This window comes from Amblyomma mixtum, chromosome 3 (assembly GCF_055824585.1).
Source record: "Amblyomma mixtum isolate Tamu chromosome 3, ASM5582458v1, whole genome shotgun sequence".
Taxonomy (NCBI): domain Eukaryota; kingdom Metazoa; phylum Arthropoda; class Arachnida; order Ixodida; family Ixodidae; genus Amblyomma; species Amblyomma mixtum.
Window position 1 is genome coordinate 175,503,647 of NC_143014.1, and position 71,333 is coordinate 175,574,979.

The 71,333-nt window shown below is 45.7% G+C and overlaps 3 protein-coding genes and 1 non-coding gene across 8 annotated transcripts; 2 read left to right on the forward strand and 2 right to left on the reverse strand.

The window, feature by feature from the left end:
- The first annotated feature begins 1,040 nt into the window (after window positions 1-1,040).
- On the forward strand, window positions 1,041-1,114 carry TRNAT-AGU (transfer RNA threonine (anticodon AGU)). The gene has a single exon. It is a non-coding gene; the product is annotated as a tRNA-Thr (tRNA).
- A 4,126-nt stretch (window positions 1,115-5,240) lies between these two features.
- Window positions 5,241-19,768, forward strand: LOC149352799 (uncharacterized). Of its 4 annotated transcripts, none has more exons than XM_089582002.1 (3): window positions 5,241-5,484; window positions 9,942-10,034; window positions 19,568-19,768. In XM_089582002.1, exons 1-3 carry the CDS (start codon window positions 5,379-5,381, stop codon window positions 19,678-19,680), a joined length of 312 nt encoding a protein of 103 aa, XP_089438128.1. In that variant the 5' UTR covers window positions 5,241-5,378; the 3' UTR covers window positions 19,681-19,768. The 4 variants fall into 4 exon arrangements, with proteins under 4 accessions (XP_089438128.1, XP_089438131.1, XP_089438129.1 ...); XM_089582005.1 differs by lacking the exon at window positions 19,568-19,768 and adding an exon at window positions 11,920-13,326; XM_089582003.1 differs by lacking the exon at window positions 19,568-19,768 and adding an exon at window positions 10,977-11,755.
- Window positions 12,065-33,558, reverse strand: INPP5E (Inositol-3-phosphate synthase). Of its 2 annotated transcripts, none has more exons than XM_089582000.1 (12): window positions 33,280-33,558; window positions 32,084-32,766; window positions 30,817-30,937; window positions 25,013-25,110; window positions 24,724-24,848; window positions 24,437-24,556; window positions 24,205-24,309; window positions 20,954-21,121; window positions 20,757-20,869; window positions 20,534-20,670; window positions 15,905-15,951; window positions 12,065-14,922 (listed from the first exon to the last, which is right to left on the reverse strand). In XM_089582000.1, the coding sequence occupies exons 2-12, from the start codon at window positions 32,728-32,730 to the stop codon at window positions 14,849-14,851; spliced, it is 1,755 nt and encodes a 584-aa protein (XP_089438126.1). In that variant the 5' UTR covers window positions 32,731-32,766; window positions 33,280-33,558; the 3' UTR covers window positions 12,065-14,848. The 2 variants fall into 2 exon arrangements, with proteins under 2 accessions (XP_089438126.1, XP_089438124.1); XM_089581998.1 differs by having other exon boundaries at window positions 33,165-33,557.
- A 1,108-nt stretch (window positions 33,559-34,666) lies between these two features.
- On the reverse strand, window positions 34,667-35,556 carry LOC149352801 (uncharacterized). Its single transcript, XM_089582001.1, has 2 exons — window positions 35,413-35,556; window positions 34,667-35,295 (listed from the first exon to the last, which is right to left on the reverse strand). The coding sequence occupies exon 2, from the start codon at window positions 35,284-35,286 to the stop codon at window positions 34,951-34,953; it is 336 nt and encodes a 111-aa protein (XP_089438127.1). The 5' UTR covers window positions 35,287-35,295; window positions 35,413-35,556; the 3' UTR covers window positions 34,667-34,950.
- Window positions 35,557-71,333: the final 35,777 nt, after the last annotated feature.

Consider the following 71,333-nt stretch of genomic DNA (forward strand, 5'->3'; position numbering starts at 1 on the left):
ATCTGTTGTGTAATCCAGTGGCCGTCAACACAACTGAAGAAATCCACCAAAAAAAAAAAATTGCTTTCATCTGCATCCATAAGACAACTGGGAAGGAGCAGATCTTTGTTCTTTGTACAAAGGTAAGACAATTCTAAGGAGATCCTTGTGTGGAACGCTGAAGTGTATAGAATATTTTGGCTCACATTAAACAACATATGCAAGGAAGACAGTTAAGGAAAATAGCGTAATGGCTAGCCTTGTAAGGTGAGTCCAGATATACCCACCACGCCCAACTGTGCCGTGAGCAACGCAGGGATGCTGTAGCTGCTCATGTTTTTCATGGGTTATAATAAATGTGGTCATTCAGGTGAAAGTGCTCCTCACCAAAAAAAAAAAACTATTGTTTCAGGTACTTGTAGCTAATGTACTGAAATTTTACATGGTATTGTATTCATCTCGGCAGACAAACCTTGTTCAATTTGTGTGCCAATATCTTCACTCGAACAGAATTCATGACCATTTTCTGCAGGTGTAGTCATCCCATGGAGACCAAGCAAAAACAGAATTTATCACTTAATTGAGTAGAAGTCTTTTTCAACAAAACTGCCATTTGAAATACTTCTATGGTACCAGACACAAATTTTAGGTTATAAAGTCGAGCCTGCTTATAACTCGTTGCCTGGCATTTGTCCTTTATACAGGGTGTTTCACATAAGACTTTGCACAATTTTTAAAAATAGGATTTTGGAGTTAGAAAAGCGCTTTTTTCGGCACAGCATTGTCAGCGGAGTAGTACATCAGAGTGCATCTAAGACATGCTAACTAGCAGGCTGGTTAACTAAAACTGAATAGTTGACTTTCTAACTATTACTGGTCAAATGTTTAGGGGAATCCCCCAAGTGGCTGCGCTCGGTATGGCTGCGCTCGGGTGGATGTCAATGAGTACTCCCTTATTACAAATCTACTCCACCTTGGGGGATTCCCCTAAACATTTGACCAACACTGTTCCCACTTCGAGTTATTGATCAATTCGCTCTCGCCCTACCATAAGCTTGCCGTCCCGGTTAGCTCAATTGGTAGAGCGACTGCTCCAGTGAAGCGGTGGTCCCGGGTTCGAACCCCGGACCAGGACGAATTTTTCTTTAACTACGAAGTTTCTGAGAAAGCTGTATAGCTTTCCTTTGTAGCCGTATGGCTGCGCTCGGGTGGATGTCAATGAGTAATTACTCCCTTATTCTAACTATTACTGTTAGGCTCCTTAATTATTAAAAGGCGGGTAGCCCACCATAATTAACATCCATATCAGTTTTTATAATTTCGAAAATGCCATTTCCCTCAGCGCTGTGGCCCAATGAATTTTGGCTACATCGCTCCAAAATACATGTGCTTTCGAGAAGCTTGCAGGCAAAGCAACCTCTTCAGTGCACGTAACTCATCGAAATAGCCAAAATTTGTAGGGCCACAGAGTCTAGCATAACCACATTTTCAAAATTATAAAAATTGATATGGGTTTACTTACGGTGGGCTACATGCTTGTCAGTAATTAAGGAGCCTAACGGTAATAGTTACAAATTTAACTATGCAATATTAGTTTACCAGCCTGATAGTTAGCACATCTTAGCTGTATTCTGATGTAATACATCACTGATAATGCTATGCCGAAAAAAGCACTCTTCCAACTCAAACAGCCAATTTTTAACAATTGTGTAAAGTCTTAGGTGAAGCACCCTGTATTCCGAAGTATGTAGTAAGTGGACTGACACAACATAAAGTTGAACTGCTTGTGCTTACATGACATGTGCACGTCATCGCTGTCAGCCCAGCTAAGGTAGTGCTCAAACCAAAGCCTTCTGTCTCACATCACATACATTAGAAGCAACAGGGCAACTGGCATCATGATGCGTGAAGCGGAGGTGCATTAGGGCTGGTATGCTAGGGATTTTAGGCCTAGTGTCATACAAAGCAATCGAAGTGCAGTGCTGATGACATCTAGCTATTAAGCTTTTACACACAAAACTGACCAACTTTATCCCTGTGACATGTTGTTTTCCATCAAGACTGCCTTTTCCGAGCAGCGGAAGTACGCTGATGCTACCAGCTGTTGTTCTGTGATGCAGTGGAGTTTTGGAAGGGAGCTAGAAACTCCTCATGCTGTCCATGTCAAGCCTAACTCGCAGAAGCCAAATTCTACCTGCAAAAAGTTTTACACAGATGCAAAAAGATCTTGTGGAGAACGCTCAAGAGATATACAAAGAGGCATATATGTTGGCAGTTGTTGTACCTTATTAAATTAGAGCGATGATTCCATACACACAATGTCGAAGGAAATGGGAAAGTGGCCATGTGGCACTGAGACTGACCATGTCTTGGCCAGGAGCATGCCAATAGCATGGATCTGGTGAACTAGGCACTCCAGGCTAGCATAGCTATTTTAGCTGCGTAATGTTACTCCTTTGAGGAAATTATTGGCCTCTCTACAACGAGAGCAGTGAAACAGATGCTCTTTGGCACAAACAAAAAACTTGCATAGCATGGTTCGGTTCGCTGAAACATAATATAGCATAGTGTTTGACGCACCACGGCTATCATAAAAAGAAACACAAGGTGCTTGGTTTGAAAGGGAGAGGTGCCATGCACATAGGTTTGACCAAGCTTGTCTCGCTTTGAAGGAAGGGGGGTGTGCTGATATATGACGTATATAATCTGAAACTTCAGTCCTGGGTGTCACGAAAACAAGCTGAGCACTGGCCACACTCCAGATAATACAAGCCACCTGCACAGCATCCTTTTTTGCTCCTAATGTTTTTTTGATGCCTCAACTACTGGAGACAACACTTCCCCACTTCTGTGGCATGAATTTGCTGCTTGCGGGCCAAGGCCTTTAAGCCTTGGGTTTGAGTAAAGCCCCTTGGTAATTTTAAAGTTCTGCTGCGCTTTGAACTCAGCCACTGCCACACAAACTCCTCACCTCCTCCTCCACCTCTTGCATGCCCTTTCCACGCGGACCAGTTTCTCGCCCGCGTTTCTGGACGACAATTGGTTCCCCCGGCTCTCCCCTCCATTACCAAGAAAATGTGCAGAGATCGCGTTTTCGTTGTTTTTAGTGCGCTAGCACTTATAGTGGCTATTCCCCGCATTTAGCCATTGTGTGTTTGTTTGTCTGAAGCCGGTTTTGAGGCAGGCTGCTCACCTGCCCACCAGGGTTGGGTTGCTATCCAGGTTGCTCTTTCTGAGCAGCCTCTCACGATTAATTGAGCTGCCGCCTGAAATGGTGGGCAGGTGAGCAAGTGGCTTGAAAATGTCTACACTGTTTTTATGACACCACATATAGAAAGCGTGGTGGCTTGCGCAAGAAGCAGCGGTTTCCCATTATTGCCTGCCCACCGTTTCAGGTGGCAGCTTAATTAATCGTGAGAGGCTGAATGGAAAGAGCAACCTGGATCGCAACCCAACCCAAGCCTCGCCGATGGCAGCACCTGCCATAGCAGGGCAGTGGCGCATCGCTTGACTGCTGTACCACTGCGCCAGGAGCGGTAGGAAGACTCCGAGGAATCTATGAATGTAGAGAATGACCAATTCCACACATGTGGACATTAATCCATTATCACTATCGGAACCACTGCCGTCCATGAACACTGTATCTGTACACTGGAACCTAAGTGAAAACCGAACTGCTAGCGCACCTAATTCGCATTTGGCCTAACTACACAAATCGACCATCATTTTTTCTTCTTTTTTGTTGGCACTATTTTTCTCCTAAGGCCAGGGTAGCAAACGTTCCATGCTACTGTGCTGTGCACTACCACTAGGCAGTGCTTTTGCGCGATTAAAGGCAGCAAGTGGCCTGAAAATGTCCACACAGTTTTTACAACATCACATATAGAAAGCACGGCAGCCTGTGCAAGCGTTTCCCCATCATTAGAAGAAAGATTTTTGTTCCGACCAGCAACAACGTTGTTGGTGACGTAACGCGCATTAATTATTGCTCGTGTTTAAAATATCCCGATTCAACAATTTCTGTTCCACTGGCTAGCTCCTTATTCTTTTATGTTATTGCTAAGGTACTTTACATGTTATAAAAAAATCCCTTGCACTCAGCAGCTAAATCTTATGCTAGAAACTTCCTCACTTCGCAAGTTGTCGACTCCTATTCAGCCAGATTAGTAGCATCATAGATTCTGCCTTATACACTTTTCATGCTTTTGTGAAGATCAAATGCAGAGGAACCATTCTTTTCAGCTTGCAATTTCATGTGCACATTGGTAAGAGAGATGCAAGGAAATCAAGAGCTGAAAAAGTGTTTCTCTGCAGGTGTGTTTTGGTGTCGTGGGCAAGTTTTTGCACCTTTGTAACATGAGGCGAGGTTATTGCAGCAAAACAATCGATTACAGAGCCTAAGCAATCAATTACGATTCTGTAAATAATTTATAAATTGCGCAGTTGAACATTCTGAAGCGAAGCAGGGCTTATGAGGGAGGGCTCCCAAATAATTCTGATCATCTGGAGTTCTTTAAATGAGCGCCGACATATTCCCACAGCATGGAGGTGTTCTTGTATTCCACTTCCATTGCAGCTGCTGTGACCAGAATCAAAACCGTGACCTTGGAGTCAGCAGCCGCACGAGACGGCCACAAATTTAGCCACCGCAGCAGCCCAATAATGAAAATGGCTACGTAGTAATCAGGGATTTTGTGCAAATAATACATTCTAAGCATTCTGTGTATATATGCATGCAACACATTAACGACTTATCATTGTATGCAAGATGTTTTATTCATCTCTATATAGTACGGCGGTTTCTCCTATATGGTGTTCCCTATATTGCATTCATAAGCTTTTTTCACACGGATTTCTAAAATAATATGCAGTTAATTGCACATTTCAGTTGTGACCAATGTGTCGCTGCCAGCATTGCATGAATCCTTGAAATTACGGGACTGCCCGAGTCACTTCAAACATAACTGCACGGCGAAAATTGTGCTCTCATCAGGAAAAAAAGCCGCACATGTGGACTCCATACGCTGCACTTATAGCTAACTACAAGAAGCTATGCTGAATAAAATACCAGCGTTGCGTATGTGCAGATAGTCTAAGTGAATCAAAACACAGATGGACACAAAACAAAGGCAATTTCTAGGTCAGATACACACAGTAGAACATCTTGTGGTGGAGAAAGTGTTTGAAGCATGAAACCAACTCGGCCAAAAGCTCGTTTTGCTTCATTACTTCCAATTCAGGCAGCCTAAGAAAATACAACCTACTCATAAACATTACTTCCAGTATTATTGATGCTTTTATTGCCCCTTTTTAAAATTTTGTACACCATTAAGGCACTGACCTGACCAAAAACGTGGGTCCACCGACTGCTTTGGCTGGCCGCAGGCACCTAGGAGAAAATGCGTGCAGTGTGCAGCACTCACAACCAGTGCATGAGGAAAATCAAGGAGGAAAGTGCAGCGGAGAGGAGTGTGTCGCTGCTTTCAAATTATCAAGGGACTTCAGGTTTGACCTTCCACCAGTGGCCCATTCTTCTTCCGTGCTATGAGCAACTACAAGCAATGGTCATGCCAATGCCAAACGGCATTTTGTCTGTGGGCATGGGGGGGTGCATGTGTGCGTGTGCTCCAAGTCCTTGGTCTGGAGAATGGCAACTGCTAAGGTTTTGGCAGTAAAGACTACACCCTCGGATCTGCATGCAAGTTTCTGGCACCTGTTCACTGTTACTCAAGTCATGTGGGTGTTCATTTTGTGTTGTTCAATACCAATACTTTCATGATAATTTACAACTGGCACAGCTCTCCCTTGAGGCCCTAGCAGGTAGAATCATACATAAGTTTCAATTCCACCCTAGTTATTATTCCATTTATCAAGGCTTCCATCAAGCTGCATTTTTTATTTCCCTGCAAAGGCACAGGTATGGTCAACCACGAAGAGCTGTTGAAAGTTGCTCTGCATATGTGATGCGACTGAAAACTTAGGCTTGTACCATCACTAAATTTCACCTCATGTTGCCTTTATGTTATATGTCCCCTCCTTCTGTGCTGCTTTCCTGGTGTCAATGTATGACTGCTTGCCCAGTTAACTGCCTTGCCAAGGTTTGCCAAAATTTTCTGCATGAAGAAATGGCCATTTTCTGCTGGTCCTCCAGCACAGCTGCTAACTATTTCCTGAACCAACTGAGTAGGAAGATTCACGTGAGAGTGCTTCTTGTAACTTTTTAGTATTTACTGACAAGTGCAATCCGTCTTCTTCACAAGAAGCGAGGCCTTGTGGGAAGTGGCAAAAATTCGTCTCGTACTGGTGTAAACCAAGCGTATGTGGGAGACGCAGGTATGCCCGGTTCCACAAGTTGCCAACTGCACCTGTGAAGTGACGAGTGTGTGCTTGACAGCTGCCGCCGTCTGTTGCAAGTGCTCGTCGCTAACATGAACTGCGCATACGCAGTAGAAGCAGATGGTTTGTTTTTAACTAATGGAGCTGGAGGAGTGGCATGCATGCGCAGAATGGCCATGTGAAGAAGGTGGATTAAGAGAGGACCCATTCAACTTAATGTGCAATACGACTGATCGTGGTACTGGTTGGCATTTAGAACCACAGTGGCCTTAAGTGTCTACATTTCATCTGGGCATGCCAGATGAAGAAAGCATTTCAGACTTTAGACCATAGCATAAGATAGCACCAATGTGAGAGGACCACAGTGCATTTCGCTGATACTTTTTGGGCAATGAGAATGTCGTGTCCAGTTCAGCTCTCTGCCAGTTTTCTATAGTGGGTACAGTAGCACTTCTTTCGCAGTAAAATTGATGGTTTGGTTTATGGGGTTTAACGTCCCAAAGCGACTCAGGCTATGAGAGACGCCATAGTGAAGGGCTCTGGAAATTTCGACCACCTGGGGTTCTTTAACGTGCACTGATATCGCACAGTACACAGGCGTCAAGAATTTCGCCTCCACAGAAATTCGACCGCTGCGGCCGGGATCTAACCCGCGTCTTCCGAGTCAGAATGCTTTCAAATGAAATGCAGTTTGCCTGCAACAGTTGTACACAAACAGCTAACATTGCACAGCATATGGCAAAAGTCATTCTGAGGTAGCAACAAAGTTTGCATGCACAGCAGCTTGAAAACACAGGAAGCGTGTAAACTAATTTGCTTAGTTTTTTTCATATGAGCGGTGTCACCTATTGAACACTGATAGCATTAGCATTTTACTGTTGCACTAAGGGCCTCCTCAGATGAGAGATCTTGCCATGTATTTAAGAGGCTCTAAAACACCCTTCACTGCGAGCAATTTCATTATCTCTAAGGCTTTTATTCTTGGTACAGTATGCATGCTTGAAAGTGTAGCGGCAGGTCCAGCTCTGCATGGGCAATGAGCACAATTGTTAGCTGATGATCTCTCAATGTGCAACTTTTAATGGCAGAAGCCATCACACAGTACTCTCCCAGAAGAAAGTGGTGGTCCAGTGGTGCATGTCTGCAGAAGCGCAGGCAGCAGTGATAGGCAGTGCTATAGTTCTAACAAAATAAAGTAGTTAGCTGGTTTGTAAAGTTACAACACACACTGAAAGTATCAGAGAAACCAACCTGACAAGCTACTGGCACAAAGGGGGCATTTCATATAAGATAGCATGTATTTGCTGGGTACCATACGCTATGCTAATGATGCTGTGCAACTAAACTTAGTTATTTGTCATTTTACAACAAATTAATCAAGAATTTCACATACACGAGCTGCATGCATAGTAGCAGTTTCTAGCATCAGGATACATAGGAAGATACATGTTGCTTAGTGCGGTAGAATTTCTAGTACCGTTCCCCCTGCAAGTGCAGTTTTACCTTCTGCAATCTCCTGCTGACCTGCACTTTGCATGCGGGGCCTAGTTGTGCACTTCCATCTTCAACATGCTCTGGTGGCTTTTCATACAGACAAATCAGCCAGTGGTAGCACCTTTGCTTTCCTCAATGCAATGCAACATAAACCACCTTGGCAAAAAAGAATGCAACAACAGGATGAGGAGTGTTTCAGGGGGGGGGGGGGGGGGGGGGCACTCCTTATGCCTATCTTAAAGGGGCTCTGATATACCTTCCGAGGAGAGCACATAAACTCTCTCAATCACTACACTGTGTTGTCATGACACCCGAGCCAAACCATACACTTCTTTGCGTAGCCCACAATCCACAATTGCACGCGAAAGTTCGCAAGCTTCTGCCGACTTTTTCAAACTCATACCCTCCTCCGTCTCACGCTCCTGAGAACACCCATTAAGGGATGGCTATTGGTTAGATTCTTTCAGACGTCAGGCAGCTATCATGGCCATAGCCAGCGAGCCATGCCACTCCGGCAGGTTAGGAAGCTCCCCTCCCCCCCAGGGGGAATTCCTGCACGCATCAGCGGTGGGGCCGGCGAAGGAGAGACCTTTCAGCATGCAAAAAGTAAAGGAAAGGCAGGCAGGTACTGAAATTAAAATTTTGACTGCAGATAGCCTGGCTCCTACAAAGCGCATTAAAAAAATTCTTACTGGAGGATATTTGCGAAGCGGCACCCTTCAACATTCCAGGGTATACCGCAACTTTATTGAGAGCCCTTTCAGAGCCCCCTCACCAAATTTTAGTGAATGTTGTATGCTTGATAACTTTTAACGTATGTGGAAATATTTTCAAGGTTCCTCACTGTACATAGTTAACTCTTCAACCCACACTGCAAAACATGGATTAAGCTTTTTCAACTACACAACGCTAGCACTGTGTTGATGTTCTTACTGGCTAATGCAATTAAATTGGTCTGCATGGTTTGTCCTTGTCTTTCATTCTGTTTGGCAAGGGTACTTACAGCCCAAGCAAGTGTTTGTTCAGCTGAAGTACAGAACAAGACATCACACAAACTTTTCTTTTAATGCCTGTTTTACAGGAATACACGCTGAGCAGAGTAAAGGGCAACATGTGCTTTGTGCAATGACAACTACTCATACAGCTGCTTCCACGTCTCTATAGAAGTTTTACACTATTTTGGGAATTGCAACACAAAATGCCAGGCATTAGCGAAGCAATTTTGGGTAACCAAATAAAAATCTTGAGAGCGATTTCTTTCCAACAGAGAATTTTAGTGACATATGCACAGGTGCAGGCAACCACACAACACAAGCAATCTTATCAGTGAAATAAAAAAAAAAGTAAATGAACTAGGCAGAGGGCATTTTACGTTTTATTTCGAACTCTCTCTTTGAGGAAACGGATGCCAATTTCTCAAATTTCAAGCTAGTGCACTACTAAACATCCTGGGCATGAATATGTAACAAACCGTTATAACTATATGTTTGTTTTGGGTAAGCAGGAATGTAGGTGATATGAAATTGCCAGGAAAGCCTATCACTGTTCATGTGTGTTGCAATTCACCTTTCCAATGTTTACACAGCAGAGTCACAACACACTCTTTCAGTCAATGTGAACATGTGGAGAAATCTCTTGCTACCAGCTGGTTCACGCTTGGCAGCATACATTTGCAACTGTCTAGCACTCACTAATTCAGCATGCAGCGAGCTCTCTCCTAAAAGGTCTGTGCATTTACCACAAATATTTTTTTCTGCTAGCCTAGCAGTGGTTTGGTGTTCAGCAACATAACACCCACAAGACTCTAGTTTATGAACATTTCATATTGCAACTTTTCTACACGACTTTTTTGCGCATTTTACCAGTTTGCCGTCTCTCGCGCATCTTGCCATGTGTAGTATACATGTATATTTCATGAATAAATTTAGTTGTAAGTCAGCGCTGTGTGCGTCTTTTCTATCTGTGTCCTTGTCTTTTGTGCTGTTTTAAGGAATCATGGTTCACCAACTAGCCTGCACATCTACCCTCGTAAGATTTAATTAGGTTCTGTTTATCTGTAGGTAAGGTTAGCAGTAGGTTTCACAGCTAGATGGTGGTGTTCAAGGAAATTATATTTTGCTTTTTTTCCACAGTGGGTGTGCAAAGCAAGCCTTTCACTACAAATGTCAAGGTGTCAACAAGTATTAGGTTCCAATCAAGAAAGGATGCAGCTGCTATTCTTACTGGTAACATAGTTCTCACCTTCTATCAGCTTCACTGGCTGTATAATCAATTGAAATAACAATGGCAATATAAGTGGTCATTTATGGATGGTGTGTGGTGGTGGAATGTCATTATGCCAACTGTTGCAATCAAGCCTTAGGACAGTCTTGAGCATAGGCATTCACAGGTCTCTCCATAAGGGAGGGCAAAGTTCATGGTAGCGCCCTTTCATGTCTTCTGGGTAGCAGGAAACAATATGATACAACATTTGCGCCTCTCCCCCTTTCTCATGTTTATTGGGGGGGGGGGAGGCAACTACCCCCCCCCCCCTTGCCCCCTCACTGCACACACCTATGGTCTTGAGTTATGCACAAAAGCATAACAATAAAGTGGCTGAAATCTAAGCCAATGGTCTTTACAAAAACCCTGAATTCAAAATTTGCAGGGCAGCTTAGAATAAAGATTGCGATTCTGCTAATGTCATTGCTGTGCTATCTTTCAGTGTACCACTGGTGCAATATGTAGTGTGCTCTACTTGGCTAAGTGATGGCTCCAAGCAGCCGAAGCCCACAGTTCTTGATTTCAAACTAGAAGTCGTCTTAGCAGCCGACAGTTCATTGAACCTTTAAAGGGGCTTTGAAAGGGGATCTAATAAATTTGAGGTATGCCTGGGATGTTAAAGCACACCGCTTCACGAATATTGTCCGGCAAGAATTTTTTTAATGCGCTTTGTAGAAGCCGAGTTATCAGTAGTCGAAATTTGAATTGCAGCATCTTCACAACTTTCCCTCTCCTCTCGTTACATTTTGCACGCTGTAAGGTTGGTGTTTCTCCACCGGCCCCACCTCCTGGAGCAGAGCTTCCAGACTAGCCAGAGCTACGCGGCCGATTGGCTGCGGCCATGGTAGCTGCCTGAAAGCCTGAAAGAATCTAACCAATAGACACCTCTCAACTTGTATACGCAGGTGTGAGCGACGGAGGAGGGTGCGAGCATCAAAGAGTCGCCGGGAAGGGCTCGCCAACTTGAGCACGTGATTGTGGGTCCTCTGCTGCATGTAGAAGTGTATTAATTGGCTCAGGTTTTCAAGACAACACAATGTAGTGATTGAGTGAGTTGATGTGCTCTCCTCAGAAGGGGTTTCAAGCCCCTTGAAGCGCTGCAAAAGCTGAAATGATCGATATTGTTGAATAAGACAAGAGCACCTGTTCTGCTGTGCTGCAAAAAAAAAATAGCATTCTGGACAGCAAAGAGACTATCATCATGCTGCAAAAGACAAGGTAGCAGAATTGGACAGCACTGAAGATGGCATGTTGCAGAACAAAGAAAGTGGGAGAGTGATATTCAGTGCCAATAGTGAATAAACATCCAGCAGGGCTCATGAAGAGTATGCACATGACCCAATAATCACATCATTCTCATTTTGGTCCGTCTTTTCTGTTGACCTGCATTTCCAGACTTTGTTTTTTCCTTGGCTTACAACTGAGGTCGGCTTAAGAGTAAATAGAATAATGAACTGATAATCAATTCATGGTTCCTTTTTCTTTGCACGCTACTAGAAGCGAACATCTCCTTAACGACGAATGCAGCCAAAATTTGGTGCATCTGACAAAATCAAAAACACTCTCAGTGTATTTACGCCTAATTAATATGAAAACTCGCTGCCCGGATGACAGACATGGGGAAAATGAAGACAGCCTATTAGGGACCCATGTAATTTTGTCGTGTCATGAGAACAAAATCTGTACCACCCCAAAGATGCTTAATTTTCTGTATTTTGAGTGCAGGGCACCACAGGAATGTAGAGAAAAAGTATAAATGACTAAGTGATGACCCTTTTCTTTTGTGGTTTCATGCTTTACAGTGCAAAGTTGCGTAGTCGATGTGCCCTACCATTTTGTGCATTGCAGAATGGCTGTGAAGAAAACTCCCTCCACCGCCTGTGCCATATAGAAAGCCGCATTCAGCAGCCGTCCACACGCTGAGTGCTGTATGTAGTAGTGGTTCGTGAGATGTGAACAGTTGTACCAGGTGCTAGGTTATTTAGTCACAAGGTGCCATCAAGTGCATCACATACCACTAGGTACATCAAGCTGCACATTTATTCATTCATAATGAAGACCAGAACAACGATCTTGTAGGTCCCCAAAGAATGTCTAATTTCAACTTCACTGGCCACCACTTTGCACACAAGAATATTTTTTTCTCCGAGATTCGTTATTAAGGACAGCTCGCTTTATAAACAATTTTGCTCGGGTACCAAATTTTAGCCGCCATGGTGGCTCAGTGGTTATGGTGCACGGCTGCTGACCCGAAAGACGCGGGTTCGATCCCGGCCGCGGCGGTTGAACTTCTTTGGAGGAGAAATTCTAGAGAGTGCAATGTCAGTGCACGTTAAAGAACCCCAGGTGGTCGAAATTTCTGGAGCCCTCCACTACGGTGTCCCTCCCTCATAGCCTTAGTCACTTTGGGACGTTAAACTCCATAAACCAACCAACCAAAGTGTCTCCACATTAACGGGACACAACTGTATCAGATATCCTCCCAAAGTGGGGCCATGTTAAAAGTGTGCCAGGCAAGGCAAGCAATTGCTCAAAACAGTCCTATACATGCCTGAATTGCATGTTGCGCCACGGCAGGTGTGACTGCAATTGGAAGGCCTCGTTGTTAGGCAAAAAATAGCCCAGCTGCACAGTTTTAGTTACCGAGCTTCACCACCAGCTCACGGCAATGGTGGCTGCGCTTCAGACAGCCGGCTAAGCTGCACTACACTCAGCTGCACTTACAATGACCTGGAGTCGCTGTAGATGCATGCTGTTTCAGGTGCTGATTGGTGTGCCGCTGGTATTTTTCTTTTCTGAAAATTTTTTTATTATTATGGTGTCATTGCAAGCTTCCCTCACATCCACCCTTGTGGTTTTTCTGTTCTTCAAGGCAAAGAAAATGCATGCTTGTCGTGTGCTGTCTGCCGATGGTATGGTAGAGCCTCCTCATAAGCGATGAAGTAGCACTGTTAACATGTAATGAAAGAGACTGCGGTAGCCGAAACCATTTTGTACCAGTTACACTTCGACAATCCTGACAATGTGCACGCAGCAAAGCATTTGATGGAACTGCAAAAAATTGCCATTGCTGCACAGTTTTAATCCGTAAAGCAGACAACCATTGACGAGTCTTTCCCAAATAAATTTACTATGATGAGAACAATTCTTGGTAACTTTATCGGAGCCACTGAACAATTCAACATTCAGATAATTCCAACATTTTTTCCAGTCCCTCGAAATCCCAATGGATGGGGTTTTATTGTATATATACATTTTTTCCAGTTCTCAACCTTGAAGCTGTCATCTACAATTGACCACGTCCATTTGGTCAAGCCAGCAAGGCAATTTTAATGACTATCACTGTACTGTAAAAATTTTGCCTCTCTTGAATGCAGCTTAAGTTTTACTAAGAAAATCCACACTGAAAAGTTGCCAGTTACTTACAAGAACAGTGCAAGAACTATGGGGTGATAGCAAACAAAGTGAACGAGGTAAAAAGACATAGCGTGCCTCCTTTTTTGCCCATAATTCTCTCGTGAACTGACAAACTAGTTTAAATTATTGCAAGACATTCTTAAAACATTAATTAGTAGTAATTTTAAAACCTGGATATACTTCACAGAAAGGTGCATGACAACAAGGTAACTGCCATTTTCAGACATGGGGAATATGTTAGTCCTTTCTGATGTGTAAAGTACAGCATGGTTTAGTTCTTGCAAATTGATAAAGAACAAAAAAACAGGAATACTAATAAAAATTGATCACCTGCTGATAATTACCCAGCACTATTGAGCAAATGTGATGTCAAAAAGGGCACATAGCAAACTTATTCGAAATTCACACCAATATCATCACAATTCTAGAACAGCAGAAATGTCAAGTCTGCTTTGAAATATAATGATACACCGGTTTTGGCATGTTTGTTTTTCTTCTTTGTAGTTGAATTGATTTAGGTAACAAATCATGTTGCTTCAAACGCCATAACCCCCCCCCCCCCAAAGAAAAATACAAGAAATGTGATAATGCCTTCCACATCACTCCCTTCTCATGTCAATGAAACCGTGTTATCACTGCAGCCTCGCAGCAAATGGTGCATGTTTGCCTAATCAGGCACATTTATCACTCATGTGGAAGTACGATCTCACACAGATTTTAAACGGTGCCAGCAAGGACAGCTTCACTGAAATAACACAGCCTAAACAAAAGCAAACTAAACAGAGTACTGTGGTCCAGTTACAAATGTGTGTGGTCCAGTGGGATTCAGAAATGTGGTGCATTCATACGCAACCACATTAAAGCTACGGCAGTACATGAGTACACAACATTTTCTAATTATTACTAGGCTGCATGTGAGTGGAGTTAGACTAGTGTGGCAAGCTTCACTTACCTTCTGTACTACTTGCATAGCTACAGCCTAATCTTGAATTAAGAGTTAAGTCTAAGCAGATAAACAGTCTCAGAACAAAAGTATACACAGCAATCATGTGCAAATGAGTTATCAAAAAGTGCAAGTACATTCAACAAATTACATACAATACAGACAATGGTGCGCACATGCCCTTCAACACCAAAAAAAAAGAAAACAAAAAACTGCCCGACACAAGAAAAACTTGGATGACCACCCAGCTCTATTTATACACCTGAAAATGTGCCATCTAGCTCCTAGCAGACCTTTGCACTCTTTGATGCCAGTGCAAGACAACAGTTTCCATATGGGGGGCAGAAGTACACAACACTATTCATGGTGGTGTATAAAAAAACAAAATGCATCCCCTGTGTGGCACACAGAAAGCATTCACATTACAACACACACTTGACTGGCTTTAAGGCTTTGACGAATTTCTAGTGCAGCAGCCCGTCTCCGTACAGCTGCAAAGAAGACAAAAAGAAAGCCCTCATGAGCACTTTAGCACTCTGTGATATCAAAAATACAAAAAAAAACTTTGTTCACGCATAAACATTTCAGGATACAGCAGACTTCCATTAATTTGACATGAACACAAATGATTTTGCATTGTGATAATTGTATCAAGCAAGTTATCTGGAGTTTACACTGTCACAACAAAAAATTCTGGGATCATGTAATTACTTTCTGCTCAAAAGGATGGTGCATTGAAGCATTCACCTGCTGGACACTGGGAATATGCTATCTGTAGCTTAGAAGTAGGGCCCTCTGCTAATTATTGTGGCCCCATAAAGCATTACATGCCGCGCTTTGCAAAGTGCTTCATGGTTTATGCGAATGCCATTAAGATTTTCTGCACACACCAGATGTGCAACTCTCATGGTTCAAATTTCTTTGTAATTTACTCAGATGTCTAAACCCAACATTACTGCAACTGCTCATGGTACTTGTTCTAAGCACATAGCATAAGAATGAGTTGTTACATTATGCCTCAGCTGTCAGATGTGGTGGAGTCTGGACTAAGTTGTTGCATCCAAGAAATAAGCAGTAATACAAGAAGCTTTCATAACCTATAAATTTCTTCAGATACTTCCATCTGCCATTCACGTCTGTGCCCTAAACACATATAAAACTCTGAATTTTTGTTACCTGCATTACCAGGCAATCCCTCTGCAAGGTCCTGCCCAATGTTACTTGTTAAGTACCCAGACAGAATTATTTTCCAGGTCCTACCACAGTCAAATTAATGGCAGTCAACAACAATTCTCTCAAAGGGATCAAAAACAACCCTACATTTTCACCTAGAGCACATAATATGCAAATATACAGACATTAACAAGAAAATAGCTCCTCTGCCTAGAATTTTCATTACACAGTTGACCAATAATAAAAAAAGAGGTGCTTCCTCTATAACAAAAAGAAAAAAAAAAGATGTAAAGTTCATACCTTCAAGATAAACGTCTCTGTTGAATAAGCCAGCTGAAAGCCGCGTGCTGCAATACGAAAAAAAAAATAAATCAATCAGAAGCTGAGACCATAGCTCAACCAAATATTTCACCATAAACATAGAAAAACAGAAAAATGCCACGATAATAGAATTCACACACAGTATATCTTTCTGGATAGAGTGAATGTCAAGAATTGGCATTAAGGCTACGTCATCCACATTTGTCTGATGTACAACCGTAACCAAAACCAGTGACCCACACTGTGTACATGGCAGAATATGCTGCCTATGAATTTGTCAAGCTACTAGCTTGCCATCATCACATGAACATGAGCAGTACTCAAATGTGCCTCGTCCACTTAGCTGCCACTGCTGCCACATGGTCACAGCTATACGGATACACTCCTTGATACACTGACTGCCTTTTTCCTTCTTTTCTGTCTCCTGCTTGCTTCCACCTCTCCCTCTCTCCATAGCTATGCATCTACTACCGTATTCAATTATAAGTTTGACAAAACTTAAAGGTGCACTGAAGAGGAATCTGAACTTGTCTTTTTGCCGCGGGAACTCGATCTACACGTTCCGAGCTTTCTTAGAAACTGCGATTTACTGCCCTGTGTGGCCGATTTCCCCAATTAAATCGAATTAACGTCCGGCTCCCGCCTTTTTTTTTTAATTCTGCCTCGTACGGTGGGCGGAGTCACCAACGCGTGGAGCGCCTTTCACCCAGTCCCGTGGCGGCTTGCCGCTCTGCCATCGGCGGAGTAATACGTAGTAGTCCGTAGTAGCAAATAGTCCGCGCTTATTTTTATTTCTTCGGGCTTATTTTGCGGCTATATTATCTGCAAATGAAACTATTTATTCATGGAAACCTAAAAAACAAAATAAAGCGAAAGCAAAGCCTCCACGGGACTGGGTGAAAGGCGCTCCACGCGTTGGTCGACTCCGCCCACCGTACGAGGCAGAATTAAAGAAAAAAGGCGGGAGCCGAACGTTAATTCGTTTTAATTGGGGAAATCGGCCACACAGGGCAATAAGTCACTGTTTCTAAGAATGCTAGGAACTTGTGGATTGAGTTCCCGCGGCAAAAAGACATGTTCAGAATCCTCTTCAGTGCACCTTTAAAAAAAAAAAGTGACTTAGAGAACATTATTAGTACTACATCAACTAAGGCTTCATATCTGTATCGTAAGGGCCTGAACATTGAAGCAGCCATATGGTTAACCCTTTCAGACACCAGTTTTTGTTTTCATCGAAAACAAGTATTTTTCCTTTCTGCCTTAATAATGAATTCAAACCTCAAGAAAAACATATTCTTAGTTTTCCAGCGCAAGATACTAGAAGTTAATTGTTCGCATGGTCGTGCAAAGTTTCAAACAAAGTGTCACAGCGGTTAGAAATACCAACATCGAAACGTCAGGATTTTTAAGGAAAGCACCAGAAAGATCATGGAATAGGGTTGTTTTGAAGATGCACATTAATGTCAGAATTGAAGAAAAAAAGTTATTTTTTTACAGGTGGAAACAGCAGGTGGAAAAATCTCTGGGCATAAAAATGGCTGACGATGTACGACCCAGCTCATTGTTTTGTGGAATATTATTTACTGCGTTCGCTACATGGCATAAAAAGGGAACCTGTTTGAAAAATGAATGATGCTAAATTAACCTGAAAGAAAGAAATCCCTGCTAGGTGCAGCCCACTCTCAGAAAAAGCTCTGAGTTAGCTGTGTACATAATTGTGTACAAAGTGCCTCAAAGGGTTAATGTCTATATACCTCAAGTAATGCTGGAACATAAGCTCCGCCAGCTACAAATGCAATTAATGTGGGCTCCAATTACGGCTCAAAACTAAAGAACATTCAGTGGTAAAAATGCTTTACCAGCACTGAGATTCCATGTGGCTCCACTACAGACAGAAACCTCAGGTCTTTTCCAATGCTTGGTGCACTGGTTTCAGATGATTACCTCAGATATTCACAGTAACATAAAAAATGACTTTATATACAGGCTTATACTGCAATAATATAGAGCAAATAGTAGAAAAATGAGACTAACACACAAAAAAATTACCTAGGCAGAGCCAATGAAGTCAAGCACCATAAACAAGGCAAGACACACAACAGGGATGTCGCATTTCCTAGACTCTAATGTTGGGCCCACAACTGAATACCACCAAAAAATGTCACATACACAGTATAACACTCGCCCAGTGACAACCTCTGTCTACGTAGGATCTTGCACTGCAGAGCTTGAAATATAAGCGATATAGACAAATCTCAGAGTAAGAAGTTATATCTTCATTACACTATGTAAACTCATTTTCTTAGGCTTTGGCAGGGCAAGTACTTCTGTTTGATGAGAGAGCACATTCAGCAGAAATGTCAGTAGCAATTATACCAGTAAAGTGCTCTGACTATCATTTCGTGTACTTATGAGAGCAGTGCCTGACAAACAAAAGCGGGCATAAACAAGTGAAAAATGCAAAGGAGGGGGGAGGGTTGGAACCACATCTTTGATTGCACTTCTTTATCTAAGGAAACAAGACGCACCTGCACTTTAGTTTTCTTTTACAAATAAAATCCTTGTATACATGACAGCTCTCAATCTGCAGACTTTCCAACTGTTGCCCATAAACTTCCCTCCATCTACCGTATATACGCATGTAATGGCCACATTCATGTAATAACCGCACTCTTAACTTTTGTAAAGAACGTCAGAAAAAAAAATGTATTTAAAAATTACCCGTGCATAAGCCACACCAACGATTTCAGGAACTTTGGCGCCGCCATTTGCTGTGGCAAGAGATCCGCATATTTTTAATTACTGCGGCAAGTGGCGCACAATATTATGTGTGGCGCAATCCTTGAAATCGGTAACAGCCAAGAAGAATAGCCAGTTGTGCCGCCTGTTCGCGCTTCTCATTTTATCTCGTTCACCAATTGTGTGCAATATCAGAATCATGACGCATCGATCCTCTCTGTTTCTGCGCTCATGTGTTTGCAAGTTCACCGTTACAATCGTTTCAGGATGGGGAAATACGTAAGCTATACTGCTCACTTTAAACTGAAAGTGGAGGAACTTCGCGAAAGAAAATAGAAAAAGAGCGGCTGGATGAAAGCTCGGGGTGGACGAAAATGTGTACCAATAGAAAATACCGACTGGTCGGCTGAAGGGGGGCATCCCTTTAGGATGTGTGCGGCTGGATCCTAGAAGTGTGGGCTGCGGTTCCTTCAAGACTGCAGAGAAAAGCTTTAAAATCATGGGAATCTCCAACAATCTTGATGGGACGGAGGACGACCTGATCTGGGACAGGGGCGCGTTCGAGGTCCTGACAAGTTCAGAGGGGAGGACGAGGGTTATCGTTATGCCAGCACTTGCGAGTGCTTCAGTTTAATAATGGCATGCACCACCAAATATATTTTTGTTGCCTTTTGCTCCGTGTAATGGCCGCACCCCCGATTTTGACCCTAAATCTAGGGAAGAAAAACCTGCGGCCATTACATGCGTGTATACGGTATAAAGCATGGGGGTGCACAGCAGACGCATCGAATCCAAATTATCTGCATTGCGGGGCAAGTACGAGACCTCTAAGGTTCTTCATACTGCATCGCAAAACCTGCTGACTAATCCTTTTCCACAAGTTTTATCATTCGTCCCTTGCAGATCTAAAACCAGCTCATCACGTGTCTCCTCGCACCAGTCACAGCAAAGCCGTTTATCCCCCCGCGCACGCACCACTGCGCACCTTCATTCCTTCTTTTCCCAGACTGCAGTAGACTGGAATGGCCTGCCTGCCGATTGCGCACTCCACACCAGCCCCGTCCATTTTAAAAAAGCCATTGAAAATGTTCTGTTTTAAACCCATGTCATTCATTTCAAATTCATTTTGTGTATTGTTCCCCTCATGTAATACCCCTATTCAGGGGCATTTGAGGTGTACAAGAAACAAATAAATAAATAAATAATACAATCAATCCTGGAAGCTACAGCCGCCACCACCTATTCCCTGAAGATGCCATTAGCGTTAAGTTAGTACAATACAAGATTGCTTCTTCATATATGTTACCTCTACAGATGTGAGATTAAGCACATTAGACAAGCCAGCTCGAGTCTCAAGTCTCTGGCTGCCTATAATCAGCAAAATGAGTGTCTTAGATTAAACTGATCTATGAAAGTGCTGTGGCACTTTTCGGTGCAAACCTATACGCTTGCCCATCAATGGTACCTCAATGCAGGTCGTCATAAACTCTCAGCAAGCTGATTCAGGCGCGAGTAAAGCAATAAACAGATGCTGTTGATAAAAATGATGGTAGTCTTGATAGTCACTAGTGGGAAGTAAATCAACAAGTGGTGTTCTTTTGGGAAAAAGAACATCTTTAAGTTCCATTAGAATGTAACATTACACCAGAGAGGCAAACTTACCGAACCCCCCTCACACATAAAATGTGTTACTGTTTATTAACAGCTTCAGATTAAAGGAAAAACATACACTTGCCCCTGTACATAGATAAGAAACTATGTGCAACACAAACTTCAAAAACTACATTTGACAGGGCACAAAAGGTACTAAGAATCAGGCAAGTCTGCATTACTCTGGCAATGTGACATGGAAACAAAACACCTCCTTACTTATCTCTTCCAGGTCGAATCACTGTTTCATACAATCCATAGACCGGCCGGTGATCAGAAGTTTGCATCATGGTAATTGAGTCATAGTAGATGCACTGTATGTGACCTTTTCTTTTGCTCCTATATAGAATGCGATCCTGTATGAAAGAGATAGGCTACTTAAAGGGCGCGTTTGGTAAGCTTTTATGCCAACACTGCACCATTTAAAGCGAAACATAATTACCGTATAGGATGGCACCCTGAGCTTTACCCCGTCAAAATGACTTGTGCCTACTTCAAACTTGTAGGTAGGGCCAAATTTGATTTTTCCTTCTTGGAAGCCAAAAAATGCCTGACCTAATAAAACAGAAACAGGATGAGTCTACATAATGTAAACAAGTGCACAATAATTGAGAAATACAAGAAACTGAGGATACAGACCATCCAGCATGGCACTTCTCAGCTGATCATACTTCAAGAGGTTGTCATAAGTGGTTTCTTTATCTCCAGTATGATCCTTTAGCAAATTAACAACAGTGGAACGCTCATTCATGAGCCGAAAGTTAAGATCACCACACCAGAACACATGGTCAAATCTTGCAGTCACATCTGAAATAAATAAGATGCGTGGCACTCACTTCTACTTGGATGCCACCTTCAGGTTAAGAAGGAGACCAAACAATTAGCAAAGAAACAAATGAAAACAGCAGCTGCAAGCATATTAGCACAGCATATTTACACCAATTTGCCATAAAAATGGTACCAAAATTTTTCATACTTTTTTGTGCAAAATGTTTGTATTCAAAATACGAGGGTGGTTCAAAAAGTAAGGTAACAAGTCCTCTATGAGAAAAGGTTTATTGAGAAAATAAAAGAGACATACAAAGTTACTAAGACACTGGTACATACTACTTTTCTACATATTCAACATGGTTGTCGAAGCATTTATTCCATTGGTCAACCAATCTGTTGAAACCGACATAAAAGAAATCAGAACGCTTGTTACCTACTAATTGAACCACCTTTGTGGCACTAGAATTAACACGCAATTTAAATCACACATACAATGACCCTAGCAAACATCTGATTCTCGCAATGCTTTCTCACTTGCACCAGTTGCTTATGGCCTGCACTATAAAAGAAGTCTACGTTTAATGTTCCATCTTGTGGATGATGGCTAGTACAATAAAGAACGTGCCTGCCAACACAGGTATCTGCAACATGCATACCTAGAAAAAACAAAGCAATTTTCCACCATGCAGCAAGGAACAGAAGGATGTAGACTGCACTTGTGCATGTAAGTTATACAATTCAACTCTAAATATTAACTCTTTCGTTACCACGCCACTGTGTTTCGATCGCCAGTGATCAAAAAATTCGAAGCGCTACGGCAGCGCGACCGCGGCCGCTACGGCCTTGCTGAGTCATTCGGTTTGTTGTTCACACATTAAACTTCAACTTCCTGTTTAGTTTATATTTTTGCCAAAAAGCGGCAATTTTTGAGACGCGCTTGAAGTTGGGTGTGCGGCGTCGGGCGCTCCGAACAAGCCGTCATCATCGGGAATGGCGCTCGCTCGAAAAAACCCCGTTCCACTCAATTCCGCTGCGTTTGCACCACATATTTTTGATGTATCGATTAGCACGGACCCTGACGACGATGCTGTATCGTCAGGTATTGTTTCGAAGCCCAAACTGGGCAACGAGAGCCCAGAACGCTCGCCTGTGCGTTCAGATTCCTCGTTCCGGTCTGTTTGTGCGTTGTGCGAACCGAAGCTCCTCATTGTAGCCGTTACGGTGATGTGGCGCCATCTAAGTTGTTCTCCAGAGACTACAGTTTCGGTTTTTGCGTAGAGAGCAATTTTCCCACGATGCGCGAATTTTTGAAACGCCCTTGAAGCGGAGGGTACGGCGCGGACGCTCTGTGCATGGCGTCGGCCTTGCTGCGCGCAATTCTACTGCGTTGACTGCAATTATTATCTATGCTACGAGTAGTAGAGTCTCTGGTGACGATGTTGCATTGTCGGATTTTGGTTCAAACGCTGTAACTGCGCAAACCGATCCCGGAACGTTGGCCTGATAGTTTCGCTTTCTTTTTCCTGTCCGCTTGTGCGGGCGCATCTGGTTTGTTGTTCAGACGGTTAGTTCCATTTTCGGCCTAGTTCGTAATTTCCCCGCCAGTCGTGCATTTTTGAAGTGCCCTTGGAGCATAGGCTTATTGCTACATAATACGCGGTGAGGATGGCGTCGCGTCGAGGTCGGGCGCTTCGCGCGCTCGGAAGAGTCCCGCTGCACGTGATTCTCCAGCCTCTGCAGCTGATTTTCAAGATCCTCCGAGCAGCAGTAACTCGGATGAAGATGTTGTAACGTCGGATTTCGATTCTGCAGCTACATCGCAGCTATACTTATCGCATACTCTATATCGCAATATCACACCTATACTTGTTGTGTTTTATATTTTTTTTTGAATTTTTGACGTAAATTAAATAAGTTTTGATTTTTATTTTTAAACCACGCTTACCAAGCTTTCGTTTGGCGCATAACATTACACTTCCAATTTTTTTTTTGCTGGACTGTAAAAATCATATAAAGGGCACTCTCAAACGAGCCTTTTCAAGAGGCATGAAGAAAAAAAATTCTAGCTCGAAAACTATTCAAGTTATAATTTTCAAACTTTAATGCCATGTTTTAGAAAGAATTTGAATTGTTTTGTAGTTTCTAGAATTTTTTTAGTACAAGTGTTTGGAAAGTTATTGTCATATAAACACAAAACTTTTCTTTTTTACTTTTTGTTGTGTTTACTGATTTTTTTTCACAGCATTTCAAGCAGAATATGTGTTCAAATAAATTTCATTATAAAGCGCATTCTATCTGAATTATTGTTATGCATTTTATATAATTTTATCTATCACACCTTTTCTAAAAAAAAATTTTGTCTGAAACACGTGAAAAATGGTCGTTTTTCCCGTGGTAAGGAAAGAGTTAATAAGGGAATAATTACTCATTGACATCCACCTGAGCGCAGCCACACGGCTACAAAGGAAAGCTCTACAGCTTTCTCAGAAACTTCATAGTTAAAGAAAAATTCATCCTGAGAAAGCTGTAGAGCTTTCCTTTGTAGCCGTGTGGCTGCGCTCGGGTGGATGTCAATGAGTAATTACTCCTTTATTACAAATCTACTCCACCTTGGGGGATTCACCTAAACATTTGACCAACTCTAAATGTTGCAATGTGCTTCCTGGCCACGAGGAAGTTCAGCTTTGATTAGTATGGGCACCTGTAACGCCTGGTTTTATAATGTCTAGGATAAATATGGTCCCACTTGACACAGCATTCACACACCACATAATCAGCCTAATTGATACCAACCTTGAGGTAATAAAATGACATTGTCCCCTGTGTCCCAGTTTTTGCGCTAAGTTACTCCTCGAGCATAACCACAAAAGTACAGTCTTTGTCAAAAGTAACGAGGCTCCATGGTTTGCTTCTCATTCGTATAACAGAGCCCTCACGGCTTCCCTAAAGATCGAAAAGTTCTTTGAAGGTGAGAACAGGGGTTCTTCTTACTATACATAGATTTAGAGCTTGAGGGCTGGCATAATAGCTTTAATATGCGACTGAGAAGAAGAACATGCAGCCTGGTTACTTTTGACAAAGGCTGTACATCCAAGTAAGTTTCATACAAACAGCCAAACCTTTGCTCTGGTACTGTAACTTCAGTTGAGCTTGCTTTGGCAAGTCAATCTGATGGCAGATCTTCTCATAATCCTGAATACGCTCCTTGACCTTTTTTTCATGGGCTAGAAGAGAAAGAGAGTGTTTAAAAGAAAAGAAGACAATGTCAAATTAGTTTGGCATGGACACTACTACACTATACAAAATGTTTTACATGTCAATTAAGCATTCAAACAATGACATAAAAGTCACCTGCAAGATGGGAGTTTATAAACAACATTGATGACCCAAAAAACTGGAACGCAACGGCTACTGCTCCCTTCGTCTTCACAGAAGAAACTGGACGAGTGGCATATGTGGCTTCTTCAGCAGCTGGATGAAAAGATTGTCATGAGATATAAATGCAAAAAAGAGATGTAGCTTTGCATCTAACTTAACTAAGCAGAAGAAATGCAGAGTGAGCAAGGCCTATTTACATGCACACAAAGCATCACGCCCAAGCCAGCACAGCACAGATGCCACATGCACCCAGAGATTACCTGAGCAAAACCATATCAGATCTCGACGCAAAAAGATGGAGAGGTTCAAGACACCCAAAGAGACAGAGTAGAAGAGAACATGCGAAGGGCCCAGAGTGAATTGAAGTCTAGTTTCCCACTCCTTTCTAAGAAAGAGAGAAAAGAAGAGCCACCACAGACACCCTGAAACTGCAGAAAGAAGCACCACCACTGTATAGAGGAAGATGCACTCACACAGGGTAAAGAAATAACAAGGGCACACAAGCAAGAAAATATGCACATAAAATTTAAGAGCACTAAAGAAACCTACTTGTCACTCATGGCTTCTTGCACACCAATAGCATAAATGTCTGGAACATAGTCTATCGTTTTAGGGAGCAGCAAGTCATCTAGGCTGGCAGGGGATGCCTAAAAGTAAGAACAATACTGGTGAACGCCAATACAAAACACAAATCAGGCAATTAAGAAATACACTCTGAAGTTCAAAGCAAGACATCATTGGCCAAGAATGCATTTCATGCCTCAGTAATTGAATGAATATGCATGAATCCGATGTGTTAAAACAACACAACTAAGAATTAACCAGGACTACTCTTTGCAATCACATGCACATGCCTGTTTTCCAGCATTTCAAATTAAAGTCATGACACAAAGGCCAAGTCATACATGAAAGTAACGTATTACACCATGCTCCTTTAAAATAGAATGATGGATGCCAAAAATGACAAACAAATTTTATGTTCATGCCTTTTGAGATACATTTGTGCTATTTATTTTTGCCATGTGCTTGCGCAAACATGTGCTTTGACAACACTCACCACCAAAAGCAAAACTTTGCCACTGACCATGCTTTGATTCAGACATATATACATGAACAAAGTGACAAAGTTAAGAGCCTAAAACTTCAGAAAAATTGCAGTTTCAGACTACTTTGTTCAATGGGTTGTGCCAGAAATATTCGCAAAGTGGTCAAAAGAAATCTGAGACACATGCTCACACAAGGCCGCATATGAGCCACAATAGCCGAAAGCAACAGCATAGTGGCAGTAATTAGCAACTTGAATAACCAATCCTTTGTCAAGGACATCTGATGTCCTGACAATGGGTCAAGTGAATCATGCCAGCTATGACAGAATCCTATCGTGGCACAACACTGCTCTGCAACTAAGTGACCTGCCCATGACAACATCGAAGCTTCCTGCTACATGACTTGCGGCTGAATGCCTACTTCAGCTGTTAACCCCACTCGAACTTGCTGTACTACCTCCAAAAGAACCAGCAAGAACATCATGTTATCACCCAACACTGTGCTTCTGTGAAAATTAAAACAGACACAAGCACACACATTGCTAAATATACGGCAATAAAGCATTCCCTCACTAATTTTGTGAAACACCAGGTAGATGTCGTTTATAAACTATCAAAACTGCTAGCCATCAATGTATGTGAGGAAGCACACAACTTGCTCATGAACTGTGCACTGCTCAACAGGTGCCACATGATGTCTAATTTCTGCATATAACCATTCCTGTTTCATCATGTTAAGCACTTTTTGAACTAGGTGCAAAGTCGAACATTAAACAAAAAGAAATGTCAAGCAAAAAAATGAATGATGTAACACCCTTGTCACACACAACGGTGCAACCTTTCTAATTTGCCTTTAATTTGCCTTTGCAAATGCCCCTTTCAATTGGCAGTGCTACACTGCACTGCCATAAGGCATACGCCCCACACAGCAGAAGTCAAACAAGAGCTGAAACAAAGCACATTTTTGCTGGCTTTTTTTCTTTTAAACAAGCCTTTTTTCCAGCACTCATTTGACTTCTACTGCGAGTGTAATGTGCCATGAGGTATACAGCTGTCGTGTGATAACCCCGGCGAGACTGCCAAGTGGTTGCTGTGCTTACAGTGTGCCTTATATTGTATTTGTATAAAAAGGTCAGAAGTCGTTAGAAGTCTGAAGCACTTGTGGAGTTCATGCCTCACTTCTGTCCTCGCTTTGTAGTTTTTAAAAGTTTTCTCAGACCATTGCAAAAACATTTCCTCATTACTGCTCTTTCTGCGTTCACATTTTTGCTCAGATCACATTAAACATCAAGCCATGGTTGGTAACATCATGCAGTGAGCAGTACAACGAGGAAGCTTCAGGCACAAAATGAAAGTAAGACTTCCTATGAATTTGAATGATGTCCTGACAAAAAGGATCACATGATTATTAAAGCCAGAATAAAGCACTGACAAAATTTCACCGCAGTTGGCCTTTAAGTAACCGACAGCTGATATTTAAAAGCAGCATTTCTCTTTCTTGCAATATTACAAAAAGTTTCATTCCAATGCACCAAATTCCTAAGCAAATGGGTATGGGCTAAACGTGCCTTTAAGAACTTTCCAGCAATACTTTTCCAGCTACAGATCATCCATGAAGTTACCCACACTGAAACATTGATAATATGCCTTTTTCACAAGATGTGGTACCCTCTGGGAAGTGGGCAAAAACTGGTTGAAATCGAATGCCCGTGGGAGAGACAGGCGCAATCCGATTTCCCAAGGCGCGTACCGCACCTGCGAAGTGGCACGCACATTATGTGCTTGAGAGCTGCCGCCATCTGTCTAGTGCGCCTGCCGTTAACATGTGAACTGTGCAGGCGCAGTGGGAGCTAGTAGTTTGTTTTCAACCAGTGGAACTGGAGGAGGACAGGTGTGCATGTGCAGAGCAGCCATGTGAAAAAGGTGGGCTCGGAGCAATGACGATCATGCAATGGAAGAAGTGAGAAACTGGAAGATAAATGCAGCCATAGCAGCCAGAAATTTAATTTGCTTAATGAGGTAATTTCTTATCTAGCAAATGTAATCAAAATGCAAATAAATACATAAATATTTTCTACACTATTATGATACTCCTTCCCATCATAGTGCATCAACAGTTCTCTAGCCCCAATAAGGCCCACGCATGAACAAAACTAACGACGCACAAGTGAAAGTGGCCGCTGTTCTGCAGTTCCACCTGTTCATATTCATAACCTTTTCCACATAAGCTTTCTTTACATAAAAAAATGCACTAACAAGAGTACAAACACTAATACAAAATGACAAATACAAAGCCCAATACATTAGACAACAGCTAAAACTTTGAAGGCCAAAATACACACTGCTCAAACTAGCCATTGTATTAATGATAGAATTTAAGAATACTGCTTGTCCATGCTGTCAAAAGGGAGTGGTTGTGGCACTCCTCAATTCTTGACATGATCAGCGCTGCTCGCAAAAAAAAAATGAAGCTTGAATGTGAATTACTTGAAGCCTGTGAGATTAAAAAACAAACAAATCAATATGACAGAAGCCAACAGCCACAGAAACCAAGGGGCACAGGGGATTTTTTCTTTTTAATTTATTTCAATACTCTGTCAGGCAATACTCTGTTAGATCAATACTCTGTCAGGCAACCTTGTTTTTTTTTTTTTTTTACTGGTTAAGAATTTGTGTTTTTGACATTTTATACTCTGCACATGCCCGTGATGCATGATATGTAATACGCTAGAGCTTATGGTGTTGATGCATGCGTGTCCTTGTCCCTTGCAGAACTTTCTCAAAGAACAGAGTTAGTTGCTAGTCCAATGCCGCCCCATATCCAAAGCTCCTCTTACGCTCATGTGCTTTCTTGTTGGCTTTACCTTCAACACAGTGCACACATACAAAATTGAAATTCCTAGCTAAAAAAATACTGCATTAAAATTATGGTGCTTCAAGTATTCATTCCATTGAAAGCTAGCACTCTAAGAAACAGATTAAAAGCAACATTAGCTACAATGATGTACAGATGCTATACAATTATCACTTTTACAATGACAGCTGTATGGATAAACGGCACCGCCTTAGGCTATGGTGGTGTAATATGCCATAACCAAAAAATTCCAGTGTCTGCTTGATGGCCGCTGAAAATATTAGCCAAGTAGGCCCCATGAGCCATGTGATCCAGGTGGGCCAGGCCATGTAGATGCATATAAAGGGGGCAGTGAGTAACACCGCTATCACGGCCACTTCTTTGCCCCATCGGCGGACAAAAAGTTAAAGGAGTATAGACACCTAATTTTGGTGGCATGTTTTCTTTCTTATAATGATGCGGAAGACACTACTATGCATGAATCACCAAGTGGCATTCGCTTACGACCGCTAAATAATTTATAATCAAATTTTTCTGTCATGCTGTTTCAGTTTCGGTTTAAACACTCAAGCGATGGCTGCGACGTCAGTGAGAGATTATAGGTCATGTGAGGCATGAAAAAACTGCGACATAATTGCTGCTTCATCGTTTTAATTCACTACAGTGTTGAAGTCAGCCTTCCTCAAGAGCCGGAATGACAATGCATGTAGAAGAACCGATTATACTGCAGTTTTTCATGCCTCACATGACCTATAACCTCTCTTTTACGTCACAGCCATCATTCAGCTGTCGAAACCAAAACAGCACAAGAAAGAAATTCAATTATAAATTATTTAGCGGCCGTAGGAGGATACCACGTGGTAATCCGTGAATAATAATGCCTTACGCCTCATCACAAAGAAAACAAGCACCCAAAAGTTAGGTGTCTACACTCCTTCAAGAAAAAAGAATTTTTTTTTTCTTCAATAGTGCACGTGGCTGCAGCACTCAAAAGGACTACTCCTTGGTGGCTTGACTGCAAATACATCCCTGACCAGCAACAGAATGCACCAGTTGCACGCCTTTGTTGTCACTACTCACCACGGAGGAGATACACACATCGGGTCACTTTTTTCTGTTATCAACCGAACCTCCAACCTTTCTTGTCTGTGCCTGATGCACCTAGTTATCAGACTAGCAAAGTAGAAAGCCACAGTCATTAGTGGACGCACAGCATGCCATTTCTTTCCAAAGGTGAGAAGCTTTCTGCCCCTTCTTTTCTTCTTTTTTCTTTTTCTGTGACCATGCACTACACCAACTACAAAAATGCCTGCTACATGAGATTCCTAAACAAGAATAGAAAGAAAAGGAAATTCCTAATGTAAAACTAACAGGGACTGGAAGGGGCAGCAATGGCATGTTGACCTACCAGTGCTCGCAGCACACAAAGGGAGCTCATACAAGGAACTTCGCCACAGCAGGTGCCACTCAGAAAGGCTGTTCACAAATGCAACTTGGACAGCACAATAACAAAGCACCAGCTGTCCACAAAAGAGCAGTTCATTTTAAACAACAGCAATGCATTTTTACTTGCTGCTTTCAGATTTCTTGCTCTGAAAGCATTGCTGGCAATGTTCATCTGGTGTACAAGTAGAATTTCTTGTTATTATAGGTGTAATAGTGCAAAAGCATTTGAGACTATCACAAGCCAAAGAGTTATTTACACAAGCGTCTTTGTTCCTGCAGCTGAAACAAGTTAAAAAAATTTTTTTAAATGTTTATGTCCAAAAATTAAAGCTTGAGAAGGGTTTACAACTGCATTTTCTAAAAGAAGCAAGCTCGGGGAAGTCCATTTTTACTTTTGTTGCAATTTACATGCCCACTTGGAGGAGTCATTGGTGCTGCAAGTGCTTTCTGTGAAGATGGAGCAACAGGTGGAGACAATGATGCCATGGTAAGGCTACAATACTAAGCAATTTCAGCTCTGAATAAAGAATGCCAGCTGATGATAGAGTTCAAATTCTACTTGTCGCTTCCAGTGCCATTTACGAGACTAGAACTGTCCATGTCATTTATGTCTGCATGCTGTACCCACACCACAACTCGAAACTGACACACACAGCAGCTGAAAGCTGTCTGGCTGCAGTGGTTATGGCACAGTCACATCACGCTCATGACCAACATGCATGGGCATGGACTGGTGGGATGTCAAAAATGAAGCCACTGGTTAAAAAAAACAAAGACAGAAACTTGAGATCATCGTTCATCTGAGTGCCTTTTCAGTGATTTCTCGTTTCAATTTCACTTCACTATTCGTTTTAACCATAATATATTTGATTCTGTCAATGTAAAGTAACAAACATACAATTGGATTACTCCTCCCTTGACAGTGCTGCATGTGCAATACTGAATTTAAGCGTTTGATGTAAATAAAGTTCTCGAAACATAACAGATTACACATTGATGTAGCTTACCAATCCATTCATGTTCCATGTAGCCACAAATATGTTGACCTTTCTGTCTGGAAAGTAACGGTTCAGTTCCTCTTCACCAAGAAGTGAACCTTTGCCACTCACATTTCCAACCAAATAGCTCCTGAAAACACATCCATATAGAAAAGTTCAGGCCCTGTAATGCCCAATACACTACTACTGAAACTTGACTAATGGCCTCTCTGCAATGCTGAGAGTGTCAGCTGCTTTTCATTCATTCATTCATTCATTCACACCATTTCAATGCTTGTATGTATTTTAGAACAACTCTAACAAATAACATTTTTGTATTTGTACACAAAGGCTTTTATAACCATAGACTAAAATTAACCAGAGGAAACTTGATTTTATAAATGCAATTATGTGCATGGCCACATAGTGAAAGCCATGAAGTATATGGAGTTAATATGCTTCTGAAATGCAGCTAGTCTTGGCTAAGTTGACACTGAACCAAAAGAGCACTAACAAAAAAATGTTTAGTGCATATTGCTTTAATGAGTGCTTTGCATCACAAGTAGGAAAGCAAGAAGGCACAAATTGCAGCAGTAGATCAGAGCAAGTCTCAACATTTGTGATATCTCATTTTGCACTTTTAAAAAGCAGTTACTAAGCATGCACAAACCTTTCAGTGTTGCGTTAATAAATTATGTTATAAGTTATAAGCAATGTACTCTTATCAGAAGGAAACTGATGAGAAGCAAGACGTTTTTAATGTAACACCAGACACATGACCTTTCAAGTGCAGTCAATGGTCAATATACAATGGAATAAAACAGAGGTAATCTGCTCGTGCAACATTCAACAGGAAACACTCCTGAAAAGCAAAGCATCCCAACTTTTCATTATCCCTTCATCAGTACAGGAAACAATGGAAGAGATGGTCCACCCTTGGCACAATTCACTACCAAAACTATACATAAAAAAGGCAAAAAAAAAAAAAAAACTCGTACGTTTCAAAGATACTCAGTACAAGCTTTAGCTGGCACTGACTTGCCCTAACCTTGCTTCCTGCAACGTTGAACACCTACTACCTGCAGCCCTAAATGAAAAAAACCTGCACACTGCCTGCCCTCACAGATGCCCAGGAAACAGCACATATATTCACATGCCTGCAACAACATCACCATTATTATAATGAAGCTGCAAATCATTAAAAGCACACTGAAGGTAAATGCCCCAAACATTATTGGAACAAACTATGCTGCACACTTTGAAGTTAGCTTGACAAGACAGCATAAAATTCACAAACCTCAGTCGAGCATCCTTAGTTGAGATCTTGGGAAGAATGCTTGCTTGATCAGGGGAAAAGTCAACACTGTCCTGAAATTCAGCCACCCCTGAGACAGTCCATGAATGATGTAGTTTCTTCACCTCGGTAACACAGCGTGTTGACCCAGATGGTTCCGGTTTTTCCGCGGCAGCCAGCTGATGAGGTTTATTTCCGTAACTACCATTAGTTCCATCACTCAGGGACTTGAGACTCCCTGTGCTTACACAGCTCGTCTGTCGCAACAGTTGTTCAGTAGCAAAACTGAGAGGCCGGTTCAAGCTGGTGGATGAGGGACATTTTACAAGACTAGAAAGACGAACCAGTTCCACTCTGGGCCTTAAATCTGGTGCCTGCGGAGGTCCTTCGGAAAGGTTGTCCTTCTGTGCAAAGGAGCTAGGAGCAAGCTCAAAGGCCTCGTCATCCGATGATGAAGTGGCACTGCCATGCATCAGTGGTGTCGTTATAGAATTGTTATGTACTAGACAAAGGTCCTCAAGGGGTGTTTTTATAACCGGAAGGCTTTGACTCTTTTTCGTGCCCCCTTTAATCCGCTCCTTTCGGCACGTTAGACGGGATGGCCGTTTGGGAGGGCCATCTTCTTTGCTGGCTCGTTGAGATCGATCCATAATGGTGTCCAGAGGCTTCCAGCTGTATTTACATATCTGTAGAGAACGATCAAACGTCGTAAATGCTAGTAACAAATATAACAGCCGGGAAATTGAAGCAAAATGTTACTTTCACGAAATGAATTACCCGGATATCGCTTGAAAACTACAACTACGGCCACTGCATGGGAAGCCACGAAATAACCAAGCATGCAAGTTCGCAGAGTAAAGACGCTTCTTTTACGATGTGGAAGGTACCGTTTAAAACTTCAACATCTTACTAAAACTGCAGTGAAAATTTAATACGATAAAAAAACAACCCAGTAAAATTCGCGTGTGGACTTTGGCCAGTCACAAAACACAACCACCACCAACTGCATCGTGCCGAACGAAACGGACAGACGAGCACTCTGAACGCGCATGAACGCTAACGAAGCAAGAGTCATTGCACTTACTTTTTAAGCAGTCACAGATTGTGCGTGCAGCACAATAGCCACAAGGTACGTCGAAAACATGACAGACAAAACAAAACGTTCACGCGAATTACAAAACAAACGTGATGCGACTTACGATAGAGCTGCAGCCTTCCGCGCTTCTACTACATTTACAGCAACCTCAGCGCCTCAGCTATGCTCTGAGGAACAATGTGCTGAAGTTGAAATACTGCGTCATTAATATGCCCACAAAATCATATCATCTGCGTAATTTTAAAAGTCAAACACAAAGAAAGATGCATGGTTAATATTTTTGTTTGCTAAGAACAGCCTTTTCTCTCTCTTCTTGAGCGGGAAAATTGAATTTGCTCGTACTAGAGGTTAAGTCGTCGAGGGCTGCGTACTCTCGACCACTTAACGCAACCTCTTACCAAGCTCTTTCCGGCGAAAAAAATGTTGTCCAATCAATCAATCGGTCTCTTGCACAACTTGCAGCTCTCCTTCCAGACGGAGTAACTCACCACAGCTCCCTTCTCTTAATTTCCGTCGTGTGAGGGCAGATCCAATTTTCTGGCATAAACTTCTTCATGGTCACAAGCGATTGTTATTGCGGGTTCTCACGTATTTTTCGCACACCTGCGGCGGGACGAGGCGCAATAAATAAATAAAATAAACGATTATTTTGCATTTTTATACAGATAAAAATGCAGGGAGCGTTCACTAAAAAGCTGCTCAGAGGCGACCGTGACTGGGTCCGCACCTCCTTTACAAGGCAGTTTTCGCAACAGCTATCTATCAGTAGCTTAAAAAAAGTACTAATGGTTCGCAACACATGATAATCCACGAAGGGTTAGCTGACATTCAAATCTGTGGCAACTTCAGAGACCTTTATTTTGTGGCTCGTCTTAAAGGCTCTCAGCTGAGGCTGCATTATCTAAATCAGTGAAAGAGCTCGGCTACCCTGCCCTTGGGTTGTCTTGCACGACCACTCGGAGAAGTTTAAACACAGCTATAGTGAGCTAGAATACTATAAGTATTCTAGTTCACTATAAACACAGCTGAACAAATTATTTACAGTGGCATATGAAGCATGTTCACTGCCATACACATTCAGCATTCTATTCTAAATTTCTTAGGTGAGCAGCTTCCTTCTTTCCACAAAAATTTTATCAAGCTCCAGTACTCAAGTCTGAAATCATGGGAGGGTGCCATGTTTTACTGAAGAGTAGACCAAGGGAGGAACCGGATCGAAGGCTTGATATTGAGACTCTGTTTGGATAGAAAGATTACCTAATTATAGGGTATGAGAAATCAATGTGGATCTTTGGTTTCAGCCAGGTTACAAAGCATTTTGATCTCATCTCATATTGGTTTTGTGGAACAAAAATGGCGCAGTAACTGCCTTACTTCTTGGTGGACACCCCAACTGTGCCGTGAAGGAAGGGATGAAGGGCAGTGAAACATTAGAGAGAGGAAGAGGTCCACCTTACAAAAAGGGGGTGTACTGCGCTAAAGAACACACGGACAAAAGAAGAAATTTAATTGGGAAAGATGACGTATGTACATTGAACAAAAAGACATGATGCTCAGAGGTCACCCTAAAGCACAGTAATGCTGCCGTCACAACCCTGAATCCAGAAATTTCACCTCACTATCAGCAAGCATAGCCGAAGGGTCGCTAGCACAAACCTGAATTAAATTTTAGTTGAGAGTCTGGCGCATGCTGTCCACTTATTCTTTTGCACATGTGTCTTCTTTGTTTTCTCGATTGGCTCTGTTCTCTAAAAAAACAGTGGGTCATGCAGATTTAAGAGGCCAACTCTCTAATCAGGTGTAAATACAACTCTTCCATTAATGCATCCAGCAGACTCTCATCCTCCATGGTGATGCAGGTGTTGTCCCAGCTAAGGGCCATCGGTGCGGAGACGGCCATGGGCACTGCTCCCCCGGCAGATGCCCCGACGCGGGCCTCGTGAACACCGGCTGCGCCTCCCCCGTTGCTGATGATGGTGGCTTCCGCAGTAGTGGCGGAGGCCGTGCTGGTGCCAATGGCGGGTGGTTCATTTGGAACCGCCCGCTCCTTGGTGGCCTGCATCGGTTCAGTGCCTTGGGGGCACCCGCCGAGTCCTCGGTGGCCCTCCATTCCGATAGACTGGGGGCAGAAAACATCGTCGAATGGTGACCTCGGGAATATGGCACTGTGGATGCTGCCATCCTGTTCCACTGATCTCGTTTTTAGGTTCGTGCTAGCATAGAAAAACATACTTACGTAGTGCTGCGCGAGGCGGTGAGCGTAACGACACGAGGGCGAACAATATCTTTCTCTATGGGCGAACGCGCGAGCTACCGGAGCGCCACCGGAAGTCGACAAAGAGGAGAAGTTGCCTGGCTGGAGTACCCGCCGACGAAAAACGAGTTTTACGCACAAGATCTTCGGCCAGAAAGTCTTGCTTGAGTGAAAAGCTTCGTTTTCCAGGTCTTGCACTGCGACCTGCGTGATATGCAGACGAAAGAAAAGAGTGCTGGACTGGGGTTCCTGTTATTTTCTTCTGGCAGAATAGACGATATGCGAAATGCGCAGCGCCATCTCTCGTCGCTCTGAGAACTAAGTCCTCCATGTTGGTACGGTACAGAAAAAGAAACCGCGGCCCTGCGTTGGGTTAAAACGGCTGCGCTTCGTTTGAAAAGTGGAATGACGATGCGCTCTTACGCTATGCTGTCCACTATGCAAAGAAACTATGATGCGTGCCAGAACTAGGTGCGTCCCAGCTTTTCGCTTTTCTATATTTTCTTTACTCTGTCCCAACGTTTTAGTAACAGCAAATGCCATGTGAGGTATCGTGTGTCAGCAAGCCATTCAGTCTCCCCTCTCCCCTCCCTACATCCCCCTACCCCTTCCCCTGGTCCCCAAGAGTGATGCCACCTACTGGCCAACATACGTCGGGACTAGTACCCCCTCCCAAGAATACCCCAAAGTAATCATCATCATCATCATTCAGTGCACAGCTTGCGCTTTCTGCGCTGATTTTTCACAAAGCTTTCTAGGTGATTTGCGTTTACATTAAGATACGGACCACATCCTTTGTTGCCTCTGATCAAAATTATAAGACGATTTAGTGCATTTATTAACTCTCCGGTTGGGCGTGAATATATGTAGATGCATACTTGAGCAACGTAATAGAGAAGGTAATTTTTTTGAGCGAGCCTACGCCTGTGTTCCTCAAGCGTGTATTCCACTCGCGAAGAAGCACGTTCATTAATGTGCAGGTAAATCGCGGCCATGGGCACTCAGTGCGCTCCATCTAAAAACCTCGATTGCTCATGCCGTGGCGTACTAAGCGCACTCGAAGAACCACACGCACATTACTGCTTTTGTTACGTGTTCAATTAAGTTTGTCCCGTGTTCTATTAGTTTTGGAAGGGCTAGCAATCTCTCTGGACCATGGGGTTGTTGCAAGATCCCACACATTATTTTCTTATAATGTCGTACGTGATCGCGCCCGCGTATGTTATGCGCGTTAACGCGTCTTTGTGAGGCAATACATCTTACGTATAAAAACTGAGGTGCAAATGCTTTATTTTTTGAGGATTCCTATACATTCGATATCTCCGGCGGCAAAAGTCTGAAAAAAAAACCTACTTTATTGTGAAGGCGGGACGGATTTCCAAGCTAGAAAGTACGTGCAACATTGTAGTGCAACCTCTTCAGGCCATCAGATTTTATCGTTGTGGCAAGCTGCAACAGCTTGCTTCGCAACAAAGAAATTTGTGTAGGTTTGGGAGGAAGCGAATTAAGTGCCGGAGGCAACCGAACATGCGAATTTCACCCCCGCATACACAGCTTGACCAGCGTATCGAGTCCATGCAGGCACCTACAGCTGTACGCTCTTTCTCTAACCAAGCCGCCGCGGTAGCTCAGTGCTTATCTGAAAAAAAAAACTGCGTCTTTGCTTACAATATCTTGAATTATATGTGCCCACTTTACTCTTGTTAATACCGACTGACAACATCGCAATACTCGCTTCAACTGCGTCTTAAGCAAGACGCGGTTTCAACGAATTGCGGCGGAAACCAGCCGGCGCCGGGTTCTGAAACGGTGACGTTGAAAACCGCGGATGTGCATTGTACATTGCACTAAAGGAATCACATTACGCAGCTGGTCGAGGGTCCTGTGTGAATATACTGCAATGCACGAAGCTCCTGGCGTCGGCGCGAACGAAAGTTCACACTGTCACAGAAGTTTGTCAAGACATCTGTGCACTCAGCGCAAAATAACCGCTCGCTACCCCACCAGATGAATACGCGTCCACCTGGGAATGAAATAGCCGTGATAATGCGTGATGCTTGAAACGGTGCTTTAATGCGCGAATTAAAATGATAGTGGCACAGAGTTCGACTTGCCAACACACTTCCCAGTGCCGATTCTGGCTATCATCAACGCCAGACTTCAAGCGAAGCTCAGGACGTGGTAGGAGGAAGTTGGCGCTTACTGAAAGTACCTACATTTGGTAAAAGATCAGCAGTGAAAACAACGCAGCAGCTGAAGCTTGCCTGTTGAAATTTCACACCATGTTTCACACGCAAGATTCATGGCAGCTATATTATGGTAGCGTAGGCTGCATAGAAGCCCATACGTTCAAAACATGGCGGCTCATGGTGCGCAGCCAGCGCCGTCTTCGAAATGCGTGGACAACTAAAAAGTGACGTCATAATTAAAACAAAAACGCAACGTTAAAGTCACGTGTTTTATTGACGTCATATTTGTGACGTCAGCGCACCTGCTGCTTGGCGGGAAAAATAAACTGCTGAACGCCGCGACGCTTCAGCGCGACACCCGGCACGAGAACGAAGAAAGAAGACACGACGTGCCGACCACCAACGCTATTTTTAGGTAGTCAGTTCTCGTTGTGCCTTTTTCCTTCGTCCTCGCCTCAGGTGTCGCGCTGAATGTCGCAGGTGTAGCGCTGAAGCGATGAAATGTGACGCCGCCAGACAGGTTATCGCTCGCACATCGTGCAACCGCACACCTCTTTTTTGCGTACGGGGGCCCCATGGCCACAGACGATGCCCTTTTGGGGCAAAAGCGACAGAACCGCACCCAACCGAACGAAACTACACAGAAGCGCTGGCAAAAGGGAAAAGCGGAAACTGTACACGAACGATGCACACCAAGAACTCGAGCAACAAGCAACGATCTTTCCTCCATGAGCAACGAGGAAAAAGTAGGGCTAGTAGAATGGTCAAAAGATATGACAAGGGTATGACATCAGAGCACCGTCAACCTTGGCATCGTCCCGCTGCCATTGCCGCTGCTCTGAGCGAACGCTGTCATAAAAATTTTTACAAAGCAAGCGCTATACTTTCTAACAAAATGCACACAACTAAAACATTTTAAAAAGGAATCACTGCAATTGTTTTCGAATGCTTTTGAAACACAAAATATGTCCTAATTATTTTCCTCTTCTAGTCGTGTTTGTCCACTCATTTCATTTTGGCGCTTTAGTTCCACCCCTAATTTGATGTCGCTAGCACTTGGTTCTGGACCGCATTCGGGCTCCGGCTTCGCGACCTATTTCAATAGACCTTGGCTATACCGATATCAAGAATGTACGCATAGCAAACGATGCACCAGCTCGACGAGCTCGCCCATGGAGGAAGGAAAGAACTAAGGAGAGGCCCTGACGTCACTTTTTGTGAAGCTGCCCTGCAACAGGAAGTTGGCTCGGCTCTCCTCACTATCTTCTTTCTCCACCGAGCTACGGGGCGGGGATCGCGCGCGGCTCGCAAGCCATAGAGTTTCTTACTACTACCTAGAGGGAAAGCTGGCGGCGCTGCACTTCAGCCAACATGGACGCTCAAAGCATCATGGGGCGGTGAGCTACTTGTTGCGGCACAGTCGTAGTTTTTCGGGAACACAGAGTGGCAGTACTAAGGCGTTTCATTCCGAAAACGTAGTTCGTGTGTGCGCAGACGACTTTCGCGCGAACGCAGTGTGCAAAAGCCATAGTAGTGAAGACGCGACGACACACGACGCCAATAAAAGGTTTTACTCTTCCGAAATGCCATTAAAAAACCTCTTAAAGTATCTAAACAACAACATTTTTTTTGAAAACATATTTACTTTTAAAAGTGCGCCTGTTAATTACGAAATATTAGTTTTTTTAGTGTTCATCACTTGGCCAATAGGAAAGCTAGTCATGTCTTATTTTAGGCAAACTTTGCACTTAAATGCTTTTCTGCTCGTTTGTTGCAATCATTAGACAAGATATTGAATGTTAGGACGTTTGTAGCTATCAAACAGCTTTATTTCTTTATTATTTTTTGGCCAAAAGTTACAGTTCCGCAACAAGTAGCTCACCGCCCCATGATGCTTTGAGCGCCCATGGTGGCTGAGGTGGTCACGTGGGGTCTCCATGCAAACTCCCATAGACGGCTTGCCAGCTTTCCCTCTAGGTAATAGTAAGAAACTCTATGTCGCAAGCGCTTCGTAAAAGAAAGGTATCAAAAAAACCGCGCCGCTCGCCGCTACACTCCTACACCTCCCTCCCCTCAAACACGCACCTAGACACAGACCGGCGCACAGGTGCGGTGAACCTTTTCCGACGCCAGGCGAAGAAAGACGACATTGCGCGCCGCTCAAAGCTGAGCTCCTCCTCGGGCTACCGTACACCCGCCGTGTGGCCTTCGAAACGCAGCTCAGCATCGCCGAGAGCGGCTTCATGTTTCTGTGCTGTTTGGTGAGGTGCGAAAGTTCGCTGATCAAAACAATCAACTCTTATTCGCGTGTCGAAGCGCGGTTCTGGAGTGCCACCTTTTCGCGAGATTCATTTCAATGCATCGATCGCTCCGCGTAACGACACCAAGTTTGAGGAACAAAATATAAAATGAGTGGTTATTTGCTGCATTTAAAAGCAATCTTAGATGCGTGCGTAACGTCACGACACCAGACATGTAGACTAACACGCAAGGCCGAACACACCGTGCCGAAAGCCCGTCCACCGCCACCGAGAAACACTCGGGCCCCTAGCAACAACGACGCTAACGACGCTGTACGCCGTTGCTAATGGCCCGAGTTTTCTTAGCAACAACAACAACGTTGCTAGTGGCCCGACTTTTTAAGCCTAAATTTTGACGTCACTTCCGCTACATTCTCGTTAATGCATGGGAATACGAAGGGCCTCTTTTTAGTTTTCTTTCCTCCATGAGCTCGCCCGAATCAAGATGGAAACCGGAAGTTGTGGGCGCGGTGTTGCCAGACCACCAAGAAATTTCGCATATCGTCTATTGCTTCTTTTTCCTTAGTACAATCATGGCATTTATAAGGCGGGCCACAGCCCTTTTCGGCGTCGCAATAATTGCTAGCTCGTGGGTCTGGAAGAAGAGGAGGAGGTTGTTGTTTATGAAAGAGGAGAGAAAGAAAAGAAAAAAAAACAGTAATGCAAATCTTCATGTTCAGCGCCAATAGACGATATGCGAAATTGCTTGGCGGTCTGGCAACACCGCGCCCATAACTTCCGGTTTCCATCTTGGCGGGGTCGAGCTCGTCGAGCTGGTGCATCGTTTGCTATGCGTACTTTCTTTTTGCGAGTGGAATTTCAACAGGCAAGCTTCAGCTGCTGCGTTGTTTTCACAGCTGATCTTCGACCAAATGTAGGTGCTTTCAATAAGCGCCAGCTTACTCCTACCGCATCCTCAGCTTCGCTTGAAGTCTGGCGCTGATGATCGCAATAATCCGCACTCGAAAGTGGGTTGGAAAGTCGAACCGTGACCGTGTGCTGTTGTCGTTTTAATGCTCGCATTAAAGCACCAGTTCAAGCATCACGCATTATCATGGCTATTTTATTCCCAGGTGTACGCGAATTCATCTGGTAGGGTAGCGAGCGGTTATTTTGCGGTGAGTGCGCACGTATGTTGACAAACTTCTGTGACAGTGCGAACTTTCGTTCGCGCCGACGCCAGGAGCTTCGTGCATTGCAGTATAATCACACAAGACCCTCGACCAGCTGCGTAATTCGATTCCTTTACTGTAATGTGCAATGCGCATCCGCGGTTTTCAACGTCACCGTTTCAGAGCCCGGCGTCGGTTGATTTTCGCCACAATTCGTTGAAACCGCGTCCTGCTTAAGACGCAGTCAGTCGACATTAACAAGAGGAAAGTAGGCATGCACATATAATTCAAAATATTGTAAGCAAAGACGCAGCTTTTTTTTTTCAGATAAGCACTGAGCCACCGCGGTGGCTTGATTAGAGAAATATGTTACAGCTGTAGGTGCATGCACGGACTCGATACGCTGGTCAAGCTGTGTGTGCAGGGGCAAAATTAGCATGTTCGGTTGCTTCCGAAACTTAATTATCTTACTCCCAAACTTGGACAAATGGCTTTGTTGCGAAGCAAGCTGTTGGAGCTTGCCACAACGATAATAAAATCTGATGGCCTGAAGCGTTTTCAGAACACTGTTCCACGTACTTTCTAGCTTAGACATGCGTCCCTCCTTCATAATAAAGTAGCTATATTATTCGCTTCATTTTTTTTTAGATTTTCGTCGCCGCAGATATCGAAGATATAGGAATCTTCAAGAAATAAACCATTCGCACCTCAGTTTTTATACGTAGGGTGTATTGCTTCACAAAGACTCCTTAACGCACATAACATATGCGTATATGGTCCACAGAGTTTGCTCGCCCTTCTAAAACTAATTGAACACGGGAAAAACTTAACTGAACACGTAGCAAACTAAGCAGTAATCGACATATGGTTCTTCGAGTGAACTTATTTCGGTTTGGTTTGTGGGGTTTAACGTCCCAAAGCGACCAAGGCTATGAGAGACGCCGTAGTGGAGGGCTCCGGAAAATTCGACCACCTGGGGTTCTTTAACGTGCACTGACATCGCACAGTACACGGGCCTCTAGAATTTCTCCTCCAAAGAAATTCTAGCCGCCGCGGCCGGGATCGAACCCGCGTCTTCCGGGTCAGCAGCCGAGCACCATAGCCACTGAGCCACCGCGGCGGCTGAACTTATTTCGCCACGGCACAAGCGATTGGCCCGCTCAAAAAAATTACCTCCTCCATTACGTTGTTCAAGTATGCGTCTATATATATTCACGCCCGACCGGAGAGTTGATAAATGCGCGAAATCGGCTTCTAATTTTGATCAGAGACAACAAAGGCTGTGGTCATTATCTTAATTTAAACGCAAATCACCTCGAGAGATTTGTCAAAAATCAGCGCAGAAAGCGAAAGCTGCGCACTGATTCGCGTGCTGACACATGATACCTCGCATGGCGTTTTGTGTTACTAAAACGTTGGGACGGAGTAAAAAAATAGAAAAGTGAAAAGCTTGAACTCGCCTAGTTCTGGCACGCATCGTAGTGTCTTTTCACAGTGGAGAGGGTAGCGCAACACTGCATTGGCATTTTACTTTTCAAACGAAGCGCAGCCGTTTTAACCCAACGCTGGGCGGCGGTTTCGTTTTCTGTACCGTGACTACCGTGCCAACATGGAGGACTTAGTTCTCGGAGCGCCGAGAGATGGCGCTGCGCATTTCGCATATCGTCTATTCCTACTTCATAGCCGGACCAGTTACGGACTCACCGGAAGTTTCTCCAGTTAGCCGAGAGTGAAACTTGAAACTTGGTATATCTTCCAGCGGCCACGAATTACAGACGGTAGCGCCAATTCCTCCTTCAGTTACGTCCATAACGGTCGGCCGCAGTTACGGCCTGTTGATCTCCATGACACTGGACGACCGAAACACGCAGGCCCGGGGGTATTCGCATGACATCTGCTTCACGCGCGGACTGGCCCAAAGTCTGTCCCGCTAGGGGAGGTATGTGGATGTATTGTTCGACCAGATGCCTGCTCTCCGCGCGGCTGCGCGCCGCGCTTTACATGGGTTTTCGTGCATCCTTTCTTTGCTTTTGTGGCATGTTAAAATATATTGCGCTCTTGGTCAACAATGGTTACCGCAGCGCTCAGTCAGTGTACCGGGAACAGAGAACATATTTTTGTGTTTGTATTGACATACACAGGGTGTTCCGTATTTATCGTGCCGTGTTGTAAAAAAATTGTCCGGCGCGAACCACGGGTCTATTTCTGCACAAGCACAGACCACAGGGTAACTTATTATAGTCTGCGTTTTTCGATAAATAATTTCACATCGGAACTTGCCTGCACTGCCCGGAATCTGCGAAAAACTGCCGTCGTCTTCGCGCAGGATTTTCATCGAGGCGATGGGGATAGCCGATCTGAAAGGCTGCGCCTGCTGGCGAACTGCGAGGCAACCAATATCCCAGCGCGGAGATGTGGTACGTCGGCGCGCGCGGCCCGATGGACTGCGGGTCGCGCCGGCGCCGCGCGTAGAATGCGTGTTTACGTGTTCGCTTCTGTCGTTGTAGTGCTTCATCAAAACGCATGAGGGTGTGTGCTGTGCGTCACTACTCACATTTTCCCTCTACCAGACAGTATTGCGGTTATCTTGCGCGCAGTTAGTCGTTAACGTGACATCTCCGAGTTTTTTTCCGTTCATTTGGATGTGAGCAGGTGCGGCGAGGCAGTGCGCGTCTGTCTCGTTGTTTGTGCCCACCATGATGATATTGATATTGATGATTAGCGCTCGTGCCCTGTCTTCACCTTTTCTGTGTCTCGTTTTTCGCGCTACGTTTTTCAATGATGATATTCTGCTGGCTCAGGATTCTAAACGCTGGCACCGCAGCGGCGACGCTGCTCCAACGAGCCGCTGGTGCGGCGGCGCTGCTCAGGGAAATTCTGGAATAGTATTGCAAACAGCAAGGATTTTTCCCGCGGAGTAGTCGGCCAGGTAGCATACGGACTGGAAACCGGCACTTCTAAGCAGATTTGTGCGCTGGCGTGTGGTTTGTTGCCGTCTTTTACGTGCGCTATCATCTATGATAATTTTAGGCACAGGAATGTGGATTTGTTGATTTGACTCAGTGGTGTAGTAACTGGATAGGCGAGCTGCAGACTGAAAGTTGTCCCGACGAAGCGCGTGTTTTCGATCACCTCCTTGCGCTGAGCTTGCTCTAGTTCCCATTAAACACATTTCATGCACAGGATTGTAAGCACGACCGCTACCGATTCCAGTTGCTCTTTCCGCACGCATGTCATAGGGATCAAGGGGGGGTAAAGGGTTTACCGTAGTGTCTTTCTGCTGTTGGTATCTACCTTAATCATAGGAAAATATGCGCGATTTTAATACATTCATTCACACTTAGCCAAACGCCTACGCAACGCTCTCACACGCGGCGAGAGCTACCGAATAAAATGAACGCGACTTCGGACCTCAGAATTCGTGAAAGCTGGATTCGCTGCTAATATCTATTCAAGCTTTGATAATTTGAGCAAAAGTACGTTTTTATGCACCAGGTTGTATAAACCATGACAAATTTTGTTTTTTTTTGTTGGCGCTGCGACTCAGTTAAGCTCACAGCGGTAATTTGTTGATAGACTGGCGCACCACGCATGCGACAAGAAAGCCCTGTTTGTGGGTGGTACTTTATGGCCGAAGGATTAAGAGTGCATGGGAATTGGAACTGAATGCTAGCCGCACACCTAATACTTGATATTGAACAAAAAGTTTGTTTGTTTTTTTTGCAGTGGAGCACCAAGACGGCAGCGATATAAGCACGAGCGCGTTCCAAGCGTCAGCACAATTCACGTGAATGTCAAACTAAATGTCATTAAAACTCATCAGTGTGCTCCCTTAGATAACGTGGATACTTCCTGCAACACAGCCACGCTGCGGAAGTATGCTCGGCAATGTTTATTTAGCGCCCGAAACGCGGCTATGTGCTGGCTTGGCCGCGGAGCTGCCGCAGCACCGCAGTCCCCAAAGAAACGCCCGCACCGCGGCGCACCAGTCGGCGGAAAATGGCCGCGCCCAGGAACGGCTCTGGATTCTGGTCTATACACTTGAGCCCGGCACGTCCCAGAGGCAAATAGCTCGCTAGACGCTTCAAACGTTACACGCTTCAAACGGGCATGTAACAAAGCGAGCGCAGCTGCTTCCTTTACAATATCGCTCTCCGCCCATGTCATGGCCCCCGCCGCTCAAACAAGCGCAGTCGTCGAAAAACGAAAATGACAGTTATACCGACGTCAGTGACAATCGCTGGAGCGTTGCATGAACACGCATAGGTAGCAACGAGGTATCACTGCCGATGTAAACGGAAGCGCGAATGGCACACACACACTGCACGTACAGGACGCGAAACGTCCGCACAATGCGCCGACGACCGCTCTACCGCACGCCGTATTGAATCACTGGTGAACGATCAGCGCGAATGCAGCGGCGGTCTCCCGACGGCTGCGAGCAGTGACGCAGTAGAGGAAATGCCCGTGCGATCGTGGTCGCCGAGCACGTTCAAATTAGTGCACGCAACACCGAGAGTTTTGCAGCGAATTTCACCTGAGATATGAGTGAACGGCGCCAACGTCAGCCTATGAGCACGATCAAAAACAAACTCTAGCTGTTGAGGAAAGCACGCCTACGCCGCACCGCAAATGCTACGCCGCGGCCGTCTGCTATCGTCCGGTTTGTAAACAGCAACTACGACGCCGTTGCTAAGCTGCCGGAGCAAGATGGCCTCCCAATCGAGAAAGAACCACGTGATTTCCTCCACACTTTTCTCCCAGGGTGTTGTGTGGAAAGGGCCTCTCCTCTTCTTTCCTTCCTCTATGTTTTTCGCCATCTTGGAGCTGAACCCGAACCGGAACGATTCAAAGGAACCGTTCCGAACCGGTTCGGGACTCGGTTCAGTCCCACTTTTTTTGCACACCCGGCACACTTTTCTTTTTCAGACAAAATGAGATAGTCTAGCGCGTAGGTTTTGCCCGTTTTGCCCATCCGAAGCTGTATGCGATAGAAAGTGCGAGAATGGCACCCAATATATGCGACATCAAAATTGAATGAATTCTGGTATCTGGGAAGAAGCCTAATTGACGCTTCTGTAAGCACCACTTCTAAAGCATTGTACGTCAGTTTTATGTGAAATCTTGAGTTATTACTCCTCCCCCTTTGCATGTTTGCGTATGTTTTTAATCAAATTGTTAGCACTAATCTAACGCAATAAAGGACTATAGACATCAAATTTTTGCTTGTGTGTTTTCTTCTTTCAAACGATGATTTCGACATAGGTGTATATGGAGCACCCCGTGGTATTTGCCTTGAACGCAGATGGGTTTTAATCGACCTTATTATGTTGTTTTATTGTTCTGTGTGACACTGATATATTAAATAAAAAATGCAAAATTTGCTCAGCGCAAAATGTTTTCACTGCACCAGCTTTCTGTCCGCGGCAAAAAGATAGGAATTCACGCTAAGAGTCGTGAAATCAAATGAACTCAAAATTAGTGTAAATTGGGTATGCATACTTTAGAATTCATCTGATGAGACATATAAGGAGAAGAGCTGGTGGATTTCGCATCCAGAAAACCCTTCAGCTTGAGCAGTTTCTGAGACCCCGTCGCTTGAGTTACAGGTCTCCCCTGAAGCTCGTGTGAGCCGGGAATTTCTCCTAGGCCGAATACTTACACGGGCGCCCTCTACGTCACCGAACACTATTGAGAGAGGAAGCTCTCCTGTATCGGGAGGTATATATACAGAGAAGACACTTTTCCGTCACTGCAAAACCAACTTAACAGTCGCACCTCTCCCCATCTCCGACACACCTCCAGCGCGCATCTCAAGCGGTTACGGAACATAGTTTATTTAAATCACCTGTTCGACATTGCCTTTGTAACTCACGTTATACGTCTCGAACCCCTACAGAAAATCGTGGCTTGTCACCAGGACAGTGTAAAATTAAGATTTTGACCTCTGTTGATGTCGTCATCTTTTGTTCTGATAAAAAGCGTATGATAAAAAATGCAAGCTTGGGTGGGTTGGTAGCCCTTTCTGTCTGTACGGATATATTTAGCAACACTTTCGTTGCAACGTTGCGCTGTGACACTGTTGCAAGTGCTGCATTGTGCGAAGAGGGTTTGAGGATATATCTGTCACGCGATGCAATATTCCTGCTCATATCGCTCATGATAATACGTTTCAGCTTCTCGCTTTTTTACTTTTTTTTTACTCTGTGACAGCGTTTTAATAACACCAAATGCCACGCGAGGTATCATGTGTCAGCACGCGGACCAGCGCACAGCTTTCGCTTCCTGTGCTGATGTTTCACTAAGCTTTTTAGGTGATTTGCGTTTAAATTCACATACGGATCAGAGTCTGTTGTCTTTGACCAAAATTAAGAGCCGATTGCGTGCCTTTAGTATCTCTGCGATGGAGCATAGTCCATCGGACGTGAACGTTTTGACGCATGCTTGAGCAACGTAGCAGAAGAGGCAAATTTTTTCAGTCGACCTACACCTGTGTTGCTCAAGCGTGTAGTCCAGTCGCGAATAAACGTACTCGTTAATTTGCCGGCAAACTGTGGCCACGGGCACACAGTGCGCTCCATCTACAAACCTCCATCGCTCGTGCCACGGCGAACTAAGTGCACTCAAAGAACTATACGCCGGTAACTTTAGTTTTCTACCTGTTCAGTTGAGTTTTTTCTCGCTTTCAATTAGTTTTAGGAGGGCTAGAAAGCTTTCTCGACCGTGGAGTTGTTACGAGGCCCCACGAACTGTTTTTCTCTAATGTCATGCGATCGAGCCCGCATGTGTTATGCACGTTAATGCGTCTTTGTGATGTAATACACACTAAGTTAAAAAAAATGAGGTGTGATTTTTTTTTTTCATATTCCTACAGTCGATATCCGCAGCGAGGAAAGTCAGTTAAAAAAGTGGATAATGTGAAAGTGATCTTATTGTGAAAGAGGGACACATTTCTATGATAGAAAGTACGTGCCACAGTGTCCTGAAAACGCTTCACGCAGTCTGATTTTATTATCGTTGTGGCAAGCTGTAAACGTTCACTCCGCGACAAAGCCATTTGTCTAGCTTCGGGAGCAAGCCAGTTAAGTGTCGGAAGCAACCAAACATGCGAATTTCACACCTGCACACACAGCTTTACCAGCGTATCGAGGTCGTGCGTGCACGTACTGCTGCAGGCTCTTTCTCTAATCAGGCGCGCTCTTCACGGCAGCAGGGAATAAGGATCCGCGATGGCCTCAGTGCTGTTGTACAAGCAGCTTGAGAGATCCTGAATTCCTCTTTAATGATGGTGATAGTGAATTTTTATGGCGCAAGGGCATCTGCGGCCAAAGAGCGCCATGGCACAAGGTGCCTTCTATTACTCGAGGTGGGTTCAAAGACCCATTTTCCAAGCATTTCGCCCTAGATAAGCCGAGCACCAGGTAGGAGAACGCTTGTACCCATTGTATCACCATTGGGTACCCGGCGGCACCGGGGATCGAACCCTGCACCACCCGCATGCGAGGCGCATGCTCAACCACTTGGCCACCGCTGCGGTCTCAATATCGCAAGTACGAAATCCGAAAAAAAAAAGTGCGTCTTTGCATACAATATTTTGAATTACACGTGCCTACTTTCCTGTTGCCAATATCGACTGCTAACATCGCACTATTCCCTCCAACTGCGTCTTACGCAAGACGCAGTTTCAACGAGGCGTACGCCTCGTTGAAAGTGTGGCGAAAATCAACACTAGCACTGGCGCCGGGCTCTGGAACGGTGGATGCCCATTGCACTTACAGAAATGTAATTACGCAGCTGGCCTAGGGTCTTTTGTGATTATATTGCAACGCACGCAGCTGATAGCGTCGGCGCGCACGATAGTTCGCACTGCCACAGAAGTTGGTCAACACACCTGTGCACTTAGCGCAAAATAGCCGCTCGCTACCCTGCAAGATGAATTTTCGCCCACTTGAAAATAAAATAGCGATGATAATGCACGACGCTTGAATCGCCGCTTAAATGCGCGCATTTAAGCGACAACGGCACAGGCTTTTACTTTCCAACCCACTTTCCAGTGCCGATTCTTGCCGTCATCAGTGACTAAACTTCAAGCGATGATGGCGCTTACAGAAAGGGCCTACATTTGGTAAAAGATGAGCAGTGCAAGCAGCTGAAGCTTGGCTTTTGAGATTTCACTCGCAAGATTCATGACAGCGACAGCGGTATCATGGAACTGCGCATAGCAAGCGACGTACGAGCTCGACGAGCTCGGCAGAACCAAGATGGAAACCGGAAGCTGTGGGCGCAGTGTTTCCAGACCGCCAAGCAGTTTTGCATATCGTCTATTGGACATTCCAAGTGGTTGCGCAGTCCAATTGGTCTCTTAAGTTCAAGCCGAACAGTGTAATAATAATAATAATAATAATAATAATAATAATAATAATAATAATAATAATAATAATAATAATAATAATAATAATAGTTTATTTTTCCTCTTTTACAAGGAAAGGAGCAGCTTGACGGGTCGACTGCCCCCTTGCTGACGGCATTTGGCAGCGCAGGATAAATCAACTGACTGAATTTTTACATCAATGAATGAAAATTGAATGCAATTTGAGTTAAAGCCCAAAAAAAATCAAAGTACATCATGTACAAAGTACTAAATGAGGACATAGACAAACTGTTTCTTAAAAACATTTGACGGAATTTTTGTACAGAAAGAGCTGTAAAATCTTTCCGACTATTGCGTGAGTGCTGATTGAGTAAAACAGGAAGCGTGTGACGAAGCATCTGCTTGCCATAGTTTGTGCGACAGCCAGTGATAGGCCAACGTTCTGGATTTCGGACGTTATGTGTATTAATGTTTTGTTGAAGCGCCGCTAATAATTTTAGCGTGTCGTCCTTCTTGGTGATACCTTGTCTATACAGTAGAAAAAGCCTGTAAAGACGTCATTTTAATGATTTTTAGTTGCTCAAATAATGGCCCTGTGTGCGCGGCGAAAGGTGCTTTAGAAATTAGTCTGATTGCTCTTTTTTGTAGCAGTAATAACTTGGTGATATTTTCTCCAGTTGTGGTTGCCCACACTAGTGAGCAATAGTTTAAAATAGAGGAAAAGAGTGCATTGTATAGGAGAATATTAATCGAGAGAGGAAATACTGAAAGATGTCGACGTATGGAACCTATAGTGTGTGAGAGCTTTGCGACTAAGTATTCTACATGTGCAAGTGTTCAAAGAAAACTTGCGTCCGATTGGAGCTCCCGATTGGAACTCCCAGTGAGTGCGTGCGTGTGCATGTGTGTGCGTGCGTGTGTGTGTATGTGTGCGCGTGTGTGTGTGTGCGCGTGTGTGTGTGTGTGTGTGCGCGTGTGTGTGTGTACGTGTGCGCGTGCGTGCGTGCGTGCGTGTGTGTGTGTGTGTGCGCGCGCGTGCGTGCGTGCGTGCGTGTCCCTTTCCTTGCTGACCTGTGTTGCGTTGCTTGTGTTTCAAGACGGCAGACTAACAAACCTAAGAGTCTACATATGGCAAGCGAGCGAGGTACCCCGCAAGTCTCAGCAAGTGCGCGCACGCGCCCTGCATAGCTGCGGTGCGCCAAAAAGCACGCGCAAGTACACTGCCCATAATGGCGTCCGTTTCGAAAAAAGGGTGCTGTGCCGTACCTCGGCGCGCGCAGCACAGGGGCGCACGGAGAAGCCGCATAATGCTTGCGCAAAAGGCGTGCCCAGTCCTGCGCTCGCACTGGCCTAAATCGGATTGAGTTCCTCATTCAGCAGCAAATATGGCTCATACGCCCAGAGGATCTGCCCACATTAACTGCGCGCCCATTTTTGTGCGACGCGTGCATTTCACTTGAATAAAACGGCCGCACGACACACCGTATCGCAGTGCCGGCACACCGCTCATAACCGAGCGCTTCACCGCGCCGTGTTTTTATGTTCGCCGCCTTCCTGCATCTTCTCAGCGCGTCCTTAAACGTGCGCGGCTACACGGGACTAAGAGGGCCATGCAATTTGGTTCCGGTTTCGGGTAGCCAGTAGCCTCAATTAAAGCGAAGAGAGATGCATGCACATACGGCCAGCAGATCGAAAAAAAAGGCGCAGCGGGTGTAGGACGCAGGAAAGCCTCCGACGAAGGAGCGCACTGCTCTTTTAATTTCGTTTCCGCGGTCGTCGTTCTGCATCTATTTTTTTTTTCGCTGTCGCGGTTGGTCGCCGGAGCAGAGAACAGGTTGACTGAAAGCCGGAGAGAATCAGGAACCGCCCAACCCGCACGCGTTTCCAAAAGCACGCATCTATGCCGCGTGTAAACAACGACGGCCACTGTGCGGGCAGCTCGACAAAAGGCAGTCGTGCCTGGCACGCGATATTCGCTATACTAGGTGTATCAACAATGCAACGGAAAACTAAGAACAGGCGGCCTGCCCAGAAGTCACTTAACGAGCGCGCCGAACGTAATCAGGAAATGGCAAGAACGTATGTTGTTTCCTCCAAGCGGCTCGAAAAAACCATTGCGAATGCTCCGTTTTGAAGCTTTGTTCGCTCCAGCATTATGCGCGTTGTTCTAGTTCAAACAGCCCAATGTAGATATCATTCGAAAGCTTAACGTAAACCCTGTCAATTTTTGCGCACTGCTATAGTGTCGCTGCATTATCAACTACACAAGAGGTGGTATCGCAGAGGACGAATTCCGTAGTTTCGTTGATATGAACTTCTTAGAGAGCGTTTCTGAAGAAACTACTTCACTTAGGACAGTTTCGTTTGGCCTTCATATAGAACATATATATTTATAGTATCAAATGGTCTCAGAATGTGCGTTCGCTGAATTGTATTTGATCGGCGGCCTTTTAAATGTGCCAAAATTTTGCTGTTTTGGGCACGAATATGTGCTCTGCATCGGGGTGCACAGCAGCAATATTTTTACCACTTGGGAGTTTAATCAACTTACCTTCAATACTTCGATTTAATTTCCCTTTCCATTTTGATGATTTCGGTAATGCTGCCTCACGATCACAATTTTTCGGTCACCATGCTATGACCAATTCCGTCCGACCAACAGCCCACTCAAGCTCCTTCGCGCCATGATTTGGGCCCGATGCGTGTGGGATCGCCGGGGACAACAAAAAAAAATTGGAGGGGACACTTAAGCTCCACCTAAAAGGGTTTGACGCCATAATAGCGTACTGGGTTAATTCCCATAAATGCAGAAGGCCGTTGTCTACATTACATTCATAGATCCCTGGGAGTCATCATGCCCCTCCTGGCGGAGTTAAGCGATGCGCCACTGCCCTGCGATGGCAGGTGCTCCCAGCGGTGGGCCTTGAGCTGCCCAGGTTACTCTTCCCGAGCGAACAATCATTAAAGGGTCAGTCTACTGAATTTTATCGACCATATTTTCTTTGCGGCAACCGATAGCTCTTTACTCAAATTACCGTTTAGCCAGCTGTGGTGCCAAGGAGTGCGGTAGAACATTTTAAAATAGAATTTATTAATGTGGGAACACATCTCTATGAGATGGTAGTCTCATCTGGCAACCATCTGGATTTCCGCCGCGCGGCGACAAACATGGCGGCGCCCGTCGAAGCCGGACCTCTCGCTTCGGACTGAATTCTCGTTGTTGCTGCCTTTTTCAGTGCGTTCACTGGCCATAAATGGGGCGCCTGTCTTTCGCTTCGTCTCATCTCGCCTATAAGAAAACATGTAAGAGATAAATTTGCTTTATTTTAATAATTAGAGTGGCGATTCTGCCGCTCCTAGACTTAAGTGGAGAGTCGGTTTGTTTACAGCAATGGTTCCCGATCTGACGACCAGATGGCGCCACTATAGGCTGAGTTTATTTTTGCGTCTCTGCTAGCATACGCTGAACTAAAAGTGGGAATGTGCTTGCGTTTTGCGTACGTGTAACTATAAATATTCATGTGATTTACAGAAAAAGCGAGCGGTACGCCTTCTACAGTTTACTAGAACAAAACGTGCGTTTCTCTGACATTGGGGCATACAAATGGTACGTAGTATATTCACTTATCCTTCTACAAAAAAAGACTACCACTTTCTTGAACAAAATGAACGTTTGGGGTCGCCACCATGCTTTTTTACGCGACTTTTAACGACGAAATAAAATATAAATTCCTGCCTAAACCGGGCGCAGACCCCTCGTTATTGATGTTATAAGGTGCGAACTACCAGAATATGCCATTATTTATACATTCATCTCGGTGAGTAGACTGACCCTTTAACTGCCACCTGCTACGGTGGGCAGTTTGCTCACTCTCCGGTGGCCAGGTTGTGATGACGCTGCAAGGTCCCGTGACCTACCTGGCCCACTTGCCTCCTAGAGGAGGTTGCTCTAGTGAAGAGGTTCAGGCGCTCATTTCGGAATTATGTGACTATGGAAAAGCTATACGGTCCTTGAGAAACTGGTACCGATTGATCTCAGGCCCTTTGCGTACCTGCCGGACTAAGGTCGAGCAGCGCTTCACATGTTGAGCCTGGTGGCCTTGAGCGTGAATGTCGATGACAGGATTTCTGGAAGCTCAGACCCGTTATCAAGAAAAAACGGGCGCGACTTGACGAAGAAAATTGTTAGTGTATGAAGATTAGAAAGACTCAACACAGCCGCGCTTCGTCGTCATTGCAGGTGGCTAGAGCGCGAGTCTTGGACTGAAGCTGCTGCCTCCGGCTGGCTGTCCTGTCCTGCTGCGACCTGACTTTTGCCTGTGTTGGTCGCTGTGAATAGCCGTCTTCACTTGGTGGAGGTGCCACTGTCCTCACCTCTGTCGTCGCCCTGGCACTCCGCAGTCGCACAGTGTCCGTTCCCATGGCGCAGACGAGCCGGCGGCCCCCCGCCCCGCTTCCACCTGTCCCCTGTTCTGGCGCTTTACGTCAACGAGGCCCTGCTGTCTTCGGTGGCAGCTGCGACCAAGATGTCGAGGTCTGGTTGTCAGCCTACGAACGAGTGGGCAGGCACAACAAGTGAGATGATGCTCTCAAGCTTAACAACGTAGTATTGTACTTAACTGACGTTGCCAATCTATGGTATCGGAACCACCAGTCGTACATATCCACCTGGCCTGCACTCAAGACCACCTTTGCTGAAGATTTCGGCCGTCCTTCGTGCTGAGCAGGTTTACGCTCGCGAGCGCAGCAGGCAAGAAAAGCTTCACTAGTTATATCGAGGACGTCGTGGACTTATGCAAACGCATCAACCCGACTATGGCGGAGGAAGATAAGATGCGGCTGGTCTTGAAGGGCATCGATGAAGGCGCCTCCAACCTGCTCCTTGCAAAGAGTCCGACTACCACCGCGGTGGTCTACGAGCTCTGCCAGAGCTCTGACGAGCTACGCAAGCAGCGTGTTTTGGTTCGCCACCCGGCTGACGCGTCGCTCGCAGGACTGGCCCCGGACATCGAGCCCTCTTGCCTCTCCGCCGAAATCAAGCAGTTTGTGCGCGAAGAGGTCGCCCGACAGCTGTCTCTGCTGCCCTGTCCTCCGGAGCCACCATCATTCCTTGCGCCGCATTTCAGGCGCGAAATACAGCGACAGGTCTCGGAAGCTCTCTCTTCCGGCCTTCCTCCAGCTCTTGTCGCTGCCCAGCTGCCGCTTGCTGAGGCCGTCCTCACTCCACCTGCCCCCACTGCTGCGCCGTTGAGCTACCCTGACGCCTTCGCGCCGCACCCCATACTGGCGGCGCCTCGTATCTATGCCGAAGCCATAGCTCACCCAGCCCCCTTCCTCGCATATGCGTATACCCTTCGCCCCTGGTGCGCTTGCCAAGCACTTTTGCTAGACCTGCGCCTCCGCCTGCAGCCCCCTGGCGCACATCGGACAACCGCCCGATATGCTTTGCTTGCGGCATACCCGGACACGTCGCATGCCTTTGCCGACGTCGCATGCCGCTGTCCGTCCCTGCACCACCTGCGATGTCCTATTCGGCACCTCAGTTCCGAGTTCCGCCGGGCCGCCGCCAGTGACTTTTGCACATCAGGCCTTCCCGTCCCTTCGCTCACCTTCACCTCGTCGCTGCTCCATTTCGCCCATGCGTCGCCGACCCCCTCTGCCGAGCCGGTAAACTAACCGCCGCAGTACCCGAGGCACGAACTGCGTACTCGTCTGAACGTCAAAGTCCTCTTTTCCCCGCAAAAGTTATTGGTGTTATTGTTGCAGGTGTTTCGACGCTTGCCCTCGTAGACACTGGTGCCGCCGTACCTGTTATTAGTCAAAAACTTTGTCGCTCTCTTCGCAAAGTGACGATGCTTCTTTCCGGTCTTTCACTGCGTACTGCCAGCGCACAACACTTCCAGCTGACAGCTCTCTGTACCGCCCGAGTTATAACTGCCAACGCTATGTATTTTATGAATTCTTCGTCCTCGCCACTTTTTCGCATGAAGTCATTTTCGGCTGGGATTCCCTGTCCCAGTATCATGCTCTGATTGACTGCTCCTGTCTTCAGGCCGAACTCTCCGTGCCGTGTGTTCTGCCATACCGTGCTTGACGAGACGAGTCGTCGTGCTGCCGCCAAACTCCTCGTCATTCAGAACACCTCTATCCCACCCGTCAGTGCTGTTCCCTTTCGTCTCTCCGCCACTTCTGCCGCTGACGCTACAGTTTTGTTTTTGCCTTCCGCCGTTGTTTCCCGCCGCCGCCTCGTATCGCTGCCCTTCGCCGTGCTTGACCTGCGCAATGGTACCAGCGCACTTCTGGTGGCCAATACGCTCTCGTCTCCCGTTACATTGCTTCGTCGGGAGTGCGTTGGCCGAATTGAGCCCGTGGGCCTATTCTTCGCACTTGACGCTGTCGCACATTCGCCTGTTTGCCAAGTGGATGCCTTGACCCCGCTACTCGTGTGGCTTCCGGCCCGCTTCAGCACGATATATTCGACCGTTCTGTTGACAGCTCTCTCGAGCCGGGCCGCCGCGAGCGGCTTCTTGATTTGCTGCACAATTTCCGCGCCTATTTCGGCCCACTGTCAGCTTCCTTGGGCCGGACGACGACCGTCCATCCATCGTGACGTCGTGACGTCGGGGCCCATCGTGACGTCGGGGCCGTTGGGCTCTGAGGCTTCAAGAATATGATATCCGTGTCATGTGCCGCTCGGGGAGCAAACATTCTGACGACGACGCCCTCTCTCGGTCGCCGATGTCGTCGCCTACACTATTGTTCCCGCTCCCGACACTCCACTGACCGCCCTCACCACCTCGGATATGCCCTCCAAGCAGCGACAAGATCCTTGGATTTCTTCCCTGCTCAATATCCTCTGCGCCCCTACCATGGCTCCACATCCTCGGGCCCTCCGCCGTCAAGCTTCCCACTTCTCCATCTTGGACGGTCTTCTTCTCCACCGAAACTGTACCTCCGACAGCAGAAAACGGCTACTTGTCATCTCACGCCATCTCCGCTCACAAGTTTGTGCCCATCATCACGCTGACCCGCAAAGCGCTCATGCTGGCGTCCTGAAAGCCTATCATCGGCTTCGTCAGCGCTATTACTGGCGCGGTATGCATAATTTTGTCCGTCGCTACCTTCGCTCGTGCACCGCCTGTCAGTAACGGAAGACATCACCTTGTCACTCGGCTGGCCGCTGCAGCCTTTACCATGCCCTGCTCGCCCTTTCGATCGCATATTGGCATCGACCTTTATGGCCCGGCACTTCTCGGCACTTCCGCTGGTAACAGATAGGTAATAGTCGCTGTCGATCACCAAGCCCGTTGTGCGGCGACAGCCCAACTTCCCGCGGCGACGGCCCATGACGTCACTTACTTTATTCTCCACCACTTCGTCCTCCGTCACGGCGCACCTCGGGAGCTCCTGAGTGACAGAGGCCGTGTCTTTTTGTCCGAGGTAGTTCAAGAGCTCCTCTCAGCATGCACATCCGTTCACCGTGCGACTACAGTTCATCATCAGCCTGACTACGCCCACTGCAGAGCAAAGGCCTCTCCCATGTCTCTCCAATTAACCCTGTCCTTCGCCAGTTGCGGCCACCGTATTCCCGCAAATTTCTTAATCTCATCCGCCCACCTAACTTTCTGCCGCCCCCTGCTACGCTTGCCTTCTCTTGGAATACACTCCGTTACCCTTAAGGACCAGCGGTTATCTTGCCTTCGCATTACATGCCCTGCCCAAGCCCATTTCTTCCTGTTGATTTCAACTAGGATATCACTAACGCGCGTTTGTTCTCTCACCCACTCCACCCGCTTCCATCTCTTAACGTTACACCTATCATTTTTCTTTCCATAGCTCGCTGCGTTGTCCTTGACTTAAGCTGAGCCCGCTTTTTTAGCCTCCACGTTTCTGCCCCATAGGTGAGTACCGGTAAGATACAGCTGTTGCATACTTTTCTCTTAAGGGATATTGGTAAACTGCCATTCAAGACCTGAGAGAACCTGCCATATGCGCTCCACCTCATTCTTATTCTTCTAGTATTTCCCTTTCATGATCCGGATCGGCTGTCACTACCTGCCCTAAATAGACATATTCTCTTACTACTTCGAGCACCTGGGTACCAATGGCGAGCTGCTGTTCCTTTGTTAGGCTGTTGAACATTACTTTGGTTTTCTGCATGTTAATTTTTAGTCCCACCGTTCTGCTCTGCCTGTCTAATTCATTGATCATGCTTTGCAGTTCATGTCCTGAGTGACTTAGCAAGGCAATGTCATCAGCGAATCGCAAATTACTCAGGTATTCTCCATTAACTCTTATCCCCAACTGTTCCCATTCCAGTCCCCGGAATACCTCCTGTAAGCAGGCAGTGAAGAGCATTGGCGAGATCGTGTCTCCCTGCCTGAAACCTTTCCGTATTAGAATTTTATTGCTGACTTTATGTAGAACTATGGTAGCTGTGCAGTCGTTATAAATATCTTCCAATATTTTGACATAACACTCTTCTACACCATGATTCCGCAATTCCTGCATGACTGCTGAGGTTTCTACTGGGTCGAATGCTTTCTCGTAATCAATGAACGCTGTATATAGGGGCTGGTTATATTCGGCGCATTTCTCTATCACCTGATAGATTCCCTGAATATGGTCCATTGTCGAGTATCCTTTACGAAAGGCCGCCGCGGTGGCTCAGCGGTTATGGTGCTCGGCTGCTGACCCAAAAGACGCGGGTTCGATCCCGGCCGCGGCGGCTAGAATTTCTTTGGAGGAGAAATTCTAGAGGCCCGTGTACTGTGCGATGTCAGTGCACGTTAAAGAACCCCAGGTGGTCGAAATTTCCGGAGCCCTTCACTACGGCGTCTCTCATAGCCTCAGTCGCTTTGGGACGTTAAACACCATAAACTATACCAAACCTTTACGAAAGCCTGCCTGATCATTTGGTTGATTGAAATCTAAAGTTGTCCTGACCCTATTAGCGATTACCTCAGTAAATACCTTGTAGGCAACAGACAATAAGCTGATCGATCTGTAATTCTTCAAGTCCTTGACGTCTCCTGTCTTATGAATTAAGATAATGTTAGCGTTTTTTCAAGCTCTAGGTACGCTCGAGGTCACAAGGCATTGCGTATACAGGGTGTCTAATTTTTCGAGCACAATATCTCCTCCATCCTTCAACAAATCTGCTGTTATCTGATCCGCACCAGCTGCTTTCCCCTTCTGCATTGCTCCTAAGGCTTTCTTTACTTCCTCCTTCGTTACTGGCGGGATGTCCCATTGCTGTGTTCTACTGCCTCTCTCAGTAACATTCTGATGTTACTGAGCAGCCTCACAGAGCTGTTCAACCGACCTCTGGGTGACATGCTCGTAAAGTACATACGTTTCGTCGGACCATTCCAACTGAGATCAGGCGCTCCCATTTGCCACTTTTGCGCACACTACTGCCCATCAAAGGACGACAGGTTTCTCCCCCTTCTTCCTCTTACACAGCCGTAAACCATCCTCTACCTTTGACGCAATTTTAACCTACCATCCTGATCTTTCTGAGTACACAGCTATCTCAGACATCGCCCAAAATGCTGAGGAGTGCCGTCAGCTCACCCGCACCTTTTCTTCCGACACCCAAGGCTACCGCAAACACCTGCACCACAATGCCAAGCCTGCTCCGATGTTCTCCACAGACTCCCTCGTTTGGCTTTAGGTTCCTGCCGAGAGCAAATTTTCGGCCAAGTACCATGGCCCTTACCGAGTCGTTCAACGCACGTCTCCCGTCAACTACCTCGTCAGCCAGTTAACTTCCTGGGACCACCGCCGCCATGGTCGCGAGGTTTCCACGTTAGCCGCCTAAAGCCATACTATAACCCTCTGGTCGTGCCTTCACCGTAATTCGCCAGGATGGCTACTCCTTGACGCCGGGGCCATTGTAAGAAGAAGCTGAGGAGGAGTACTCAGCACTGCCGCGCTTCGTCGTCATCGCTGGTGGCTAGCGCGCGAGTCTCGGGCTGAAGCTGCTGCCTCCGGCTGGCTGTCCTGTCCTGCTGCGACTTGACTACTGCCTGCGTTGGTCACCGTGACCCATCAATGAAACCACTCTTCAGTAGAAATATATGTGCATCAACTAAAACTACGCTAACAATTCGAACATGGAGGCGACCAGTTAGAAATGCATGCTTGCACTTGCTCAAACCGTTAAGGTCGAAATTATGAAGGAATAAAAAGAGTTATTATACCTTTATATTACGCTAGATAAATGTCTCCACATTTGAAAGTCAGCATCAAAAATTTTTTTACCTCCGCTAAAGTGTGAGCAACACGCATGTGCCGGATTCGAAACAATGGGCATTTGGTCTATTTTGTGCAGCTAGTCTGAGTTGTGCGAAAGGCCAATTCGAAAGTCTCGAACTAACTAAAAATGCCCAGGGACAGATGATCGAAAGTTTTGTCTGTCAAATGTCTTCCTATTTTTTTTTTCTCACCAAGAGTTGCCAGCAAATGAGAGACGAGAGGTTGCTGAAAGGTGGCCGGAAGTCGCAAATTCGAGCCCCCCTTTTTTCTTCACACAGCTAGCTCGCAGTTACACCAAACATTTTGATCGGAAAGCGCAGTCTACTGAGCACACACACACATAAAACTCTGCATACAAGCTCTGTGTAGTAACGAGTACGCGGCGTGCGATCGACATGTCGCAGATTTGGTATACACTGTCCGACTTTCAAGTTTTTTTTTTTTTTTCAAGCAGACGGCGAGCAGTGCACGAAAGCCGCATGTGCACGTATAGGATATGCCACCAGGCAGACAGAGATTGAAATCGTGCCTGTCATCGTTAATCTCTTAATTATCTACACCCAGTTATTTTACTTATTACAAACTTAGAGGCATTCGTATTCCTAGCCTATTCCTTAGGTAGAATTGCATGCATGCAAGACAGTGACGATAGGTGCGAAATTCTATACAAGTGTGACACAGCTGTGGCGTATGGAGTTTCTGCGATAACACTAGCAGAGGATGAAGCGGCGACTGTAATCGGTTTCACTTGCGGACAAATTGTCATGTCTGGCAGATGATCAGCCATGCACAACAGCTGCGCCAAACCGGGATGAGCTTTGCGCCCCTCGTCACCGCTTTGCATACATAATTACGCGGGTTGAGTTGGACACTTTTAGGCGAATATCTAGTAACAAGAGTGTTAGGACATATTCATTACGAGATGTTATGCCAAAAATTTAACCCAATGACGAATACGACCGCCAATAGGTTGACGATATAAACATGTGCTCTTGCGACAGGGACTAAAAGGTTTATTAATTACTTTTAGCCGTTCAGGAGGCTGAAGAAAGCAATTACGCTCAGGCTTTGTGTGTGCTTGGTCGCGAAACCTGTGTACAGAAACGGCTTTCTCGTACTGCTCGGTTTGTTTCTAAAGAAACCCCGAACGTCTAATTTTGAACACCCTTCATATGCGTGTTGTCCGCCTGTAGTTTTTGAGTGTTTTTTTTTATCTTTATTTGTCTGAATTTTGTGCGTCCTAGTGAAATTAACTTCCACCTCCACTTTACTCTCGTAGACCTATCCCACCAAGTTACTTTTTCTTTCGGCGACATCCCTTACTCCTGCATGCGCAACTCTAAATGCGTCCATGTGTGCGTTCATTATTGATTATTGATGCATCAACTGCTGGTGCCAACACAAAAAAAAAGATATCCGTAGCATTTCCTACGCGACACCTGACTGCACATAGACTAGACACCAGACATAGGAACTCAAAAAAAAAAAAGACGCTAATTCTTCCGTAGGAAATAGTATTCGCAAAAAAAAAGAGAAAAAGAACGAATATAGCGTTCTAGTATAAAAAGAAAAACTAGAGGGTACACTTCATCTCCGTTAATGAAGCTCGCTGGTCACTGACCATGGGAAAAAAAACAAAAACAAATAACGTTTCTTTTTTTTTTTTATACAGAATACCCCTAAAGGCCCTCGAGAGGGTATTACATAGGGGGGGGGGGGGGGGGCACAGGCAATTGAACAGAATAAAAAAAAACCACAAATATAAAACAAACAACAAAAGCTCAAATAAGACACACTGGACGAAATAAGTAAGCAAAAGAATCAATCAGAAGCACAAATAAGGCACTTTGCATGACATATAAGTAAGCAAAAGAATCAAAAGAATGGCAGCGCGGCAAAGAACGAAGATTACTGCATTATTAAAATTATATAAACAGAACACTAATACAATGAATCTTTTTAGTAACAAACCCTGCAAAAAAGGAAGCCATGAACAAATAAAATAACAATGTATGCGAAGAGTTAAGCAGTAGTTATTGAAGATATAAGTTTAAAATATTTATCAGGATCAGTGGTGGTTGCGATATGTGAAGGCAGAGTGTTCCAGTCAGATATTGTGCGTGGTAAGAATGAATGCGCATAGATAAATGTCCTGCACGTGAAACGTCTAACTTTAAAGGGATGATCGCGGCGGTCAAAAATCGAAGTAGGCAAAGAAAAAAAGTCGTTATGAAGTGATGGATGATGATAAAGTTTATGAAAAAGTGACAGTCGTGCAATTTTACGGCGGAGACATAAATCCTGGAGACCTGCGCGTTTATTTAAGGCTGTGACGCTGGTGTTACGTGAATAATCGGAGTAAATAAAACGAACGGCGCGGTTCTGCAATGATTCAATGTTATTTATTAGGTAATATTGGTAAGGGTCCCAAATAGCCGAGGCATATTCAATTTTAGGTCGAATTAGAGTGGTATAGGCATGAGCACGGAGGTGAGGAGGAGCATGCTTTAGGTTATGTTTTAAGAGACCTAATGACCGATTAGCAGATGCAAGCATAAGGTTAATATGGTGGTTCCATGCTAAGTCTGAATGAAGGTGAAGTCCTAAGTACTTATACGTGGTGACTAGCTCGAGTGAGCTATTACTAAAGTGCTACGGCTACAGAAGTGCTACGGCTCCCTTGTTTACAATTAATGAGGCAACCGAATGAACGCCTCCGGTTTTTGTAGAACTTAGTAGTGTTTTTAGTAATCTGGCATAGATAGGATGCAGGGTGCCATCGTTCTTGTTTAGTGTGTCACGTCATTTTTTTTTTTTTCCGTGGTCAGTGACCTGTGAACTTCCTCAGCCATGATTTCTGACCAGACGCTATGCCGTCAAACCATCGACTACATCAATTTAGCTCCGCCTTAAAGGGTATGACGCGATGATGCGTAATGGGATTATCTATACTTTACATTTATAGATCCCTGGGAGTCCTCATATCACTCCTGGCGCAGTGGTGCAGCTTAAGCGGTGCGCCACTTCCCTGCGATGGCAGGTGCTGCCATCGATGAGGTTTGTGCGACTCATGTTACTCTCAACAACTCGCTACCAATCATTAATTTAACTGCTACCTACCAGGGAGTGCAATTTGCTCACAGTTCGGTCGAGAGGTTGTGATGGCGTCACAAGGTCACTTGACCTAGTTGACAGGTGGGTTACCTGTTTTTTCGTTCGCAACGCTGCCCCCGCCACCGACGACACCACTGATGACGCCGGATTTTCTGCAGAAAGGGTGCCCTATCGCTATCGCGGTAGCATAAAAATGTCCACCAAATAAAAAAAAACAAAAAAACAGGAGGTCCAAGCCCCAGCTACAACGAAAGAGCGCACCCACGGCTTAGAGACTTGTTGAAAAATTGAAATGTTGCGTTGCCGCCTACTGCACCCTGCAGCGTCCACACATTGCCTCCGTAGTTTTCGCTTAATGCCACCGCTGTCGACGCCTCAAGTTAACAAGGCGGCAATTAGGCCCTATATACCGCTATCCTCCGCGAATACGAGGAAGTTTGCTTTCCGCGGTCATTTTCTTTCCGTCTCTCTCGCCTTCCTCAATACGCGGGGCGGCCGCTCTGCATGCTGATAAGGGTGCGCTGAGTAGGAAAGCTGTGATCGCTTAACGAACCGTGAACGTAGGCGAACGCTTTCCCGGCACGAACGCGCACGCGCTTGTCGCTTTATTCCGATGGAGGCATTCGATCGGCATGATCGCGTACATTATCTCTCTGATTCAACTCTTCCTTCTATCCTCCCTATATGAAAGGACTTTGCACAAATGTTCGCGATGCTACCATAAAACACCGAAGGCAACATTCTACGCTGCTGCGAACAATGCATTTCAGGGCGAGACTCGATAAAGAAAGCAAGATCGAGCCCGTTTCTTCCAAGCAGCTGCAGATTCATGTTAGAGTTTATTTTCAGTGTAGTATTATGTAATGGGTGGGACCTGCTTAAGAACACCAAGGGTAGCGATTCCCGCCTTTAAGAAATGCTTGCTCTCTAAATTTATATTCAGGGCGGCTCGAAATGCCGTGTCATAATTTCACAGTGGCACTGTCTTTTCACATTTGCTGAGTAATTTTACAAGCATTAAAAAATCATCCCACTCGCCGCCTCTTCTACTAATGAAGCTGCTAGCGACCCTTGATAAATAGCATCCCACACTTTGGGCTAAATTTGTTGCGAGCACTGGCAGACCACCGCTCAGCGAGCACGACGTCTTGCTCTTGCGCTAGAGGTCGTGGGCGCAGCGCTTGGCCGCGGCAGCCGCATTTCGATGGAGGCAAAAGGCAAAAAAAAAGCCCGTGCACTGAGGTTTCGGCCCACTCTATAGAGAGCCCCGTCTCGGGGGCTTCGTAACACGATGAGCAAGGACAGTAACGGGCTCTCCCCCTGTCGTGTAGCAGTTGAGGAGTACGGCCACCGCCCTCACCGGCTTCTGGCAGGGCTGCTTCTACGCAGCGGACGACATTATAGCGATGACGTTTAGGTAAAACTTACTGTTGGCTGAGTCGGTATTTGCCGTGCGACATATTTTTGCGTGTGAGACACGCACACACACACACGCATAATGCGGAACTCATGTGCACGTAAGGATATTAGAGGGATAATATTATACAGATACAAATAGCAACTAAATTAGTTAGCATATTGCACTCACGGAATATAGAATGGTGTCTAAATTAATAAAAAAATTGTTAAGGGAAGCAGACTGAACAAGTGAATCGGGAGGCATGTTCCATTCCTTTATCGCTCTAGGAAAGAAACTATACTTGAACACATCGTTACGGCTTACTGAAGGCGGAATATACATACTGGGGCGATGTCTAGAGGTTTAATTTGTAAGAATAGATAAATAGTTGATCCTGTTGATTTTTATTTCATTGTTTATAATTAGAAACAAAATTTTCAACCTGTCATACTTAGTCCTTACTTCTAAATTTGGAAAGTTTACAAGCTGACATAATTTTGAAGGCTAGTGAAATAGACCATATTTGTTGAAGATAAATGCGCGAAGCTAACCTCTAAACTCTTTCCAGTTGGTTACGGTTTTTCCCTGTATAAGGATCCCAGAGAATCTTCGTGTAGTAAATTACAGGTATATAAGTGAAATGCGCAACAGCTTAGACAGGACACAGAAAGAAACACATACAACAGTTCACGAGCGCACAGTTCACGAGCACATGCGCTCGTGAACTGTTGTATGTGTTTCTTTCTGTGTCCTGTCTAAGTTGTTGCGCATTTCACTTATATACTATGCAGAACCAACTAGCCCGACCACACGCTCTCCTGAAATTATAGGTCAAACCAGTGTCCTATAAGCCAAGTTTGTAATTTCAGAGGTTGCACTCTTCAAATCGCGCCTTAGACTCCAAAGCGATTTATTAGCCTTATTATACATTTATTCTATGTGTTTATTTCATCTCAAGTCACTTATAAATATTAAACCAAGATAATTGTGCCCCTCTACCCTTCCAAGCTCGTTCTCATGAATGCAATACAAAAATTGCAGGATCTTCTTTATAGTAATAGACATGCATACTGATTTTATGGGATTGATCACCATTTGCCAGTAATCGCACCATTTAATAATGTTCTCTAGGCTGCTCTGCAGTTTTATTTGGTCACTGAGAGATTCTATCTTATTGTAAACTCCCCAGTCGTCGGCGAATAATCTTATTGGAACAGGAGCGAGGCTAGGCAAGCCATTAATAAAATAAGAAATAAAAGAGACCCCAGACGCTTCCCTGGGGCACTCCCTATAACACCGGTTGTAAGCTGGACCTCTACATGTCTATTTCTACATACTGCTGACGGTACTGTATAGGTACGATGTCAACCATTTCGTGAGGCAGGGGTTCTTGAACCGCCGGGTACCCACCGGTTTTCTTTCGGGTACAAGATTTCCCTCCGCCTGGTGCTCGGCTCTTCTGGGGTGAAAGGCTTCGTTCATACTGCACATTCATATACCAGCAATATTTCATCTCTGAAGACAAATTCCGGTCGTGATAGCCTCGCAGCTCGCCGCCGCATCGCCAGTCTTTGTTTGCTCCTCATTTCTTTCCACAGCTCTCTAAATCAAAAACCTGGCATTGCTCATCCGACCCGCCTATCTCATTGCACTGCCCATCCGTTTCAGACTGCCCATCCTCTGTCCAGTACTGCGGCTTTTACGGTTTCCTTTTTTCTCCGAACTGTTGTGGTTGTGCACATCGATCCTGCGCAGGTTTCCGACTGTAGAGCGGGAGTGCACCTCTGCGAGTCTTGGCTTTTTGAGGAAAAGAGACGAAAGAGGAACCAAGCTGGCAATCGAGGTGGATAAACAAACAAAAAAGCTAGCAAACAAACGTAGAACGGTGAAGCACGGTAAATGCAGCACATCACCTATTCGCTCCGGAATAAATTTGGGAAGAAGGCGCGAGGGCTGCAGTCAGGCAAGCGTCCGATCGTGTGGCAACCACTCTGCTGTATCTCTGTGTCCCAATGCGCAAGAATTATGACGCGGGGGCAAAGCGCTGGAGGGTACGACGGAGAGAGAGTAAGACGACCTTGGGGCCAGTTTCGTTTTTTGGGTCGCCCTGGGTGGCGCTGCTGCGGCAGTGGGCCACGGCTCTGGACGCTCCTCGGAACAGGGTCAGTCGTGCAGGAGCCGCCGGTATTTTTATTTCCCTCGGAGAGCCGTAAATCGACGACGACCGCCTCCGCGGAAGAGGTGCACATGCGCTCGACCCCCTCTCAGGCATGCTTTCTATTTTCTGTCCTCCTCCCGCCAGCTGCCCGGCGAGAGCCGAAGAGGGAAAGAAGGCAGCTGATGGAAGGCCGCGAACACCGAAGCGCACTGTTTCGACCGGAGAAGTTAAAACGAGAGAGAGAAATTTATTGAAGAAAAAAAAGGAAAGGTTGGCTCGGGGTCTAACGGTGATGAGAAAGGTAAGGCGGGGCTAGGTGTGACTCACTATGGAAGCCTCAGAAGCGAAGTTCCACAGTGACTTAAGTGTCTCTTTCCTCTCTGATTATGGCAGAATCCAGTTCGCATAACGCGTCACTGTTGCTTTTCGTGGAACCGCGTATTTTCTTTTTAAGGCGGAAGCCTTTAATGTCTCATCGTTGTAAGCAGCAGTTGTCGACAGAAATGTCACGCTTTTCAATTGGTCGAAACGGTCGTGACGTCACAGTGCGCGAATTTCAAACTGGGCCAATTGTACTTTGGCTAGTAACCATGCAACCAATTGAAGGGGTCGTATAGTGACGCTCCGAGTAAGTGGGACTAAGCTTAGTTAATTGCTTAATTACACAATTAGCCTAATTAACTTTTCTAGTCAGGCCATATAAATAAATAAAACCAAGTAGGAAATTGGTCGAGCTCGGGAATCGAACCCCGGTCTTCGGCGTGCGAGACGAGCATGCTATCCACTCCGCCATGCCAGCTCGATGGTTTGGAAAGAACAAAGGCGCGTCTAGTGAATACGGTGTCTTCGCTCACTCCCAGCCTCCTCCCTTCAATTGCGGCGAGGTGTAGGTGTCCACCGAGATATGAGAGACAGATACATTTCCTTTCCTCAAAAACCAATTTACCGACGAGCGAGGCGCAGAACCTAATGGGCGATGGCGTTCTATGGACTCCCTGGCAGCGTTGCAAGACGCTGTCGCGTTCCACACTCAGAGGCGAAGCTTAACATCTTAACCACACATCAGTGACCACACTTTAGGTCAAAAAAGTGCCCCCCTGAATTTTGACAGCTGTCCACCGAGATATGTGAGACAGTTACTGCGTAATTTCCTTTCCTCAATTACAATTTCATTTTCTTCAGTACTGGCCCTCTTTGTCTTCTTTCACTCCAACTTCCTCCCTTCCTCTACGGTGCGGTTCAGGTGTCCACCGAGATGACAGATAATTACTGCGCCATTTCCTTTCCTCAAAAAGCGTTGCGTTGAAAGGGCAAGGCATCGCGCCGAACGGGTGGTGGCGTTCCGTGGACTCCCTGGCAGCGCTACAACACGCTGTCGCGTTCCACTCCTAAAGGCGAAGCTTAAGCGTCATTAATTAGGAGTTAATTAATATTCAGGCATTGATAAGTAATTAACCATTAATTAGTGATTTGTCATAACTTAGTAATTAGTACTCAATTATATGTGACGCCACCAGTGCCACAGAAGCAGCGAAAGTGGTGCGGAAACCGCTTCCGCCTCTACGCACTTTAGACAGTCAAAGTGCCCCCTGAACTATTTTTGTGTGTGTGTGTGTGTGCGTGTGTGCGTGTGTGCGCGCGAGCGTTTTTTTTTCTTTTTTTTGGCTCCGAGACGCGCGGCTACCGCAGCCGCAACCACGTGTTCGAAAGTATACCACTGCGTTTCCTAAATGATTTCCGCGCTCATTCGTCTAAATTCCCGACAATGCAGTTAAGACGACCGTCTTAACTTCCGGTCGTCTTAACTGCACTGTCTGCAGTTAAGAGAAATGAGCGCGGAAATCTGCAGTTAAGAAGAATGTGCGCGGAAATCGTTTAGGTAACGCAGCGACATACTTTCGAACACATGGCTGCGGCTGCGGTAGCCGCGCGTCTCGGAGTGCGCACGCAAACGCACAAGGACCGCCAGGGTGGCTCAGTGGTTATGGTGCTCGGCTTCTGGTCCGAAAGACGCAGGTTCGATCCCGGCTGCGGCGATCACATTTTGATGGAGGCGAAATGTTAGAGGCCCGTGTATTGTACGATGACAGAGCACATTAAGGAACCTCAGGTGGTCGAAATTATCGGGAGCCCTCCACTATACGGCGTCACTCATGGCCTGAGTCGCTTTGGGACATTAAACCCCGTAAAACGAACACGCACACACACACACACAAAAGGTCGCGGTACTGCGAAACAAAAGTTGGCTCTTACACATGCGAAACTCGAGCATAAAAAGTGTATAGAACAAAGTACTTGTTTTTTTTTTTGTATGTGTGCGCGGGCCCTTATCGCGTTTAGGGCCTCTATAACAGGCTAAAATCAATTTAGCGGCTACGTGCCGTGCCGGGACGAAGAACAGGTAGCCTCGCACCGAATGAGCGCTCTTTCCGCCTTTGTGTGGTGCGCAGTACGTCCATTCCTGGCACGACAGCGCTGGTTTGCTCATCCCTCGGTATTTTCCTCGAGGAAGTTCCAGGGTATATGGATGGAATGCGGTATGAGCCAAGACGTGGCCAACTAGATTGCGCGTTCACGGCTTACGTGCTGCGCACGCCGAGGGCAGCGAAGTCGACTCCACGCTAAGATGGTTAACCGGCGGTTGCCTAACAGCTTACCGAGCAGAATAAGATAACAGAGCAACAAAGGGTCCTTAACTTGTCGTCATTACGCGTGGCTGCGAGTTATAATGAAGCACCCGGGTGAGGAGGAGAAATGAAAGTGACAACGAAAGGCGCTGTTAAGGACGAGGTAGCAGCATCCCACCGCTGCCACCAGTTTGTTACGGACGAGGTAGCATGGTCGTGTGCCGGAGAGGGAATGAGGGACGTCTGAGACGAGGCTGCTGGAAAAAGACAATGGGAGAGGACTTTATACAGGAATATTTACAAGTGAGCTGCAGGAACGCTGCATCACGACAGCTCATCAGAAGATCATTTTGACAAAGAGCTCCTCGGCCGTGCCGCTGCCGGCTTTTTAAGAGTTCCCTTCCCTAGGGTCCCTAGATGGGGGCCGGGTTTCACTGGCACCAATCACAGACACACACGCACTCACTCACTCCCGAGAGATCACGCCGTCGTCACGCGCTGGGAGAGGGGAACGATGCCATCCACGTAGCGCAGACGCCGGAATGTCCATGAGCGGCGTTCGCGCGCATTTCGAACGCGCGTTCACACTCGGTGTACGGGAAACGCTCGCTCAACCGGGCAGACGGACGCGGCTTCCGTGGCAATCCAGGCGCTCACCCAACGCGCGTCTCGGGGTTTGTCGGCGTTTCGCTGCTGCCATGTCGTTGTCTTCCCCACGACGAAGGAGAGACGTAACAGACTGCCCCGCCGGGGGAAGGAGATCCCGATGGACAGGGGACAGCATCCGCTGTCCGGAGGGATGTCGCTTGAGGCTGGTCTCAACCGGAGTCAGTTGTCTCTCGTCGGTTCTGGAGCTCAGCGCACCCCGAAGTCTTCCTTCGCATGTGCAGGTTCCCAAAGGGCACTGCAAAGTGACTCGTGCTCCGCTAGCGTTAGAACCACGCCGAAAACCCAACCGCTCAGTCCGCAAGCACGACACAATCCCCACTAAGTAATGCCAGGCTCTTTCCCTCTTACAAAGTCAATTAATCACTGGGAGTAGTTCAGCAGCACTGAGAAAATGCCCACAAATGGGCACATTACACCACAAAGCGCATCTGAATTTAAAACAATAAACAAAACCAATTGGTTCAAAATCCTACATCAGGAAGAAAAAGACCAGCAAACCGCAACTATGATGCTGACTCTTGCGCTAGGGACCTCAACTTAAGCTATCGGCATTACCTTTGAGACTCCCCTTTTTGTGATGTATTCCGATTCGTAATGACCCCGACAATTACGAACGCGCTTGTTTCCCCTTCATTTTCTGCTAAACTTGTTTTTTTCAGCAGGAATCGCTCAAAAAAGAAAAAGCAAACAGCAGAGACATCCTCGGAATCCGCTGCTAACGAGCCGCGCCGCGGCTCAAAGGGGTCGCCTATTCTTCAACCGCGCCCTGCGCGGACGCACACCAACAGTGGCTTTAGCAGCCGACAATTCACAAAATTCGAAGGGCTTAACGGCGCTTCGACACCTGCGAGCCTCAGACGCCACGCGACATTGATCTGTTCCGCACCCCGGCCGCGTGTCTCCAACGCCCGAGCAGCGTCTGAACAGTTGAAAGCGAGGGTTTGACGGTCGCGCATGAAGGAAACGCCTGCGTGTACTCTCTCGATTCATGAGTACACTTCGCACCTTTTTTTGACGGGAGCGCGCTCTGCTGCGTTCCCTCGTGAGGTAGCAGGGCTTTCTTCTCTGTGGGCGGCTCCAAGTTTCACGCGTTCTGCTACCGCAGCGTCGCCACAATGGGTCAGGTGGCTTTCGCATTGCCTGAACGCGCCTAGTTAGCCTGGCCCTTATTCGGCGCCTGTCGCGTCTGGAGTACTCGGTTGACTCGCGGTAAATCTCCTTACAACAAAGCGTCGTCGCCAAACTTCGGCTGCTATTGTTCACCGGCCGCTTCAAAGAAATGTCTCCCATAATTCCCTCATTGGGCCGGCCGGTGAGCTCACTATTCTCTTCCTGAGAGAAAACGCCAGCCTCGCTTTTCAAAATAGCCTCGGCCTCAGAGTTAGAGACGGCCGCTTCTTTATTAGCACTGATAGTGCTCTCGAACAAAGCAGGTCGCTCGGCTTTGTTTTGGATGGGATCCCTGCAACTCACAGTTTGCTTTTGGTTCCCACTACTTTCTGCTGAGAACAACAACTTACTCTCCTGAGGCTTGCTAATCGATCCAACTACCCTAACGCTCTTGCCCGGAACTTGAACTATGCGACGCTGTTCGGCTAACGTAGCGTTATTGTCCTGGGTACTACCTTCTCGATCGCAGCAATCAGCCTCCTTCCCGGAAAGTGCATGCTTCTCTGGGCTCAAAACCAACGCATTGCCCCTTTC

Bases quoted from the DNA above. Each gene is read 5' to 3' on its own strand.
- LOC149352799 (XM_089582002.1), top strand. From the start codon at position 5,379: ATGCGTGCAGTGTGCAGCACTCACAACCAGTGCATGAGGAAAATCAAG. The intron at 5,485-9,941 runs GTTTGACCTTCC...TTTTTTCCACAG, and splicing joins AAATTATCAAGGGACTTCAG to TGGGTGTGCAAAGCAAGCCT. The intron at 10,035-19,567 runs GTAACATAGTTC...CGTCCCTTGCAG, and splicing joins TGCAGCTGCTATTCTTACTG to ATCTAAAACCAGCTCATCAC.
- INPP5E (XM_089582000.1), bottom strand. From the start codon at position 32,730: ATGGATCGATCTCAACGAGCCAGCAAAGAAGATGGCCCTCCCAAACGG. The intron at 20,671-20,756 runs GTAATTATGTTT...TCTTTCATACAG, and splicing joins TCAGGGTGCCATCCTATACG to GATCGCATTCTATATAGGAG. The intron at 15,952-20,533 runs GTAAGGAGGTGT...TTCGTATTGCAG, and splicing joins ATTCGACCTGGAAGAGATAA to CACGCGGCTTTCAGCTGGCT.
- LOC149352801 (XM_089582001.1), bottom strand. From the start codon at position 35,286: ATGGAGGGCCACCGAGGACTCGGCGGGTGCCCCCAAGGCACTGAACCG.